The sequence below is a fragment of the Thamnophis elegans genome, chromosome 4, assembly GCF_009769535.1.
Source record: "Thamnophis elegans isolate rThaEle1 chromosome 4, rThaEle1.pri, whole genome shotgun sequence".
In the NCBI taxonomy this organism is placed as follows: domain Eukaryota; kingdom Metazoa; phylum Chordata; class Lepidosauria; order Squamata; family Colubridae; genus Thamnophis; species Thamnophis elegans.
This window is the reverse complement of record NC_045544.1, coordinates 117,201,590-117,273,503: the sequence shown is the minus strand read 5'-3', so window position 1 is coordinate 117,273,503 and position 71,914 is coordinate 117,201,590. Positions and strand designations below refer to the sequence as shown.

Below are 71,914 nucleotides of genomic sequence, written 5' to 3'. Positions count from 1 at the left end.
GTCGTGTTTATGTAGTGTATATTATGTAGTATATATTGGTGGTGACCCTTTTTGAGAGCTGTATGCAACGAAATTTCATTTTAATGTATGCTGATTAGTGCCCATCCAAAGTAACAATAAAGTTATCGTAAATTTTAAGTTCTAATGCACAGTTTAACTGTGGAAATCACTGCCAGCATAAGTGATGAAAACAGGCAATTTGGGCGATTTTAAAATGAACATTCATCAGATCTTCAAAGGTTTCTGTTCTGACCCCCCTCGTCCCACACCAAAACCAAGCCAAAGATACTTTATGGAATTTATTAACAGACAGACAGGACCTTGGCAGCAAACTGGCACAGACAAGCCTTGGCAGCAATCCAGCACAGATAAGCCGTGGCAGCAATCCAGTCTGCCAAGCTCACAATACTGTTCTCCAACATTAGTTAATGTGTTGATTTCTGCAAAAGGGGCGTGTGCACAAGCAGTCCTTTTATAGCCTGGAGAGGAGCCTAATGACCACCTGTAATTGCATAATTGTTCCTTACAACTATTAGCTCTCCAGTGCCGGGCATCTAGGAACAACTCCCTTGGCTCCTTCCCCACTGCTGACTTCCGGATCACACTCCCTTGTCTCCTCCCCACTGGTCCAAGGCTCAGGCGCCTCCTGGTGGCCAACCAGCCTCTCTGCGCCCTGCTCGGAGTCAGAACCCTGTCCAGGGTCCTCCACATCCTCCAAAGCCGATTCATAGGGCCCCTCGCTGTCAGAGTCTGGTGGCAGCTCTAACGGCTCCTGCTGGGCCACAACAGGTTTCTAATACTGATGTTTTGAATTATGGGCAACATACTTTATATAGTTTCTAGATTATAACTGCAGAAGTCAAAAGTGAGTGTTGTCATTTATTCAAAGGTGATGAGGTTCCCAAATGCAACTAGAAAGTGGGATCAGATGGGCTCTGGACCTGATCAAGCAGCACTCTTCCTGTGCGCCATACCAGTTAGATTTTCTGAATAGTACATATTCAACTGATACTAAAACAAGAAATTATATTTACAACATTCTTGTTAGCATAGGATGAAATTGCAAGTGGTTCCGGGACTTACTTGTTCTTTTAGGTAGTGTTTTTCAAACTCCAGCTTGCGGGAGGTCAAATACTGCCTATATTCATTAAATTCCTTCAAGGTGCACACAACCTAAATAGCAAAAGGTGAGAAAATAGCAGCTTGTATTGAGAAGCTAGTTTAATGCTTACCATTGCAGCAACAGAAATACAAAAGGAGAAGCCTAATCCAAAATGTAACGAGGTCTTGTCTCTGATAAATACAAGTAATGTGTTTGTCGCAAAGGTGCTTTTTCAAAAAGTAACTGGACTTCCTTGTTTTTCTTTTAAGATGTTTCGCTTCTCATCCAAGAAGCTTCTTCAGCTCTTCAAAGAGAAACAAGGAAGTCCAGTTGCCTCTTGAAAAAAACACTTTTGGGACAAACATGACCTGGATGACTGAAAAGCTCCATAGACATTTAATGTGTTTGTTTAAAATGTTTGCGGGATTGCAAGGTTATTGCAATGAAACCTACACAAGGTACAATTTGGGAGTCTCTTGAGAATTTTCCGAGAGTCAGAAGATAAAGAAAATGTGGAATCTCTTAAAAATTTACCCCAAGAATAGAAGAGGTCCTTGAGCCTTGATAAGGAAAGTCTATTTAAAAAAAAAATAATGTAGACATTGAAGGCACCCATGGATAGCAGCCCCAAGTTCAAAATTTGTATATAACATCACAAATAGACTTCGGAATAAGACTGTCTAACTGTGATATTTACCACTGTTTAGTTCAGGGTTTCTTTTTTCTTCTACCATGTTACTGATTGTTGTTCTAGTAACTTTAATAGAAGACAGAATGGGCACAAACTTACTTTGTTTTTGTCAGTGATCAGGCCAGACTTTTTCAGTCTCCGGAGATTGTCTTTACGCTTGTAGTAAGCACGCAAGTGGGGGTCATGAAGACTTTTGTATTTAGGGGCCATGATTTTACAGTATGGGTCATTCAGATCAAATGTAGCTGATGGCTGATAAAGCTGAAAGAAACACAAAAGATTGATGAGAACAAAGAAAGATGGCATCTCATATAACTTATTGGGAAACGCCCTCCCCTCAGGGCGGGGGGGGGGGACGACACCATACTTGATCTATCAATTAAAGAAATATTAGGAAATGTTATGCTAGGAAAGAGCCTATGGAAAATATACGTATAAAAGCATGCCAAAGAGGGAGATGCATGGTTTTAAAATGATAGATGATGATGATGATGATGATGATGATGATGATGATGATGATAGATAGATAGATAGATAGATAGATAGATAGATAGATATCCTGTTCTCCAAAAATAAGACCTTCCCTGAAAATAAGACCTACCCTGATTTTAGCATGTTCGTAATATAAGCCCTACCCTCAAAATAAGCCCCGATTAAGGTTGTCATCAATGAGGTCGGTGTGGACAGTACTTGAGCTGGTGTGGGCATGGGGGCGGATGGGTCCAGCAGCAGCCGCAGTCTGTGCAGCCCAGGTGAATGTCCAAGCAAAGGCAGGGGAAGAGGCATGCAATCTGGACACACTGCACAGGACGCAGGAAATCTGAGAATCTATGGGCCATAGCAGGCAGGCAGCCACAGGAGGCTCACCTTCACGCGGTAGCACCAGCAGATGGAGGCAGAGGCACAGGGGGGAAGGCAGGCGATCCCAACGCACCACGCAAGCAAGCCAAGAAACTCAAAGATGAGTCTCCTGCAGCCACCCACCCATTCCATCCCACCATCTCTCTGCTTGCTTGCTCCATTGCAACCATGAGTAATGGGCCGTGGGCTGGTAGCCACACAGGGTCCTGCTGGAAGGGGTTATTAAAGCCGCCGCCACGAGGCAAGGCAGGTGTCAGGGCATGGATGGCCTGGCTGCGGGACCCTGAGGTAAGCCAGTGAAGGGCGCATGGGGCAGCTCCACCCCCCGCGTCACCGTGGTGACACTGGCGCTCTACATGGCCTATTGCGGCTGTGAGCAAACAGAAGTGGGCCTCCCATATGGGGGTGGGGGGAAGATATCCCCTGAAAAGAGAGAGAGAGAGAGAGAGAGAGAATTCTCACAGTGGTTTTCACTAAGAAAGGTTGCTTCAAGAGAGAGGAAAGTGCCAGGACATAGACAAATTAAGCATTCTTTCCCACTTTTATTCCTAAATTTCTTTCTCAGAATAGTTTCAATTATTTTAAAATAACAATGGGACACTTCTACAAGTTTTCATGCCCCATAAAAATAGTTTCTTGTTGCATGCTTTTGTACTTTGTGTCCACAGCATTTTATGGAAAGCAGAACCGAGATAGTCTCTCTTCACCTTTTCACCCAAGTTTGTTCTGTAAAACATGGTGTTGGAGCCAGGCAGAAGTGGGATCTTGGTGAAAAGTGGCATGTCCAGAATTTGATTAGGTCCCACAACTGGCATCTGTTTCCCAGGACCCAACTAGAAAAGAAAAAAAGCGTAGAGGAAGCATGTTATTCATTATCTGTTTTGCATAACTCAACAGTAATTTGCTTCAGTATTTTAAGCTCTCCAAGAATATGCACAAGCTTTGCTCTTGGTTTGATTTGGTCTCCCCTTCCAATCCAGGGCTAGTTTGTATGAGTTTGTTTATCAAATCTATTTGCCACCATCTCATGGTTCAGGTAACTCTGAGCAGCTTACAGCAAAATAAAACTCACAAGCATTCTACAATTATATGTCATGCAGCTTGCATAACAATGGTGTTACATGTGTCATATTAGGGGCCTTCAAAACTGCATCAATTCATTCTGGATCAATTGTACCTTCTAAGTACTCTTCAAAGGTAGCAGAACAGAATAACAGAGTTAGAAGAGAAATTTCATGACAGTTAGAACAATTAATCAGTGGAACAATTTGCCTCCAAAAGTTGTGAATTTTTAAAGAAGAGATTAGATGACCATTTGTCTGAAGTGGTGTAGGGTTTCCTGCCTAGGCAGGGGGCTGGACTAGAAGACCTCCAAGGTCCCTTCAAACTCTGTTATCCTATATTCGAGTCCAACCCCCCTGCTTAGGCAGGAAACCCAACACCACTTCAGACAACTGGTTATCCAATCTTTTCTTTAAAACTTCCTGTGTTGCAGCATTTACAACTCTTGGAGGCAAGTTGTTCCACTAATTAATTGTTCTGTCAGGAAATTTCTCCTTAGTTCTAGACTGCTTTTCTCCTTGATTAGTTTCCACCCATTGCATCTTGTCCTGCCGTCAGGTGCTTTGGAAAATAGCTTGACTAACTCCCTCTTCTTTGTGGCAACCCCTGAGATATTGGAACACTGCTATCATGTCTCCCCTAGTCTTTCTCTTCATTAAACTAGACATACCCAGTTCTTCATATGTTTTAGGCCTCCAGTCCCCTAATCATCTTTGTTGCTCTTCTCTGCACTCTTTCTAGAGTCTTCACATCTTATCAGTAGAATGCATTGCAATAATCCAAGTATGAGATGTCCAGGGCTAAGTGCAGAGCCTCACAATCCAGAAAAGAGTGCAACTGGCGCACTACACAAAGTTGTGTGGAGGGTCTCCTATCCATGACTGTCATGAGTCTAGGAGAAACCACAAGTTGCACAATTTGGGTGTATCTGGGGTAGTGCCACCCCATCCAAAACTAAAGGTGATATGCTTCCGGATCCCGAGGCTCTGCATACCCACAGCCAATCCATCTCACAGCCTCCAGGCTCCACAAATTTCAGAACGCAACTATATTTACTGCATTTTTTTTCATTTCATTCTCTCCAAGAAGCATCCAATTTGTTAGGAATATAATCTTACGGTTGGGTTGGCAATATATAAATCATGTAACAAATCATACTGTAAAATGTGATTGGTTGCTGTTTCCTCAATCGGCCATAAGAGGGAGCCAAAATGACTGTTAGCTCTCTGTTTGTTAGATGCTGGGCTGATCTGATCTGATCTGAGTGTCTTGGAAGCTGGCAGTTAGAAAGTGCCATGAGCTATTGTAAGTTTTGCAACTGCTAGCAAACTTTGAGTGACAAAATGATTATATGATACTGGACTATGTTATTTGGATTATCCCATAATTGAAAGATATTGATGACTGACTGTCTTATCCGTGTATGACTTGGACTGTTTGATGGACTCTGATACCTCTATTTCCACGAAAGTAAAAGCCTGTTTAAACTGCAGTGTCTCTGTATGCTGGTTTGTGTGTTCTCCAACACCATTCTCACAACACTTCTCTGAACGCACTCACTCTCCCAACAGGGAGCTTACCTAACACAATTTTTCCTTGTCATAGATTACTTAGCTATTGGGACTTTATAAATTTTGATTTTTTACACATTTCTGAACAGGCCCTATTTGTCTGGAGAGGGAAAAAAATATTTATTTCTTAGTCCCAAGTAAATCCCACTCTATTTATGCCTTTTACGTGAATAAATATTTCAGGGTAATTTACAGACACCTTGCTTGGCTTCTGCCAGACACCAAGTCTCACCTATTTTTTTTAACATTTTCAATTGTTTTAATTAAAATAAACATAAAATCTAATATGTCTCAATACACCACCTCTCAATTTTAAAATCAAAGTATACATCATAAATATCATTGTACAGAAAGACTGCATTAAACCAGAAGATGGAACAATAGTCTATATGGCTAGATTTAATGTATTAAAGGATTGAGCTTGTTCTATATTGGCATTTTATTTATTTATTCAATTTCTACAGCTTCTGATATTTTACTATTTATCTTTAATTTCTTCAAACCTTACTTATTTACTTACTACTTTGTATATTTTTGGTCATATTAGCAATGCTATATTTTAGTTGTACTTCATCGTAATTGTTATAATCTACCAATAAAATGTTTAAATGTAAAAAAAACCAGATCACCTCTTCTTCCTCACAAAGGCTTCATTAATATTCCTATAAACTAAAAGTTGTATATGGCCACAGCACTGACTTAACTTTAAGTGAATGGTTACATGTTAAATAGTAACCATTCACTTAAAGGTAAATCAGTAAATCAGTCACAATAAATGTGGCAGGCATTTTGTGACAACACCCATTATACACACACACATACACACTCAAAAAAGGTCATCAATCCTAAAGTTTGGGGGATTACTTTGAGTCTTCTTTAGCTGAAGGAGCCAAAAGATGTTCCTATTAAACTCATGTTATTTATTTTTCTTCTTCTTAGTGCAGAGTTTCTCAATCTTGGCAATTTTAAGACATTTGGCTCTCAACTTCCTCATTTCCCTGGCTGAATGCTCGCTGGGGAATTCTGTGTGTTGAAGTCCATACATCTTATAGGTTTTTGAAGTTGAACAATACTGGTCTGAGCTACTTAATCAAGAGGAGAACTAAGCTAGTAAATGGAATGAGGCCCTACATAAGTTTATACAGAGAGCCAATCTGGTGTAGTGGTTAAGGCAGTGATGGCTAACTTTTTTGTAAAGACGTGCCAAAATTCTGTGCGTGTGCGCTATCCCACGTGTGTGCCACACCCACAATTCAGTGTGCCCCGACCACCCGTGCATACACGTGCAACCCCCGCCCCAAGCATGCGCATGTGACCCTCCCCCACATTGGGGGGGAGCTTTTGCCCTCCCCAAGCTCCGGGGGCTTTCTTGAATTCTGAGGAGGGTGAAAATGGCCACCCCTGTCCCTCGGAGGCCCAATGGAAGCTGGAAATGGATCGCTTCCGGACTTCTGGTTGGCCCCATCTTTCACCCTCCCCAGGCTCCAGAGGCTTTCCTGAAGCCTGGGGGGAGGGGTTGAAAACGGCTTCCTCCAGCCCTCTGGAAGGCTGAAAATCAGATGGCCAGAGCATGCATGTACACCGGAACTGACGGCTTGCGTGCCGGCAAATATGGCTCCGTGTGCCACCTGTGGCCATGCGTGGGATAGGTTCAACTTCACAGCATTAAGGCATCAGGCTAAAAACCAGGAATTCATGAGTTCTAGTCCCATCTTAGGCATGAAGCCAATTGGGTGATTTTAGTCCTGTCACACACTCATCCCTAGGAAGCATCCACCTATCTTGAAAGTTGCCAAGGTTGAGAAATAACAGTCCCACTGCAATAAAGACGGAGAGCTGGTTCAACTGCAGTTTTTCCTCCCTCCCTTACTTCTATTACATCCTCTTCAGGTTCCATGGCTTCAAGTGCTGTCCGGGCACTTTCTGTTAAGTAATGTCCCATGGCTGCCTTCAGGACCCCTCGGTTGGGGTACGTCATCTTGATGGTTCACGGTGAGCTGCTGCCCTTGGGGGACATAGCTTCCAACTGCCACAGCAACCCTTCTAGAACATCCCTAGAAGTTGTTAGCAACGAAGGTTCTGCTAGTTTGGTCCTAGTTGCTACCCTCACATTCTCTGTGGAGCTTTCAACGTCTCACAGGAAGGAATCTGATGCTGGAATCCCATTCTGCCAGGTGATCTTATGCTGCATAACATGGAAGCAAAACTGTTGGGTGGACACAGTAATCATTATACAGGGCAGCTACTAAATGATACGAGATACATAGATCAGGATGAGTCAGGTATTTCTCGAGTTTATTATTATTGTCAACAATGAACCCCTTTGTTGCCTTGGATTGTCTCGTGGTCTTATAATGCCGAATGTAGGGACAAATTACCGGGAATCAGTGACGTGCGGTGAGAATTATGGTTGGTGAGGCAAGCGTGCAGCAGCAGCAAGAAGCAACGTCCCCACCGCTGTGTCCAACAGGCCAGGCGGCTCGCATTTATGGCGGACATAAATGCGCGTAGCCTGGCCTGTTGGACCCAGCAGGGGGGGGCGAGGCGGCAGCTGGCAAAGAAAGGGGAGAGGAGGAGGAGGAAAGGGAGAGGGGAGCAGGATGGGGCTCCTGGGGGGGAGAGGGCTGCCCCTCTCTTCTCAAACAAACTCTCTCTCAAATTGAGAGAGTTTGTTTCAGTGAAGTTAAGAAAGAAACACACGCAAACACACAAATTACTCACAAAAAAATTACAAATTAAATTACAATAATTTTGAATTCCCCCCCTCCCTCCGTCTGATCCACATACCTTTTCCAGCTGTGGATTTCGACTCTCCTCTTGTTCGCCCACCATGATGAAAATGTAAAAAATTAAATAAAAAAAGCAACTTAGGCACGATTTGCTGCTCCCAGATCAGGAGGTGGAGAACTACATGCCTCCTTTGCATAAGGAATTTTTCGCCTTTTAACCCTTGCTTAACTCTGAGCAAGGGTTAAAAGGCGAAAAATTCCTTATGCAAAGGAGGCCCGTAGTTCTCTCGCCTCCCCCTGCAGTTAGCACTAAGCAGACTCAGAATTATCCACTGTGACTCTGGAGTCTGGCAGCAACTACCTTAGTCTTTTTAATTATTTTAATTTTTCTTTTCTTTTCCTCATGACACTGGTGAGGCCCCGCCTCCCCTGCCTGCACGTCCCTGCCGGGAATAAAATCTCCAATCTTGACTTGATTCCTTTCTGCCAGAGGCAATTATTTCTATCCTGATTTCAAGCACCCAATGGCACTTAAATAGCTTCTCCTATGTCCTGCATAAGGAGGTGTGCTGAATGAAATAAAAAGCTTCTCTAGTTTATCTCCAGAGTGGCCATCCAAATGCCAAGAATAACAACACCTCCAGTGGTGGGATTCAATTTTTTTACTACTGGTTCTGTGGGTGTGGCTTGGTGGGTGTGGCTTGGCTTGGTGAGCTTGGCAGGAGGATACTGTAAAATCTCCATTCCCTCCCCACTCCAGGGGAAGGTTACTACAAAATCCCCATTCCCTCCCAATCAGCTAGGTCTCCAGAGGCAGAGAATAGATGCGGGTGGGGCCAGTCAGAGGTGGTATTTAGTGGTTCTCCAAACTACTCAAAATTTCCACTACCAGTTCTCCAGAACTGGTCAGAACTTGCTGAATACCACCGCTAGGCACCTCCCACATATTCTCCAGAAACTGAGGTATATTGCCTCTGGATATATCCATCATGATTAGTAGCCCTTGATAGCCTTATCCTATATAAGGGGTGTCAAACTCATTTCACTGAGGGCCACATCAGGGTTGTGTTTGAACTCGGGAGAGGGGGGCTGAGTGGGTGTGACTGGGATGGGCGTGGCCAGCCCAACGTCCTGTAGCCCACGGACAGCTCTCCTAGGCTCCATTTTCGTCTGCAATGGCCTCTTGCAGCCGTGTGCCAGCGAATGGAGTCCAGGAGGGCCTCATGCAGCACTCCCAAACTCTGTTTTCACTGGCAGAGGCACCATGGGCTGGTCCTTCACTGTTTCCAGGGTAGCTCTGTGGGCCAGATCTAATTAGCCCATGAGCCGGATGCAGCCCGCAAGCCTTGAGTTTGACACCCTTGTCCTATATGAAGTTCTCATTCTCTTTTGAAATCACCAAAACTAATTTACCAAAAATTATCACTGCATCTTGTGGTAGTAATTTACACGCAGTCAGAATTCTATATTCTGGTTGAGCCTTTGGTTTCCTGGATTGATCATAACAACTCATGAAACCCTCCAAACCACACATACTCTCCATGCGGTAGGTGATGGCTAACCATTTTTGGCTCCCATGCCAAAAGCGGGGGGAACACACACACACACACACATTTGGCGTGGTTTTTTTGCCCTCCCCAGGCTCCAGAGGCTTTCTAGGAACCTGGGAAGGGAGAAAAAAGTCCCCCCCTGCCCCCGGAGGCCCTGCGAAGGCTTAAGGAGCTTCCTGAACTTCTAGAAGTTCAGGAATGGTCACTTCCAATTTACTCATAGGGGTGGTTTTTCACCTCCGGAAAAATGGTGCTACAGCCAAACCTGAAGTCTATTCCTGAATTTCCAGTTTGCCCCTAGGGATGGTTCAAGGAAGCCTCCAGAGGGCAAAAAACGGCCTCAAAAGAAAGCCAAAGTCCGTGGCACAACAAAACCGCACTCGACTAAAGCGCGCCCGATTAAACCGCGTCGCTGACGTCATCAACAGGGTGACAACAGCGAGCGCGGAGAAAGAAGGGCGCTTTAAATAGCGCTTTGAAAGCAAGCCGATTCAAGTTAAGGTAAGGGTTACGTTTAGGGTTAGATTTAGGGTTAGGTTTAGGGTTAGGTTAAGGGTTACGGTTAGGGTTAGGTTAAGGGTTAGGTTTAGGGTTAGGTTAAGGGTTAGGGTTAGGTTTAGGGTTAGGTTTAGGGTTAGGTTTAGGGTTAGGTTTAGGGTTAGGGTTAGGTTTAGGGTTAGGTTTAGGATTAGGTTTAGGGGGGTTAGGTTTAGGTTTAGGTGTTAATTTTAGATTTAGCGTTTATAGCGTGCTTCTGTCTCCGTGCTGTTGTTGCCCTGTGATGACGTCAGCTACGCGGTTTCGTCAAGCGCGCTTTAGTCGAACGCGGTTTTGTGGTAGAACCGCCAAAGTCAGCTGGCCAGTGCGAACATGCATGCTGGAGCTGACAGGGCAACGCCTTGCATGCCCTAACAAATGGTTTTGTGTGCCACCTGCGGCACGTGTGCCATAAGTTCACCATCACAGTGCTAGACTAGAACTCCATTTTTTATAATCTGGGCTGGAATTCCAGGCACCATAAGCCAAGACATGTGGGGGCCCTAGTTCGAAAAATGAAGCTTAGCTCATCATGGAGGTGTTTCCAGCCCAATTTATCTTGGTTCACTGTTTTAATTCCTTTTCAGTACTACAACATCCTCCTTCCTCACTACAGTTATAGGAAGAATTATGGGTTCAACTTTGTGATGAAGTCATATTCAAAACTGATTTTTTATTTCAACCTTTCAAAACTTTCAGTGCGTTATACTTTTCCTATGTTTTCACTGATTTATCAGCCATGAACTAATATGCATTTCCTGTTTGGCCAGCATGTTGTAAGCTTCTATCTATAATAAAGCTGGGATCTCTTTCCTGGTGCAATCACTTTATTCATACTTATTTGAAGCAACTCTTATTTGCCCATTCAGTCCATTCTGGATTTATATTTTAGGAGACTATTACAATCCAAGTGGATTTCTTCACCATCAAGAATAATTTGCTGTTGTATGAGGAGTTTTGGTTTGAAACTACACCTAGTAGCAGCTTTGTGTCAAAGCCTGTGACAGGATGTATGCATACATCCATGATGAAAAAGGTGGACTTCAGAGTGGACTTGTGAGGAGATGGGACGCTGTGATGAATCTTTAGCTAATTCAACACTTCATCTCAAGTTTACATATCTTCACGGACAAGGTTAACAACTTTTGATTTTTTAAATTTTATTTTGGGTGACAGCCGTAAATCCAGATGCATAAGAGACCTAGAAAAAAATGCATGTTATTAGAAGGAAATATTATCTCTAGATTATAAAGGAATATGAGGAATACTGCCCAACCACTAAGCAAACTGCTTCTGACTATGAAGGCCTCATCACCTTTCGCTAAGCCCCTTTTAAACTTACATCTTCATATTTTTGCATAAAAAGTGAATTACTGCATTTTTCAGTGTATAAGACACACATTCCCCCCCCTAAAAGAGGGTGAAAATTTGGATGCATCTTATACACTGAATGTAGCCCCGCCCACCTGTTGGCCCCCACCCTTTGGCCTCTGCCTCCTAGCAATTTGCTTCCTTGCAGCAAACAGCAAACAGCCTGTTTCAGTTTCAGCTTCAACTTCAGCACAGCCTGATTAGCACAAGCAGATGATTGTCAGTTGGATCAACCTCCTGGCCATCACCTGTTTCAGGCTGCAGGGATTGCCATTGCCTATTGCTACCTCCGCGCGCCCTGTTTTCGGCCTGTGCGTGGGCCATTTTCCACCCATTCCGATCCCTACTGGCCGAAACAGGTGGAAAATGGGCAATGCGGAGGCGGCAATAGGCTACGGCAATCCCTGCAGCCTGCAACAGCTGGTGGTGGGGATGCCTGACAATCACTTGCTTGTGCTAATCAGGCTGTGCTGAAACTGAAATGGGCTGTTTGCTGCAAGGAGACAAATTGCTGGGAGGCAGAGGCAAAATAAAATCCTCTTGTTTTCCTCCCCAAAAGCTAGATATGTCTTATACTTCGGAGCATCTTATACTCTGAAAAATACAGTAATTTCTCCAATAGCTTCACCTTCCCACCAGTGAAGTTGGAAAAAGAAGTCAGGCAATTCAGCTTTTACAAAAACACTTTCCTACATCTTGTACCTACCTTAACCATGTAGGGAGGGCGATGTGCAGGCAGGGAAGCAAGCTTCATGCTGGAGAATAGTTGTAGAAGTAATAGCTTCCACATGCCACGATTCCAAACCATAGCATTGCTCCAAAAATTTGCATCACCGATTTGTCCAACTGCAGTAAATTGGCTTTAAGGGAAGAGAAAAATTATTTATTCTTTACCATATCAAATGAAATACAAGAGGCCACATCTCTGCTTTCTAGTAAAACTTGGGAAACAACAGAGAATGAAGAGGGAGACAGAGCCAGATAAGGAGGAAAGAAGAAAAGAAGATACATTTATTTCATACATATGTCATAAGATGGGTGATCAATAAATTGGATAAATAAATAAAATAAATATGGGCAAGATTTGGGTTGAAATTGGGAAGAGGAATACTGATAATCCTCAACATACGGCCACAATTGTTCCCAAAATTTCTGTTGCTAAGTGAGACATTTTGTTAAGTGAACTTTGTCCCACCTTATGACCTTTCTTGCCTCGGTTGTTAAGTGAATCACTGCATTTGTTAAGTTAGTAACATGGCTGTTAAGTGAACTTGGCTTCACTATTGACTTTGCTGATCAGGTCACCAAAGTGATCATGTACACTGCAACCGTCATAAGTATGAATCATTTGCCAAGTCTTTTAATTTTAGTTACATGATCATGGGGATGCTGAAACGGTCATAAGTGTGGGAAACGGTCATGCCACTTTTTACAATGCTGTTGTAACTTTGAACAGTCACTAAATGAATTGTAAGTTGAGTGTTGCCTGTACAGATAGTTGCCAACTTGACCACAATTAGGACAGATGTGTCAGTTGTTAGTGTGGTCATAAGTTGAGTCATCGGGTGACTGGACTGGATTTTATAACCATTTATATGGCAGTCATAAGGCAAATTGAGCTTCCCCAATGGATGTTTTTTAAAAGGTCACTTGAAAGGTTAAAGTTTTTAAAATGTGAGTTGCTTGTCTAGCCTCGGAATTGTGATCATGTGACTGTGGGATAATGCAACGGTTGTAAGTGCGGGTTATAAAGCACATTTTCTCAGGCTGTTGTAACTTTGAACTGCTGTTAAACAAGCATAAGTTGAGCATTACTTGTATACAGTAATGGTTCACATTGTCAGCCTTTCCCAATTAACCGGGTGTATCTGGATTACAATTTCCGGATTTCCACACCAGGAAGGAATTCCAGGAGTTGCTCTGATCAGCACTGCCTGCCAGACTAGGAAAGCCTGCTGCATGTAACAAGTGGTTTTGAAGGATAATTTTTACGAACGGGTCTGATGAGGAGAAAAGAGTTTCCAAATTCTCTGTGAATTTGGCATCGTTTTGTCAAAAGGCTCCAAACTCTGTGCCATCTGCACAATACTCAGCTGCCAGGATCCACTTCTGGAAATATCGATCTGGCTTAGAGGGATGTGTTGGAGGGGAGAGAAGACCACCAGGTCAAAAATATCAAGATGTGGGCTACACATTTGTGATGAAAGCTCCTCCCTTTTATAATGTGGTCATGCCCATGCAAAAAGGGAGGGGGAGCCCCTATCCCATTGTTGCGTTGTCTCTGTTGACTATTTGACTGGCTAGTAAATGCTTTAGAACAGGGGTATCAAAGTCAAGGCCCAGGGGCAAGATCCGGCCAGCAGGGTGCTTAGATCTGCGGAGCTGCCCTAGAAAAAGCAAAGAACCAGCCCGTGGTGCTTGTGCCAGTAAAAACAGACCTCGCCCCCACCCCCCACCCCATTTTTGCTGGCAGAAAGTTGCAGGAAGCCATCGGAGCCAAAAGCGGAGCTCAGGAGGCTGTTTTCGCTGGCAGAGAGCTTGGGCTGCCACAGGCGCCCCGACATGAATGATGTTGAATTAGCCACACCCACCTTGGCCACATACGCACGCACGCACACCGAGGTCAAACACAACCCTGATGGGCCCTTAATGAAATTGAGTTTGACACCCCTGCCCTAGAAAATAGTGTGGTTGAATCATCTTTGAATGATAGACTGACCTGGCATTGCAAAGGGTAGTATAAGGAGCTCAAAATTGTTCAACAGGGCAACCAGATAAAGACACCGCCCCCCTTGCAACAGATCATTAAAATAATCACTCTCTGGGTAGATATAACCTTTCCTCCCTCATACACAGCCACTGTAGTATGGCAGTGTGACTAAAGCATGAGACTAAGACAGAGGAAGCCCCTCAATGGGTGTCTTTGACTGAAGTGGTTATTACTGTGTGTTGTGTGAAGGCAGCTGGGTTTCCTGGTAGCAGTAGCTTCCTGCAAGGGTTGATGTAAGCTCTTCAAAGTCCCTGTGAATGGAATATGGTCAGCATGAACAGCCTCTGAACCAGGGGTGGGTTCCTGCCAGTTCTAACCTTTTCTGTAGAAGAGGTTCCAGAAATCTACAGTGCCATTTAGAACCGATTCCAGCTCCCTCCCCCCATCATCAAGATGAAGAGTGAGAGGAGGAATTCTGGGAGTTGAAGTCTACAAGTCTTCTACAAGCTGTCAAGTTTGAACACCCCTGGGTTTTTTTTCTAAAGGGTTAAGGGTGCAAGGGTCTTGTAACTTGACAGCTTTAAGACTTGCGTGCTTCAAATGTCAGAGTTTCTGAGCCAACATTTTGGCTGCTAAGCAAGAGCGTTGTTAAGTGGAGTTTCACCACATTTTACAAGTTGGCCATGCCCACCCAGTCACATGGCTGGCAAGCCACTCCCACCTAGTCACATGGCTGGCAAGCCACGCCCACAAAGTAGGCCACACCTACAGAAAAGAGGTTCTAAAAAATTTTGAAACCCACCACCCCTCCGCACCTACGCATAATGCCCCAAATGTGCTTTTTTCAAGAGGCAATTGGACTTTCTGGTTTTTCTTTGAAGAAGTTTCACTTATTATCCAAGAAGCTTCTTCAGCTCTGACTGGATTCCATTCCAATCCTTCCATTCCCCACCATCTAGTCAGAGCTGAAGAAGCTTCTTGGATGAGAAGCGAAAGTCTTCGAAGAAAAACCAGGAAGTCCAGTTACTCTTGAAAAAGCACCTTTGGACAATGATGACCTGGAGGACTGAAAATCTCCATAGACGCATAACGCCCTTTCCTCAGTACTAGGTTACTAGGTAACCTCTTCGCCTAACCACCTTTGCACACCCCTCACCCGATGCCCCGTCCTTGACGCGCTTGAGCTCCAGGGCACCGTCGCGTCGGCCCGGTGCGAAGACGGCCGTGTGCACCTCCATGGATCCGGCACCTTCGGACTGGAATATCTCACGGAGCAATTTCTCGAGCTGCACGAGAGCCGTCTTTTCTTCGTCGGGCCGCGGCTGCACGATCACTCCCACCAGGGCAGCCGGGGAGTCCCGGCTTTGATCCCTCACGCCCTGCAACACCTCCCGCAACCGATCGGGCCGCTCCCGCAGCGACGACGGCCGGCACAGGAAGAAGATCAGCTGGCCCGACGGCGCGGAACTGGGCGCGGGGAGCGGCCGCGTAGCAAGGGAGGCACAAGGGTCAGCGGAGCCACCCGGGCTGCCGGCGCCGCCCGTCGAGGGCAGCACGTGGTGCGCGAAGGAGCTGAGCACAGTTTGGCCCCCGTCGGAGCCCCAGGACTCGCCGGCCAGCAGCACCACCTGCGTGCGCTGCACCACCGTCCCGTCCTCGCACGGTCCGGGTTCGCTCTCGCCGGCCACGCCGTGACCGCCGGTCCGCCGGCCGCCACCCGACTTCCCGCCCCGCTGCTCTTTGCGCTCCATCCTGCCCGGGTCCATCCAGCCGCTCGCCGCGCCGGCGTCGCTCCCCGCGCGCCTCTCCCGCGTCCTGCGCGGGTGTCACAATCGTCCGCCGGTCGCTTCTGGGCGTAAGGAGCAGCGTGGAGAGTCCCGGCCTGTGACCCCGCGTCTTTCCTGAGCGGGAATGAAAAAACGGGCTGAGCGAGCTGCCTTCCGTTGCCCAGAGAGGCCCCGACGCCAGCGCGCTTCCTTCGTGGGCGCTTTGTTGGAAGGAAGGTCGGTTTCCCCCTTCGTTCTCCGGTTCTAGCTGTGCGCTAGTTAGATGCAGCCTTTGGCCACGATTCTACACCTTGTTTTTCAGTGTTCAGGGCGAGAAAGGACTCCACGGAGAATGTAGAAGCAAGAGGGCCTTCCTTGGGTCTATAGAATTCCGTTTGAACGAAGCACTTTGCATGCGTTTCTTGATAAATTCAACCAATTTCTCTTTCCCTGCGCCCCCTCACCCCCCCCCCACCCCGTAGCATATTAACCTATTTAGTTGGTTAAAAACCCTGCTATTTTCGTTGGGATTTATCCCCAATATAGGTAAAAGTTCCCCTTGCACATATGTGCTAGTTGTTCCCGACTCTAGGGGGCAATGCTCATCTCTGTTTCAAAGCCAAAGAGCTAGCGCTGTCCGAAGATGTCTCTGTGGTCATATGGCCGGCATGACTAAACACCAAAGGCGCACGGAATGCTGTTACCTTCCCACCAAGGTGGTCCCTATTTTTCTACTTGCATTTTTATGTGCTTTCGAACTAGGTTGGCAGAAGCTGGGACAAGTAATGGGAGCTCACTCCATTAAGTGACATTAGGAACCTCTGAACTGCCTACCTTTCTGATCTACAAGCTCAATGTCTTAGCCACTGAGCCACCGCATCCCTATCCCCAGTATAATACATCCTAAATCTACAATTTTATGGATCAGAGATGTCCAGATTCTACTGACTGTGCATGATATCAAATACAATCTTAAATGCATTGCTGTCATCCATAGCAAACCACTGCTTTCCTTTCCTTCCAAGGTGTTCATTTAATGACTGCCACAAAAAGGTCATAAAATCAGGTCAGTTGTGTAGGTGTCATAAATTATGACCATCACGGGTTACAATTATGATGGGCAGGCTCCTTTGCCTCACAACTCAAGGACTAGCCATAATGCGCAAAGGTAGTTATTTGGAATCCAGGGTGAAACCACTTTTCTGTGGCACTGAAAAGTACCACTGTAAATTGCTTGTGAAACTTTTTGCACATGTCCCCGTATGGGGTGAAAGCTTTCTATAGAAAACATTAAAAGAGAAAACTAATATGAATTATTCCTTCTCCTTGTCATTCTGATTTTCTGTCTGCAGAGTTTTACACAGTGATGGACAAAGTGCATGCAGAATCCTCTTTTTTACGTCCCATTCGCATTTGATTTTGGTGATTTTGTGTCTTCAAAATGCAAAAAGAAACTGCAAGATGACTCTCCCCAGAATACATCAGCAAGTTCGATTCTGTTTCCTTAAAGAGATCAAAAATAGAAAACCTTTAAACCTTTATATGAGTAAAAAAAAATTGGATGTATGGATTTCTCTCCCATTCCAGGTGTTTATTCTTTCTAGCTTTCTTATAGTGACTGTCATTATAATTCTTTTTGATTCCTCATGTGTACATCCTTACATAGGATTATCAAAGATTTTTGGCCTCTTCCTTCCTATGATCACTTGATTTTACATTTTCTTTTACTTCTTCTGGAGATCCATTTAGGCAATAACTAAAAGATCACCCCTCTGACAAAGTGGTTTCTGATAGTAGATTGTTGTCGCAAGGCTTTGGGATCTGCTATGTTTGACTGACTTGGCTGCAGCCCACCTCAGACTTGATAGTAACAGCTAGTTCTAACTAGTGATGTTCTATTTAGAAGGAATCCATCTGGGCTCCATTAGCTAGATAACAATTTGTCTTCAATCCCATGCTAAATAATTAACTTCGCTATCGTTGGTCTTTGGGACAGGCTGATCCAGGTTTACAAGCTGAGCTTGGGCATTGTGACATCATGGGGGGAGGGGGTTTGCCTAGAGGCCTTGCAAGGTTAGTTCAGGGCAGCTGGACAGAGACTCCATGAAAGCAGGACATGACCAAGGAGGAGGGGCAGGGCTCGGAACAGCTTCCTGCACCAATATGCATCCCAGGCCCTGGGGACAAGATCTTACAGGATTTTCAGATCCTGGTGCAGAAGGTGGGGGGGAGGCCCGAGGTCCTTCTCATTGGGGAGACCCTGGAAGGCAGGGACATCCATAAGATGATGGCCTCTTTTGTTAAGGACTTGTTCTCTTCCTCCTGTCACTCGGTCCACCCTGCCGATGCTTTGAAAGAGCCTTGTGTCACCTGCCCTTTTGGTGGCAAGCAATGCCAGCTCATCTTCTTTCTGTGCCGTGCCTCCTGCATAAAGGGCAAGGAGACCGAACTGCGGAAAGTTTTGCAACAGGTGAAGAAGTACGTCCAGAAATCCCCCTGCGCCTTAGTGGGAATCATTATGGAACCCAAGAGAGGGGAGGCCGAGGAAGCCCGTGCCCACCTGCTTCGACTGTTGCGGGGCATCTTCCCAAAGGCTTCACCACAGAAACGGGGCAAACAGCCGGCTGTCAAAGGAAATCAGGATCAGGCAGGACCATTGGAATTGGAAGATGTGGAGATAGAAGCAGAGGTCTATGTACCAGGTTATCCCCGGGGTAACTTGGCCATCATGAAGGCAGCATGTCGTGCTTCGGAAGCCCTGAGCAGAGGTGGGAGACTAGACTAGATTAAGAATGGGCTACTTTTTTTCTCAGTGGGTGGGTACGGGCATGCTTTTATTTTTGGTCTCCTAATGCGGGGGTCCCTAACCCCTGGTCCATGAACCGGCACCGGTCTGTGACATTGTTGTGACCCACCAGCAGCCACAACAGAGCTTGTAGCAGATTCAGACAGTGAGGAGGTTGGGGAGGCACATGGGCCAGTCCTGGAGTCTGGGGAAGGCTCTGATGATCTCTGTGTCAGAGGCAGAGAGGGGGCCAGGGCCGTATGCCAGTTATCGGCTGCCTTCAGAGGCAGACATCATTGAGGCAGATGAACAGCTGGAGCCTGTGCCCAGTGTGCGCATGCGCAGAGTTGCCAGAAGACAGGAACAACTAAAGAACAGGGGTCAACTTGGGAGTAAGGCCACATGTGGATGATGAATGGCCCCTCCCAAAATAAAAGAGGAGCAAAAGGGGAGTGGAGTTTACAGGAGACAATTCGTTGCATTAATTGGTTCCTGACTCTCCGAGACTCCTTGCCAGGTTTTGCAGATATCAGCCTGGCAGCTCCCTATGTCAGATAAGGTCTGTGACTGTAAATCTTCCTTTGAAAGGCTTTGCCAGCTGTGAATGAGCACAATTTGCAGCAAATTAATAAAAGGGTTTTTTGCCGGGACAAGGAGTTTGTCTCATGCTCTTGGGAAACCTCGGTCAGAACAGGCATGCCAGAAACCAGGCCGTGCAAACAAGTGAAGCCACATATAAATAAATAAATAAATAAATAAATACTACCTCCTGCCAATTACCTCTCTCAGACCAATTAGATCGCACAGGTTAGGTCTCCTCCGGATTCCATCTGCCAGCCAATGTCAGCTGGCAACTCCCCAGGGGAGAGCCTTCTCTGTTGCAGCTCCGGCCCTCTGGAACGAGTTCCCTGTTGAGATCCGGACCCTTACTACCCTCCCGGCCTTCCGCAAAGCCACCAAGTCCTGGCTGTTCCAGCAGGCTGGGGGGGGGGGGGGGGTGAGAAGCATTTACCTCCACGGAAATTGTGAATGTTGGTTTTGTTTTTAATATGTTGTCTTTGTCTCGTTTTCCCCCTTTCCCTTGTCTTTTGTGAGCCGCCCGGAGTCCTCCGGGAGTGGGCGGCATACATGACAAATAAATAAATAAATAAATAAATCTGCAGGATGCAGGCAGCACACGAAACCACGCCCCCTCCTATCCGCAAAAAACCTCTCTCCACGGAACCGGTCCTTGGTGCCCAAAAGGTTGGAGGCCGCTGTCCTAGTGCTTCAAGAGATAGGACAGTAACACCTTGATGTCCGTAGAAGAGGCAGAGGAGCTTGTATTTTTGTCTCCTCGCTTTAAATTAAGTCTGTCTATCAGCATTCTAACTCTACTTGTTGCTATTTTTAAAGTATGCATAATTTTCGGTGGTTAGCCACAAAGTATGAATGATGTGATCTGGGATGGTCCCGGGAAACCACAGCGATCCATGGCCATAGCATATGCAGCAAGGGGGAATCTTAACTGGCATCTCAGCTGTATGAGGCCTGGCAAGAATTGTTTGCAGTCTTTTAGTTTGGAAACGCTGTTAACAGCTTTGGCGGCTCTTTTGGACTAAGAGTAATAGGATAAGACATAATGCAGTTTCTTTGTTTTGTCCTAGCAAGGTATGTGAATCCAGCATATGCAGCTTGTAAAATCTGATCTATGCTTTCATCTTATATGTGAACCAAACTGATAAGTCTTGTCCAACAAACCCTACCCTGTTTCTCCGAAAATAAGACCTCCCTGTACAATAAGACCAACCAGGCTTTTGAGTGCACGCGCTAAAATAAGCTCTCCCCAGTAAATATTGCAACACAGCAGCAGGCATGAGGTGACCACACTCGCTGCCTCCTGCACCTCAAAAATAATAAGACCTTCCCAAATGCTTATTTGGGGGGGGGGGGTCAAAAGAAAATAAGATCCTGTCTTATTTTCGGGGAAACACGGTAGTGCGATACGAACTATATTTGTGTATGCATATGTGTGCACTTAAAAAGTGACATTGCTGATCCTTAGGGTTGCACAGATGAACTTGTAAACATCTTGGTGGTGTTTATTCAAAATCTCCAAAATCAGAAAAAGTTTGGAAGGATTTTCAGCAGGTGTACTCTGTGATAAGCCAAAGCCTCAGTTGATAGAAATAGATGCAATTTCCCTTCATTGGCAAAATGGATACATTGCCTAATTTGGATTAATGATTTTTTTAAAAATGGCAAAAAGGTCCAAGCAACATCTGATCTCTGAGGCCATTATCAACCTTTATTGCAAACAATAAAGGGATAATTGGGTCTCTTGTGTATGTGTATTGTATGTATATGACACACCAGCAAGCTCAAGTTAGGTATTTTCTGAATTTTTAACATACTCAGCCCCAAAAGGTTCACCATCAGTGGTCTAGTTTTTGTCCTCCTGCTTTTCCAATGTGCAGTAATTGATAGGTGATTGTTGTGGCCCAGCAGGAGCCGTTGGAGCTGCCACCAGACTCCAACAGCGAGGGCCCCTATGAGTTGTCTCTGGAGGATGTGGAGGACCCTAGACAGGGTTCCGACTCCGAGCAGGGCACAGAGAGGCTGGTTGGCCACCAGGAGGCACCTGAGCCTTGGACCAGTGGGGAGGAGAGTGAGCCGGAAGCCAGTAGTGAGTTGTTCCTGGATGCACGCCATCGAAGAGCTAATAGGCGTCAGGAACAATTACGCAATTACAGGAGGTGATTGCACTCAGCTAGTGGTCATTAGGTTCCTCTCCAGACTATAAAAAGCTACTTGTGCACATGCCCCTCTTTGCAGAAGTCAACGCAGGATTGAATGTCGGAGAACTTTGTATGAGCTTGGCAGGCTGGATTGCTGCCAAGCCTTATCTGTGTTTATTGCTGCCCAAGCTTGTCTGTGCTGGGTTGCTCTCAAGGACCTGTTGTCTGTTAATTAAATGCCGTAATTTATCTCTGGCTCGGAGTGTGCTTTGGTGTGGAACGAGGGGGGTCAGAACGGGTGACTAATACCATCAAAGCAGCTGAGATTTGTTAATGTAAAAGTCACCTTGCACGGGACATGGGAGGCAAAATAAACAAACAAATAAGAGCTCTCATTAATCTGGGAACCACTGTTTCCATCGAAGCCAGATTCATTCCTACCATGGCAATTTGCATCTTTTGGCATTCAGTCTACCACACCTCCCCATTGGGACTTACATACTGTCCTGTACCCATTTCTTTAAATGCTGTCAAGTTCAACATCCATCAGCTCAATTCAGTTAACCAGAGAATTCCTGTGCAGGTTTGCCGGAGGAGGTCACTAAGGATCCCCTACTACCCGTTGCAGGTTCTTCCTGGACTGTCATCGTCATCAGAGGGATTTTGGCAACTGCGTGCATCATTGGCATGGCATCTGCTGCAGGATGGTACCTCTACCAACAAGGCATGATCCCACCTGAAATGATTCCTGCAGAACTGCTTGCTTTCCTTTGAGGTGAGCGTGCATAGTTTTTGACCTTATGGTCAAGAAAAACATGTTATAATGTTTTTAGGATGAGCTGCGGTGGCGCAGTGGTTAGAGTGCAGTACTGCAGGCTACTTCTGCTGATCACCGGCTGCCAGCAGTTTGGCAGATCGAATCTCACCAGGCTCAAGGTTGACTCAGCCTTCCATCCTTCCGAGGTGGGTAAAATGAGGACCCAGATTGTTGGGGGCAATAGGCTGACTCTGTAAGCCATTTAGAGAGGGCTGTAAAGCACTGTGAAGTGGTATATAAGTCTAAGTGCTACTGCTATAAGTCTAACCTCAATCCATTTATTTGGGTTGTCTTTGTTAACCCTTTGGGTAGTCCAGACAAGAAGCAGCCTAACAATGAATACTAGTTCTATCTTTTTTATAATGTTACATTAACAGATTCTTGCAAGTCAAATAATATTTCTTCCCTCCCTCCTTTACTTTTACTCCCTGGAACACTAGAGAAGGCTCCTTTTGAAATGCTTCCCACATCCCTTCTGTTTCTGTGGGTTCAGATACCTTTTGCATAATAGCTGCCTAATCTGTGGTTCTTTCTTCTGTCTCCAAATGTCATTCCCACATACCATTACAGTCAACGATTGTACCCTTTTCATGCAATATATATAGTTGTTGAGAATACATTCATCATATTTATGAGTTTAGTAGTGGGTTTCTTGTATGCAGAATATTACCTCAATTCGTTGCTTTTTATGTTTCTGAGACTTTAGACCATGTATATTAAATAAGGATGCAGAAAAGTGATTTGCCTCGATGTTCCAGGAGAGGAGAGACTCTGGGTAGAAAGGAACATAGTGAGATTTGTTCCCAAGAATTACAGAATAATCGAGTTGGAAGGGACCTTGGAGGTCATCTAATCCAACCCCCATGCTCAGGCATGAGACCCTTTCAGAATAATAGAATTGTAAGGGACCTATACTTTGTTAATATTGAGTTGGGGGAAAAGAATAAAGCAAAGTACTTTTTGTACTTTACTTTTTGTAAAGGTGAGAGGTTTCTGGCAAGGAAAGGTTCCTTGACCAAAACACTACTTGCAAATCCAGTAATGGTTGTCATGAAACCTTTTGAAACTATGAACCTGATCTTTCTGTGAGTATATTCCCATCTCCAGTTCAATTCACCTGTGTACTTTTCTCCTTTCTGGTATCACCTCCATGTTTGTTTGGATTGGTTTGTTTGTTTGTTTGTCTGCCTCTCAGTGTTTGGATTGGTTTGTTTGTTTGTCCGTATCCAGCCTATAACCTAGATTAGACAACAATGAACAGAACTAACGCTTCCTTGGAATTATATAGTAAGAAAGACTTAGATCTCTGGCTCATCAGCATCTGATACATCACCACCACCCCATCTTCAAGCTTCTAATGATTTCCTCCAGTGCTTTTCTTTTATGTTAATATACATAGGTTAAATATTAGATACCACAGGTAGCAAAGGTAGAACTCTTGAGGATCATTATAGATTAATATTCTAGATGTAAAAAACAATAGATCCCCTGCATGATCTTCTGGACACAGCTTGAATAGAAGGACTGGAGCCACTATGAAGCAGTGTCCTCCAAGCCCTTTCCCACTACTTATTTCGAGACGTTGGAAAAAATAATGTTGGATTCGAAGCAAAAATCATGCTTGCATTTTTAATCAGTGTTCAAATGGTGCAATATACCAGCATTTTGACATATTCCATAAATCTAAAACCAGTATCTATTGCTCAATGCAAGTCTTTTTTTTAAAAAAAAAAACAGTTGTCCTAGTTTTAAATGAGGCAGAAATACCTGTACATTGTCAGACATCCCTCCTGTCTTTGCTGAAAACAATTAAATAAAAAAAAAACCCGAATATCTAAGAGCTCTTATTAATAATACTTATTAGGGGAAAAAAGATTTAGATAGATTACAATGTAAGAATTTCAGAAACTAGTGTATCCTTCTTTCAGCTGAGACTCCTTTATATAGAGCGGATTTTTTTTTTATTTTTTTTTTTGAGAGGGGTTATCTTTGACATGCCTAATCCCTGTAGTTTTTTTGGCAAGGTCTCAGTAGTGGTTTGCCATTGTCTCCTTTCTGGGGCTGAGAGAGTGACTGGCCCAGAGTCACCCAGCTGTTTTTTGTGCCTAAGGCAGGACAGGAACTGGCAGTCTCCCACTTTCTAAACAGATTCCTTGACAACTACTACACCAAATATAGACAATGTAGAAAAGTAGGATTCTCTCTGTTTCTGTTCATACTTTCTATACAGAGGGTGGAAGCTTGCCTCTTTTAAAACAAAGTTTGTATCAGTTCACTGTTCTGATACCTCATTCCTCTCAGTGTGAGAAGTAATTCTAACAAATGACTTTATTAGGAAGATTTTTTTCCCCAAATCTGCTATTGGTCTATGAAAGTGCTTCAAATGAACCATGACTAGTTGGTCCCATTTGAAAATTTGGGATAATATGGGCCTATTATATTGCTGTTAACATTACTGGGGTTATTATTGAAAAATGGAAACAAAAATATTTTTACAACATGCCAATTGCATATATTCTCTTAGTGTTCGCAAGAAAACTGTTGAAATTTTAATGAATAACTGGCATTTTTGGACCTAGGAAATATTTTGCAATGTAGGATACACACTTTGAAGTCTAAGTGAATTAATGATGAAGTACATCAATGTGGTTTTGGCTAATGCTTTTGTTATATTTGGGAAAACATGATGCTGTTGTTTCTTTGTTTTCCTTCAGATCCTGAATTCATCTGGATTCTAAGCTGTCCTGCAAAAATAAAACAACAGCATGTCACACTGTGTGTGTAAATATCAGTTGTTTTATTACTCTTTAACTGGGAAGTTTATCCTATTAGTCCCCAAAGACTCCTAAAAACTGTTATTACATTGATGAAAGAAATGTCCTTCTGGGTTCGGCTCCAAGTGGGGAAAAAGACACTGGAGACATGGAGGCTGCTTGGAAAGATGGTTTATTGGTGGCTTGAGTCCTGAACAGAAAAGGTGATCACATGCTTCAATGTTGGTGGAGAATAGAGAAGGGCCGACTGAGATGCTGAGTCCCTGGTTTTATCCCCCTCTGACCTTTGATCTTCATCTTGTATTCTGACTGATTGTTAGATTCCCATGGGACCATGCAGGGGCAACTCTCTAGGCTGCGTTTTGAATCCAGGTTTGGTTGAGTTCTTAGATGCCATGTGGGGAGTTGGGTAAAGGGTCAATATTATCATGCCTTAATCCCATCCCCCTGGAGCTGAAGGGGAGAAACTCTTATTATGTAAGTGGACTAGCTTGGCCTTCTTAATGGCCCATTGACCAAGTGGGGATGGGCAGGAAACTACAGGCAGCTATTCTGTCTTTTAAAACATGTTTCTTCCTTTTCACATCCAGAGAAATATTCTGCCTTTTCAATATTTCCTAGGATATTTCATTTTTCTGAGAGAGGGCTGGGTGATAACTTCCTACAACATATTACGGGATTAGGATTAGAAATTTTGAAAATAATTTTGGAAGAACTGATTGTGCTTTGAATATTACTCACAGTCAAGCACAACACTATTTAAAGCAACTTGATTTATTTATTTATTTTGCATTTTCTTCTGAGTACCCGTCTATCTCTGAGGAAGCCTGGCCAACTTTAGATATTCTGGTGCTGAAGTGATGTTTGCCCGCCTATCCCAGCACAAGATCTCCCACGACACAATCTGGAGTAGTGGTGAAGGAGCCTTGGAAGGACCCTGTTAGGGTCAGTGATCTGTTGGGCTCAGTTGGCTCATCAGATTTGCTGTGAAAACTGCTCCCTTTTGTCTGATTGGTGGGCTCTATGAGTATTATGCATTATTATTTGGGGTGCAAAGGTGGCTAGAACTCCAGCCTCTGCAATACTTTATTTTCTGCGTTTTAAAGCAGGGGTCCCCAACTCTGTGGCCCATGGCCTGTTGGCCACGGGCCCTGTGAGGTGGCTGGCACTTGTGCACCCAACCCCACTCACACTAGCATCACCGCATACACCTAAAGACACCTGCCCTTTCCCTCCTCTGGCTCATCAACTCAGAAAGGTTGGGGAACTCGTTTAAAGGGACCACAACAGAATGGTAGTTACAGCCTTTGAAACACGAGATGCAACCACAGGCACCAAAGCCTTTCTTGAATTTTGGCTCTTCGATGACATTAATTGGACGTTCTGTACACTTTTTTCTGGTGTGTATAGATACATACTTGTAAGCCGCTAAGAATCAGGTAGATTGGTGTGGGAAGTTATCATCCAGCCCTCTCCCAGAAAAAATGAAATATCCTAGGAAATATTGAAAAGGCAGAATGTTTCTCTGGATGTGAAAAGAAGCATGTTTTAAAAGACAGAATAGTTGCCTGTAGCTTCCTGCCTACCCCCACTTTGTCAATAGGCCCATTAAGACTAGCGAGGCTAGCCCACTTTACATAATAAAGACTTCAGCAGCAGCTACAGAAAGACATGATAATATTGGCCTTTTACTCAGGTCTCCACATGGCATCTGAGAACTCATACCTGGATTCAAAACAGCCTAGAGAGTAGCCCCCTGCATGGCACCATGGGAGTCTGACAACCAATCAGAATACATTTCTTACACAGGAACAGGAAACAGAGAGGTGGGACTAAAGAGGGTATAAAAAGCCTAGCAAGCCCCTTCTTCAGCCCTTCTTCTCTTCTTCTCCACCTACATTGAAACATGTGATCACCTTTTCTGTACAGGGCTCAAGCCATGTGGCCCTGTCCAACAATAAACCATCTTTCCAAGCAGCCTCCATGTCTCCAGTGTCTTCTTCCCCACTTGGAGCTGAACCCAGAAGGACATTTCTTTCAACATTGGGATGGGATTAAAATGAAACATGTACGTAAATCTAAAGGCTCTTATCTAAAGGCTGCAGCTGGACTGCACAAATCTGCCTCAAGTTATCAGTGAAGAAAAGGCAGAAGACTCCAAACTTTTAATTGTTTTACCTTATTTCTTTACATTTCTATGCTGCCCGTTGCACTGATAACAGTGATTTTGGGTGACTCACAATATAATAAAAATTTTTTAAGTGTTTTTAAAAACCCAGTTAAAATTAGATAATTGAACAGAGAAATTAAAAATTAAAAACCAAGATGATAGGGCTCCTGTGCGTGGGGATGAGAATCTTCTGATTATTCAGCAAAACTCAATATAGTATGCCCCCTGACTTTTGCTGCCATCTAATGGTCAGCACATTGGTATTGCTATTCCTTTGGCAAAGTAAGTTAAAATTGTTAAAAATGAAGTGTCTAGAAGTGAGTCATATGATGGCTTTTTGTGACCTGACAAGCAAAGTCAATGAGGAAACCAGATTCATTTAACTGTGTTACTAATTTAACAGCTGAAGTAATTCACTTAACGAATGTGGCAAGGAAAGTCTTAAAATGGGGCAAAACTCACTTAAATTTGTCACTTAACAGCATAAATTTTGGGTTCAACAATGGTTGTAAGTAGAGGACTTCCTGTGCAAGCACTGTCTCAATACACATTCTGTATGGCAATTGATGGCAGCTTTTGCTGGGAAAAGAAGGTGGGTAGAACTGGAATTTTACTTCAGGGAATCACCAAGAGCTAATTGTACAGGGTGGTATGAGCTGTGTGGACAATAGCATACAAATATTTCTCCTCTTATGACTACAAGTAGATTTTCAGTTGCTAAGTCATGAAGTTGGTAAATGAGCTATCATGTGACAATTTACAACCATTTTTACGGTGGTCATTAAGCAAATCATCATGGTTATTAAGCAAATCTGGCTTTCCCAAATGACTTTGCTTGTTAGAAGCCATTTGAGGTCGCTAATTGTAGCCACATGACTGCAAGATTACTGTAACTGTCATAAATGTGAGCTAGTTGACAAATCCCCAAATTATAATCATTTGACTTCAGGAATGGTGTAACAGTTGTAACTTCAAGGACAGATTGTACGTCACTTTTTCCAAGTCAGGCAGCATACAAATATGATGATGATTATCATGATGGTAATGAACACACAGTCTTCAGTTTGCTGGTTTTCTCCATTTCTCTATGCATATTTAAACTTTTATCATTGGCTTCTTTGGAAGAAAATCAGCAAAAATAGCTTTTAATACTAAAATGTGTTTTCATTGTTTCAGTGTGTGGGTGGTTTTATTTTGATCATGCAAGTTAAGACTTATGGTTCTTTTATAAGCTATTCAAGGCTCTTCAAGTGAAAACATGTGCCATATAAAATAAATATATCTATAAGTAAATTGTTATTGTGAGCTATGCAGATAGATCAGGACATATACTATATATAAATAAATAAATAAATGGGATGTATTTAATTGCTCTATCTATTGTTTTCAAGCTGGGGTAAAGAGGTCACTGGTGGTGTCTGAGATTACTGTAAAAATGCATTTAAAAAGGACTGCTGCATACATCAGAGAAAATTAAATGTCTGAAGAATTTGGCCCTCCTACTTAAAACCTTGTAAAATTTAACAACCGGAAAACAGATTTGCTTGTATTCATATTTTTTAAAATATATTTCGAATGTTCAGGTTGTTCTATTTTTATCAGGAAATTTATGTCCATTACCTTTGAATGATGTGCATTACCTTTGCATTACCTTTTCCCCCGGATAAATTAGGTTGCTGTGGCATGTTTTTGTCACCTGATGTGACCCCAAAATATCTATGATTTTAGCACAGTCCCCAATTTGTGGGGCAGATACCATTGGAATTTTGAAAGCATGTTTCAAACATTTGTACTAAACAGCTTTCATCGTTGTTGTTGTTGTTTTGACCGGAGCATGGCTTTAGACAACTATAGGATTAAATACTTGCAAAGCCTGCTGTCCTTTGCTAAAAAAAATGAAATATAAAATAGTGTTTCTCAACCTTAGCAACCTTTAAGATGTTTGGACTTCAACTCCCGGAATTCCCCAGTCAGTATGGTTGGCTGGGAATTGAAGTCCACATACCTTAAGTTGCCAAAGTTGAGAAACACTGGTATCAGAGATAAAGCAGGGTTGCTAGTGGATGCCACAAATGTGGCAAAGCCACAGGTTCATATTAAGGTTCACTATTGTACTGTAATGCAGCTACCCAGTTATTTTGTATTTTTACAATTGACAATTAGGCTAAAATCCAGGGAGCAAAAAATAAAAGAATACCCGTAACAAGAGTGGGAAGGGACCTTGGAAGGCCTTCTTAGACCAACCCCCTGCTCAAAGAAACCCTATAACCGGGATGGCGAATCTATGGCACGTGTGCCACAGGTGGCACACAGAGCCATTTGTCAGGCACACAAGGCATTGCCCTGTCAGCTGGCCTTTAGCCTTTTTTAAAGCCATTTTTCGCCCTCCCCAGCTCCAGAGGCTTTATAGGAGCCTGGGGAGGGCGAAAAAAGCCTCCCCATCCAAGGCCCTCCGGAGGCTTCAGGAGCTTCTCTGAAGCCTCCACAGCGCAAAAAAACAGCCCTATGGGCAAAGTGGAAGTTCAGGCTTCTGGTTTGCTCGTAGGGTCGGTTAAGCCCTCCGAAGCTTCAGGGACCTTCAAAACTAAAGGACCCCACGAGCAAACTGGAAGTCACTTCCCGGTTTGCTCGTGGGGCGGTTTAAGCCCTCCAGAGGCTTCAGGGAAAATCCCTGAAGGTCCCTTCTTTTTTGGAAGGTCCCTGAAGCCTCCGGAGGGCTTAAACCGACCCTATGAACAAACTGGAAGTGACTTCCGATTTGTTCGTAGGGTCCTTTTTAATCCTCCAGAAGGCCTCCCGGGGGGGGGGGGGAGCTGTTTTTGCCCTCCCCAGGCTCCAGAGGCTTTATAGGAGCCTGGGGAGGGCGAAAGGCCTCCCCACCAGAGGCCCTCCCAGAGGCTTCAGGAGCTTCCCTGAAGCCTCCGGAGTGCAAAAACCAGCCCTATGGCAAACTGGAAGTTCAGGCTTCTGGTTTGCTCGTAGGTGGTGTTTTAAGCCCTCGGAGGCTTCAGGGACCTTCAGAGGACTAAAAAGGACCCCACAAGCGGGGAAGAAGGCGGGGCTTAGCAGTGAGAAGATGGAGTTTCAGGCTACTCCTGAAATTCCTCTATACCGAAGGATTTTTGGACGGGTTCTTTGAACCCTAGCTGTCCTGGAGAAGACAGTGAAGGTGGGGAGAGACCCAGGACCTCAGAGATACCCGCAAATCTCTGGGGGGGGGGGTATTAGCTCCTCGTGCCAATTCCTTTCTGGATTAGCTGCGTGCTAACTGAAACTGCAGGTTGCCCCTAAGAATGCTAGAAGTGATGTCATCTGGTAAGCTGATTTTATTATCCAAGAGAGACTGTTCGCGTTAAAAACTTAAGATAACTGAAACCAAAGAACAGGGAAATTTAGCAGCGAATTGGCCTTTTCTAATGGATTTATGGCTGGTGGTTACTTTACTTCTTAAATGCTTCAAGAAACTCCTTGACACCCTCCCCCCTCTGAATCTCCTTAAGTGGATCGTAAAATTTATTTTCTACTAATTAGCCCGTCACGATTCGACACTTTTATTACTTTACTACTCGGCTTGTTTACAATCACAGCCTGCGAGAGACTAAGAAGTCGTGGAAAAAAAAAAGAGTTGCAATTTTTAACTGCGACACACATCATGGCGTCCCAAAATACCTCTAAGATTTCATTTCAGAGACTTTTTTCCGCATGTAGAGGACTCTTTGATTCTTATCAAAGACTGGAAAGAAAATTGGATCATCTGATTCTAAAATATGAAGCAAAAACTGAGATTGTTGAATGTTTAAATGCTCCTGAAATACAAACGGAAAATGGAGAAATGGTGTCTGGTCTATCTCAGAGGAAGAAAGGAGGGGGGAAGCTATAAGAAGACGCATTTAAAAGACAGAGTGCAGGAGGAATGGAAAATCCAACCCTTGAGAATTAAAGTTAATTTGGAAAATTTTACAAGCCCAGACAACATTATTATTATTTCGTCACTAACATTCAGAGTCCAAAGGTGCCAAAATATCTTTGTCTGGATTTGATTATGAAAACATTTGGTAAATTTATCCAACGCGTGGCAATTGGCTGGAGAGGATCTTGCTATTGGAGAGACACTGGCTGATAGATGGAATGGATAGTAATATTACAATTGGAACTGGCTGATAGAATGAAGAACACAATTGAAAACTAGTTAAACCTAATTGCTTTTTCTGTAACAGATATAGTTGACTAATAATTGATATTGATAGTAATGTATATAATGTGGAGCTGATATGATAACTAACAATTGGAAGATTATACATAAAGAGTATTAACTACAATAATTATCACTATTAAAAACTAAATAAAATACATACAATCAAATGTTAATCAATACTGGGAAAATGTTATGATATATGATATAATTAAATATTATGGATGTCCAGCTAAAATAGGATATGAGGATTTGATGATAATAGAGGATTTTATAAATAAGTAAATGAATTGTTAGCATGTGTTATGGATTAATTATGTAATGTATAGCTAAGGATGAAGGATGTTTAAATAACCATAGGTAATTAAAACTGGAGGTATAATGATGTTGATATGGTAAATATTCGAGTTAAGATATTTGAATTAATATGAGTTAATGGAAGAGAAGCACCAAAGCATGTTGTAACCAGTTGATATACTTCTTTTTTTTTCTCATGATAGATACCTGTGTTTTGTTTTGTTTTCCTGCCTTGTCTTGTCGTTTTTGTCTTTTTTTGTATTATTTTTATTTTTTATTCTTTATTTTAATTTTTATCTTTTATCGGTCCTTTTTTTTTTCTTTTTTCTCTTTTTTTGATTTTTTCCTCTCCCACCGGTGTGGGCAGGGATTGTTCAAGATTATTACTTTCATCAATATTGCTAAATAATAATAACAGTTAAATGAAAATGGATATATAATAATGCCTTAGTTAATATGAGTTATGTTGGTTGACTGTGGAGGAGATGTACCAAAACTTATCTGTAATTGATTGATATATTTTTTACAGATGTAAAGAAAGATGTGTACCTGTTTTAAACTAAAATTAAAAAACATTTATTAAAAAAAAAAAAAAGGACCCCACAAGCAAACCGGAAGTCACTTCCGGTTTGCTCGTAGGGGAAGTTTAAGCTCTCCAGATGCTTCAGGGAAGGTCTCTTCTTTTTTGGAAGGTCCCTGAAGCCTCCAGAGGGCTTAAACCAACCATACGAGCAAACTGGAAGTGACTTCTGGTTTGTTCGTAGGGTCCTTTTTAGTCCTCCGGAGGGCCTCCGAGGGTGGGGGGGAGACTGTTTTCGCCTTCCCTAGGCTCCTATAAAGCCTCTGAAACCTGGGGAGGGCGAAAAAAGGATGCAAGAAATGGGGGGAGTGCCTCTCATGCGTGCATGCGCACTGGGGGGTGTCGCGTTGCATATGGGTGCGGCACGCCCGCACACGACCCACCTGCACTCCCCCCCCATTATGGCACACAAGCCAAAAAAAGTTCGCCATTGCTGCCCTATACCAGTGATGGCGAACTTTTTTCTTATGGCATGCCAAAGTTGCGCGCGCACCCACTCAATCTCCCCACCTACCTGCACATGCGCGTGTGACCCCTCCCCAGCCTCCGGAAGCTTTCCTGAAGCCTGGGGAGGGTGAAAATGGCCTCCCCTGGCCCTCTGCAATGGTGAAAAATCAGCTGCCCGGTGCACACATGCGCACCGGAGCTGACAGCTGGCGTGTCACCAAATATGGCTCCGTGTGTCACCTGGGGCACACGTGCCATAGGTTTGCCATCACAGCCCTTTCAGACAAATGGTTGTCCAATCTCTTCTTATGGGTGGATGGACGGAGCACCAACAACGTCTGAAGGGGCCCCCTGATTGGTACCCTAAACAAAGGAGTGCTATAAAAACACATTCCAATTGGAAGCACTTTTTAAAAAAAAACTGATGGTAACAAAATTAAAATGATTATAACAATCCAGCAGGCTAAGAGTCATTGCATTCATTACACTACATCAAGCACTGAAGGAGATCAGGAATGATGAAGGCTTGGGCTACCAAAGAGACATAAGGTGGATCACCACTTCTAGATACCTGGAGGAGAGAAAGCCACATAGTCTAATCAATAAGTCTAGAGCGTGAAAATGGGACTTTTAAGGGAAATTAAGCATGAATAGATTCCCCCTCCCTTCCGCCAAAGCCTAAAAGAACCTCACCATTTGTGATGGTGGTGGAGTGAACAGTATAAGCCTATTATGCTGGCCAACTAGACTCTGGCCTGGAAAAAGGGGACCTACTCCAGATCATGTTGGGAATGGCCAGCGGGAGAAGGAGCTGGACACCGTAAAGCATGACCCAGGGATGGCCATGGCTAATCTATGGAGTGACCGTGGTTGGGATATGACTGAACGGCTGACCACGATGAAGTTCTGAGGCTCAGATTCTGCGAATACTCTTTATGTTTTAATTAACATTTGGGATCTGGGCTTCAACCAATGGAAACAAGCCAAACTCAGTTTGGATCGAAGAATCCACCCCTTCCAGAGCGCGGAAAACAATACAGGTAATCCGATGCATTCATTCCCCATGATTCCTCGGGGATACTTCTAAGGGCTCTGCTCCTTTAAGGCGAGGCTGCGTTTCAGCCGTCCAGACAAAAGCCTTCGGAGAGCGCTTCTCCCCCTCCCTCTCCCTCTCGCCAATTCCCGGACGAAGCGATAAGCTCCTATTGGCCGAGGAAGCGGGACATAATAACGGCGACCAAAAATGGCGGCGGGACGGCCGCGCTCCTTTCTTGCGCTTACATAACGCGACCTTTTCTATTTTCTTGCCCCCAGCGCGCGCGCGCGTGGCGCAACCTAACCTTAAAAATAAATTAAAAAAAGATCGCTTGTTTGAGCGTCGCCCGCTCTAGCCAATGAAGTGGCGCGCTGTTCAGCAATCCACCAATCCCCGCTCGCGGGAGGAGACAGGGACCGGGGAGGAGGGGGGGGGAGTGGGCCGTGTTAAAAAAGAAACATACATAGATCGGAGGTGGAGGGGTTTTTTGATTTGCGCGCGCACAGAGAGCGTGAAGAAGGGAGGGGGGCGAGCGACAGAGGCTGAGGGGGCTTGCCGGCTTCGCCCTCCCGCGCGGAAGCAAGGAGGGGATTCTCCCGCCATTTTTCCAGCGCTTGCTCCCTTCTGGACCCGACTTCTTCCTCGCCTCGGTGATGGCGCCGCTGCTGGGCCGCAAGCCTTTCCCTCTGGCAAAGCCGCTGCCGCCGGGGGAGCCGCCGGGAGAGCGCTTCGTCATTGCCCACACGCAGGAGGCCTTCCGCTCCACCGAGTATCCGATTTGGACGATGGCGAGGCGGCGGGAGGGAGGGGGGACTTTTTGTTTTTCAGTCACGGTGCCGTGTGGGGGATGGGGATGGGTGAGAGGCAGCGAAGGAGTTGCTCTCTTTTTCTTCTCTTGTCCTGGCGACTTAAAATCGGATCGGAAACGTAGGACGGCCGAAGGCCTTGGTTTGCTTTCTTGACTCTCTTTGTTCCCTTTTTCTCTTTTATTTCCCCCCCACCCCACTTCTCGGCATCTTTTTCTTCTCGGACGCAAGATGGAGCAGGGCAGGACGACGTCGCTCCCTAGGCTGAGAGTGCAGCGGGGCCGGCAGAGGAAGTTATCTGTGGATGTCAGTAACTGTCGGGATTGGGAAGAAAGAGAGGAGGAGGGTGGGATCTTTTTTTTTTTTTTTTTGTCTGAAAAGGTTCTAAGTTATTCTCCTTAGCTGCGTAAGTTTGGACTGGATGCTTTGCCTGTTGGGGAGCAGTTAACTTCCGAAGGCAAGCTTGAGAGGGCGTGGATAGCAGAGGAAGATTTTCACTTTCGGGTAAAGCTTGTAGTCTCTGAAGGCATTTGGGCTGTCCCAGGCAGGAAACAATTAGGTAGGCGTCTTGATCTGAAGCAGGGCAAGGACTGTTTTGTAGGTGCCTCCTAAATGGTTGCTAAAAGTAGAATGTTACTCTTCACAAGATCTGTTTCTGAATCATACAAGTAAAAGACTCAAGTCAGCAAAAGTTCATCATCCTTTGCCTCTCTTAACAACTTTCTAATGTGTTAACATTAAATTATCAACTGGCTCAAATAGAACAGAAACTTTTACTATGTATACAAGTAGTCCTCGACTTACAGCAGTTTGTTTAGTGACTGTTCAAAGTTACAACAGCACTGAAAAAAGTGACTTATGACCGCTTTTCACGCTTACGACTATTACAGCATCTCCATGATCATGCGATCAACATTCAGATGCTTGGCAACTGATTCATATTTATGACCATTGCTTGCAGTCTGAGGTCACATGATCAGTTTTTGCTATATTCTGAAAGCAAAGTCGAGGGGAAGCCAGATTCCCTTAAACACTGGGTTGCTAACTTATCACTGCAGTGTATCAACAACTGAGGCAAAAAGGTCGTAAAATAGGGCAAAACTCACTTAACAAATGTCTTAACAAAAATTTTGGGCTCAATTATTGTAGTAAGTCGAGGGCTATCTGTGTCACCAACTTGTCTTACTTGAGGGCTTACCAGAAAATTATCTTTACATAATTAAAACCTAGAATTTGCTTGATTGAAAGACACTTCAAGAATGTTTATAGGAGTTGTTAATATTTTGTGATGAGTTAGTGCATAAATTAACTTACCATCACAGCAGACATTGATGTCTCTGTCCTTAATGGCTCTACACAGCAAATTAACCCGGATGATAAAATAATACGTCTTGCATCCAAAGGTTTGCATTTCTATATTTTAGAAGTTCTGGATAAAGGAAGGTCAGTACTGCTTTCATATGCCCTGTTCACTGTAGCATGTGATTAAAGATTAAACAGAAGTTTGTTTACAACTAAATGAAGTGGTAATAGTATAGTATGTTTTCTAAGCAGTTATATATGGCCACTTCAGCTGTCAGTATAACTTTACCATATTTCTGATACCTAAGGAAGTTTTGGTGATGTTCCAATATATTTTTCAACACTGTATGTAGTCAAGAAACCTGGCTGAAGGAGAATGAGCCAGCCAAGAGCTAGACTTTACATAGCCCAGTTTACAAAGTTTGTAAAGAGTTTGTTTATAGTGTTTGTTTACAGAATCTTGACTTGTCTGATGAATAAGAACATATTTTATTTCTTAGTTTTCTTATTTCTAAGTTTTTTTGCAATGACTGTTCATGCTTTTAAAATAGATTTACCCTGAATATCTAAGACTTTTAACAGTTAGACAGTTTGCATCACAGCACACCATTTAGGAACTTTTCTGGAGTAAAAATTGATTAGCATGCAAGCAAGCATTTTAATATTCTGTTCAATATTCTGTGATTCAGGTTGATAGTACTTTTGGTATTTCCCTAATTTTGTATATGGTAGACCGAAGATGTTCATGGTCTGTAAGCAAGCAACATTGTCAAGGAGGTGGGCTGTACTTGAAATATATTTTATTAGGTCTAGTGGATACCAGTTTCTTTCCTTATATAATTTATCTCAGGCTGCTTTATTTTCAGGACAGACTGCTAATATTTCTGTGCAAATAAATTTATATTTTATCTTTTAAAAATCTCAATGAGATTAATTACATTTAGTGTCCTTAAAGGTGCAATGCTTTGTTGTTCCCCTTCAGCGTTTCTTCTTTGTCTTGTACCCAAGAGAGCCCCTTCCTCTTAACAAAACCTTTTCTCCCTCTACCCCATCTGTCAGAACAGCCTTGGCTCATTTCTGATCACCAGGCATTTTTGAAAACGAATCTACTTATATTGTGATAGATACTTTACCTTTAGAGATTCAGGGGTAGAGGAAATGGACTCACATAATTTATTGGATTTTCTGTTTGCAATCTAGTTAATATAAATAGATATTACATGGTATTGGAAACAAAACAGATGCTACTTTGAAATATGTTTAAATTATATCTGCCTGAAAAAGACAGAAAGTAAGCTTGGGAACAAGAGAAACCTTTTGACATTTGAGTTCACAATTTACCACAATCCAGTTTAGGATAATTAGTTCTGTTATGTCCTCAATTGCAACTGTCCAAAATTTAATTACTGGTAGGTGTCAGGATTTACTCCTGATGACTATATCGTGTTTTTGGACTATAAGACGCAGCGGTGTATAAGACGCACCATGATTTTGAAGAGGTAAATAAGAAAAAAAAAGTTTTTGTCCTCTCTGGCCCCCAGGAGCACTCTGCAGGCTTCAGCATGGCTGGGGGAAGGGGAAAATACCCCCGTTTTTACCAAAACGGGCATTTTTCCGTTTCCCCAGCCTTGCTGAAGTCTGCAGAGTGCGTATGGGGGAAGGCAAAAATGTCCACATTTTGGTGAAAAGGCCCATTTTTCACAAAAAAATGGGATTTAGGGGCGGGGCTTCGGGAGGCCAAAAATATATGCATTTGGTGTATAAAACGCACCAACATATCCATGCTCTTTTAGGGATGGAAGAGGTGCATCTTATACTCCAAAAAACACGGTATATGCAAAAGATGATAGTATTTCGTCATTTAGAAATTTCATTGGAATCATGTTAACTGTCAGCAATCTTTGTCATTAAACAAAGAACCAGTGCACAAATAAGGTTCTCCTAGACTTGATGCTCTGGTTTGAAGAGCAAATAGCAATAGCACTTAGAGTTATATACCACTTCTAAGTGCTGTACAGCCCTCTTTAAGCAGTAGCAACCATAGGCAGACGGGCTTTTGCACACTCGTAGATTAGGAAAAAGTGGCATCCTTTTTTGAATTAAAAGAACCTGTTCATGGTCAGTCATGTCTTGATCACTCCCAAGTGAAATATTGCAACAGACTATATGGAGCTGCCTTTGAAGAGCATTCAGAAGTGTCAGAGGTATTAGCAACTCTGGGTATACCTCAGTACAACCGTGTTACTTCCAGTACTGATTGTTAACTATAAAGCCATTCATGGCACAGGGCTGAGTTATTTCTAAAACATTCTCTATGTCAGCGTCAAGAAAATTCAGAAGTCTAGTAATCAAAAGTTGATTGAAAGTGGATGTTTTGAAACCACAGTAAAAGACAGCTTCTGTCTACAATCTCTTTTTGAATCTCCATGCTTTTGGTGTGGAGCAGTGCATAACTATGAAAATGGTTGAAGTATATGTGACAGAAGAGTGATGTGTGTGGTGTTAATTTGATACACCATAGATCAGAGGTGTCAAACTTGCAGCCTGCGGGCCGGATGCATCACACACTGACCACGCCCATCCCTGGTTTAGCGAAGGGCGGGGAGTTGTGATACAATTTTGAACAAATACAGAAAAACATACTTACTTTTGGAGAGTTGATTAATTACCCATTTTTTTTATTGTAAGTCTTTAAGAATAGTTTTTAAAAAGCTAAATAATACATAAATATTTGAAGGAAAGAAAACCTGTAAACCTTTTAAATTTTTGAGCTTTTATGCTCTTTTTCACACTGAGTCAGTTTTAGGAAGTTGGAAGTAGAATGTATTTGTATGTTGATGGGGAATAATGCTAATGAATTCTTCCTTTTTATATTGCCACCTGGTTCCTTTTGCACAACCTTTGCAGCATCCTGTGGTCACATGATCTAAATTTGGCTGCTTGGCAACCAGCATGTACCGTATTTTTCAGAGTATAAGATGCACCAAGGTTTTGAAAGGGGAAATTTTTTTTAAAAGTAGGTAGGTAGATAGAAGGATAGAGAGGGAGGGAAAGAGAGAAAAACAGTAGGTAGGTAGGGAGAGAGAGTGTGTGTAGGTAGGTAGGGAGAGAGATAGAGAGAAATAGAAAGAGATAGAGAAATACAGTAGGTAGGTAGGTAGATGTTTCCAGGTGTATTTATCCATGTGCCAGAGAAGGAAATTGCTGACATTCTGCAGCACCTAAGACTTTGTTTCTGCTGGCACAGCACTTGATCAATGTAATTCTCATCAATCAGTTAAAGAGCTTTCCAAAAGGGAAAAAAAAGTTTTTGCACTTAGCAAACCTCCCCAAAATGGCCTGTTTTTCGTGAAAACGGGCCTTTTTTTTTTTTAACATGAATAGCCTTGGGGGAGCTTGCAGAGTCTTGGGGGGGGGGAATGAGCAGAAAATGGCCCGTTTTTTGACAAAAAAAATTGCATGCATAGCCTTATTGAGGCTTATAGAGTGCTGCTGGGGGCTAGGGGGGCAAAAAACAGCCCTTTTTTGCTCATTTCTGCCCTCCCCAGCTCCAGGAGCTCTCTGAAAGCCCCCATAAGGCTCTGCACGGCCATTTTGGTGAAGGGGCGGGGCTTCGGGGGGCAAAAATGCTGTATTTGATGTATAAGACGCACCCAGATTTTCAGCCTCTTGAGGAAAAAAGGTGCGTCTTATACTCTGAAAAATACGGTATTTATGATAGTTACAGTGTCCCAGTATCATGTGATCACCTTTTACTACCTTTTGACAAGCAAAGTCAAATCGGAAACTATTTAATAACTGCAGTGATTCACTTAACTGTAGCAAGAAAGGTGATAAAATAGGAGAAACTTAACAACTATCTTGCTTAGAGATGGAAATTTTGTGCTCAATTATGGTTATAAGCTGAGGAGAGTACCTGTACTAGCTGTCCATAGTCGCCTGTGGCCTATGAACTGTGGGTTGGACATGCCTGTTCTTAAGGGGAACAGTATCTTGCCTGGTGAACCATATTTCAAATTCATAGAATGGAAAACCTGGCTATTTGTGCCAGTTTCCTTCTTTTTTTTCCTAGCACTTGCATTCTGTAGCAAAGCATGGTAGAAGTGTTTGCTTATAGAATTGAGTAGGAAATTCAGCTAAGGTTCGATTAATCTGTTTTCTTGATAGGAATACAACTATAGTATGTATGCTGTATATTTCGATAATTTGGCTGCTGCTTAGTACATAGTAACATTTTAATTAAATTTATCCCAAACATGTAGTACTTCTCATTAAATACATGAATATTTACTGAGTTTATGTGTATAATGTAGCCATTATACTAATGTAGCCTCTAACATGGCAATAAAAATGTTGCTTCATAGTAGTCCTTTTTTCAGTTTCTTTTATGTATTAAGATTTTCTATTTCCAAATTTAAGATCATACTTTTTTTGTGATGCCCAAGTTGGAATTGCTGTGGCTTCTACTATTTAATTTCAAAGTACAGTTGGAAATATCTATTAAAATATGGTTTCAATTTTGTTCGATGGTCAACAACCATTGAAATACCTTTATGATTTAAATGACCCAATAATTAAAATCTATGAAGAAAATAAGTAATTAAAAGACAGAACCTTCTCTGGTGTGAACTGGATATGAAGCAATCTGCTAGCTTGGCTACATATACACCCCCCCCCCCCTTGCATATCAATGTTGACTCCTGCGAACTGCTTGGATTAGCCCTTATAGTTTTCTTGGCAAGATTTAGGAAGTGGTTTGCTATTGCCTGCTTCCTGAGGCTGAAAGAGAGTGATTTGCCCAAGATCACCTAGTTGGCTTTGTGCCTAAGGTTTGGACTAGAATGCAGTCCCCCAGTTTTAGCCTGATGATTTAACCAATACACTCTCAATTATATATTATTTAGTGTTCCCAAATCTTATTGCCACTGAGTAAGTGTACTTTACCTAGACAGCTTTAAATTTTTCTGTAATGCAGGGAGGAGATGAGGCAGAAAAAGTAGCTGTTCACAACTGATAATGTGGTTCCATTTTCTGAAAACCTGATCCTTTGTAATTTAAAACATCTGTGGTATCTGATTTGGGATAGTATTTATTGGTATATGGAATGTGTTTTAAAATACATTTAGAAAATATCAGTAAAATACATATTAAAATATACATGCTATTGAGGCTGTGTTTTCTCATGGCAATTAAATCCTGAGTAAGATGAACAGTACTATATTTGCAGCCCCTTTTACATTATGAAACAAAAAAATAGTACTAAGAGAATTATGCATGATGCCCAATCCAAATATTATAGTTAAATTATTCAGATGTTAAAATATTAATCATAAAACCTTAATTTGGTAACTGTTTATCATAATGTGTCAATCAGCCTATGTGTGTAAATGACAAAAAAAATACTGATTTAATCCAATAGTTTAAAAACTAAGTGCACCTTATTTTCCTGAGCTGTTGCTCCTTCAGAGAGTATGAAGCACGGCTAGAGAAATACAACCAACGAATATGGACCTGTAAAAGTACTGGGAGTAGTCAACTGACGCACAAAGAGGCCTGGGAAGAAGAACAGGAAGTTGCTGAGCTGTAAGTAGCAATGCGAATGCTTTCGCTGTTAGGGACAGAACCTAAAGAATGAAAGTGGGGGACGGACTTTTGACAAATAGTGAGCTTCCTGTGAAAATACTTGGAATGAGTCATCTCAAAAGAAGAAAAGGCTTTTCTTCAGCTACATAAGCAAGGATATCTAAACTCTAAAGAAAATATTTCTTATTGGGTATTGCCTGACTCTCAGTGATTTTTTTTTCTCCTTACATTTTGAATGTTGCAGTTCTCACTGGCCTTTCTCAAAAACTGTGGTCTAATTAAATAGCATAATTGAAAACAAATATAGATGTGCTGCATAAAAATACAGAATGTAATCCATTATATGTATAAAGTCCAAAAACGTTCTGGCAATGAATCATGCATTCATGCTAACCAGTGCATTTTTGGTATACTACAGTTGTATATTTGTTTAAGGCATTTTTCCATTGAAAATCAGGGGGAAAGTATTAGTGTGTTTGAATACAAGTCATATTGCTGGGATGTAGTAGGAATGTTGCCCCCCCCCCTCAAAAATTATATAGAAAAAAATCAAATATGGGATGGCATTATCTGTAATTTCACATATTTGCAGCTATAAAGACAGACCAGAAATTCAATACAGCAATAATTCAAAATGGTGAAGATACGTTATACTTTCTCTTCCTAGTTCCTCTAAAACAGTAACCCTGTGAGGTGGATTGTGCAATGTTCTTGGTTTCTAATCTAGTGCCTTAACCACTAGATCAAACTGGCTCTCATTGATGGTAAACAGATTTTGTTACACAATTGTGATCTGTCTATGGAGGATGGATACATATTTTACCAATGTGCAGAAATATGTATCCATCCTCCTAATTTTCCAATAGTTTGCAGTGTTCTATCCTTATATAGTCAGTGCAGAGGGCCACGCTTGCCTAATTCATTTTAGTAATATACAATTTCCTAATGTCTATTCACTCAAATTAGAGATATGCTTAAATCCTAACTAACTGCTTTTAAGTAGAGGATTAAGATAAAACTATTGAGTCAATCATATTGGTAGGCAAATGATAGTAGCAGTTTCTGGAAATTGTCTCTTGAATGTTGCAATTTCTCTAGTTGAAGTGGATTCTTTAAGTTGCTATTTTATCATAATTATCCTATATCATTTTCTATTTGTCTTTTCAGTTTGAAAGAGGAATTTCCAGTCTGGTATGAAAAACTTGTTCTGGAAATGGTTCACCATAATACAATCTCTTTAGAAAAACTGGTGGACACTTCCTGGTTGGAGATTATGACAAAATTCGCGGTTGAAGAAGAGTGTGATTTTGAGGTAAGGACCAGGTATAAATTCATCTCTCAGAAACAGTTGTCAAAATAATGATGTCACATCAAATATGATAGTTGCGTTATCCCTATCATAGCTGATTTCTGTTTTAGACATGACGGTCTCCTTTTTAAAAAAAAAATAGCGGGTATGGTGAGTTCCTAACAGGATAAGCATAGATGAACTTGTGACCAATCTTGCTCTAGAACTGTAAGCATCCTTTTGTGGCCTTTACAGTCTCTTAGAATCCTGAGGCAAACATTTTGGTATGTTTTACAGGCAGTGCATTGAAGGGTTGTTTAAACTTGCAAAAGTTTAATCCCCTTAAAATAGCCAATTTCTTCCAATCGTGATTGCTTTTCTTATTTTTCAGGGAGGGTAATGATTAGGTATTGGTTTTATAGCTCTTTCCAGCTTCACAATTATCATTTTCTGAGATATAGGGATCTCTTGATGAAGAAGAGATGTTTCACTTCATAAACCTGTGTCATTACAGGCAGGCTGCTTTGGTGACAATTGCTTTTAAACACCCATCAGACATCTGATTTTCATTGGACTTTCCTAGGAATTCATTTTTTTCCAATAAAGATGGTTAATACAGATTCAGTGTGGGGACATGACTTAGTACACTGTTTTGTGTATTGCTTGCCCATGATTTCTATGAAATCTATGAATATAATTTAGATGAAACTATGAATACATTGAAAATCAAAATACTAAAGGATTACGGATACTTCAAATGGTTTCTCTTATTATTGTATTTAACCAATCACATCACCTAAGAGGTCTGAAAGCCCCAAAGTGCAGCTATGTATAAGAAGTTTGCTGCATGCAAAGCTTGGTATTACTAAAAATAGTCTACCTTCAGACAATGTTCCCTCTAATTTTTTTTCAGTGTGAGCGGAAAAGTATAGTGTTTGAGCGGCACAGTTTCATGCCTGAGCGCCTAAGAGAGCAACAGTTTGAACTGCTGTCACGTCTGCTGGACATTAGCACAACATTCCAAGCATCAAGCGCCAATTGTGAGCAAGGTTTCAGCCTCATGAATGCCAGACATGAAAATGTGCCACTCAAACACTATACTTTTCCGCTCACACTGGGGGGAAAAGCCTCTCTGCTCAGCTTTTAAATTGTTAGACTAGGTAGAGGGAGACATGGCACCAACAGCCTGGGTCCTGGCATTTTGCAGGCAACCTGTCATCTCACATTTCTTTGGAATGCAACCCATCACATTTGAATTAGATTTTGCCAATTATCCTATTAAAAGATAATCCTATTATTCTAAAATATGACTAACTCAATATTAAAAATTGTAAATATTTAATGCTGATAAATAATAGCAGTAATTGTTATTTAGTATGACTAAAATCAGTATAATATCAATCAAAATTGACAAACACTAAAATAACAATACAAATATATAATGTGGAATATAAATGTAATAAATATACATAAATGCAATATAAATGTAATAAAATAATTTATCATGAACCTCTCCCCCTTTAAAGTAGTAAGATCAATTAAATAATCTAGCAAATTTGGACTATATGTTGTTACATTACTTAAGAATATACATACCTCAGAATCAGATACAACATCCACATTATTCCCAACTGTCAATAGAATCATATGCCATGCCAAAACTATTTTAAATAAAGATATGAAATTAATCAAGTATTGCATTTATTTTTCAAAATGAATGTACTATTTTTTATTATTTCAGTTTTGTACCCCATCTTTTCATCTCCAAGGCATTCAAAGCAGCTATCCAATTTTTTTAAAATTGAAATCTACTTAAAAACTGGTGTTAACATCACCATAATCTAATTCAAAAAGCCTGGCTAAAAAGGGAATTATCCTTTTCTAAAACCAAAGAAGAAAGAATTGCCGTAGGATTGTATTCCGTAGTATTTAATCAATGCATAGCTTTCAAGTATAATCCAAATTATATATCTAAACAACATTATAAATCATTTAAATGTCAGAAGATTCGAGCATTGTTTTTTCTGATCTCTTGGCAGAAAGGATGTGTACTGGCATTTTATGGAATTTAAAATGATTAAGTCCATGACACAAATTGCACAATAGGAAATCCAGGCCAGAATTTATTTAACTCATTGTATCACCAGGGACCAGAATTTAGCAGGCCCAGGGGAAAAAAAATAGCAATAGCAGTAGACTTATAGCAGTAGACTTATATACCGCTTCATAGGGCTTTCAGCCCTCTCTAAGCGGTTTACAGAGAGTCAGCATATTGCCCCCAACAATCTGGGTCCTCATTTTACCCACCTTGGAAGGATGGAAGGCTGAGTCAACCCTGAGCCGGTGAGATTTGAACCGCTGAACTGCTGATCTAGCAGTAGCCTGCAGTGCTGCATTTAACCACTGCGCCATCTCGGCTCTACTCTAAAACAGTAGGTAAGGCCACTTTATAGCTAAATTTGATACCATTAAAAATTAAATAGGATTAAAATCTGTGGTTTATAATTTACCCAGTTGTGCCATGCCGTCCGCCCCACTCCTTTCGCCAGCGTTAGCCCGCTGCACCAAGGGGCACGTAAGAGGGAGGGGAAAAAACAGGAGATACGGCCGCAGCTAAGCACGCAACAACCTTGGCGTCTAAGTGGGCGAGTCCACAGCATGCGCGCCCGCACGTCTGAGATAGGGCATAAAAAGGGAAGGAAAGGCAGGGAGGAGACGACCGGATCCAGCTCCGTTTGGGGCGCCGACTTGCACACAAGCGAGTCCCCTAGCGTAGGGTGGGGAAAGGCTTTGTTGAAAGGTCCGAAGCGCGGAAAATCAGGAGGTGCCACCCACATGCAGCCGCATAATAAATCGCACCAATTCCGCCCAAACTTTTTTTAAAAATGTTGTCAAGACTCCTGTTTAGCTGGAGGGGGTTTCGTTCGCGATTCCGTGGCCATTCTGCAGAGTGCAGAGACTGCAGTCTGTGTCCGGCAAACGACACTGCGCGGCAGTGGGAAACTGCTGCATGGTGTTTATTTGCCACCTTAGAGGGAACATTGCCTTCCGACATGACACTCCCACCTCTCAGTATTCATTTCACAAATTATTACTGAATGTGGGAAATAATTCTCTTCCTAGTTCCAAATTGCCTTTTTTTTCAGGTTGGAAAAGAAAAAGTACTACGTGTCAAGGTGGTAAAAATACATCCATTGGAGAAAGTAGCAGAAGATGAGGTTATTGAGAAGAAGACAGATGCAGCCTGTGACTCCCCATCCAGTGACAAAGAGAATACCAGCCAGGTTGTACAGGAAAATCAAAAGGAGCCAGCATTGAAAGAAGATGACAGCAGAAGAGAGAGTCTGAGTAAGTAATCCATGGACTGAAATGAAAGGAACCAGCTTTAAGTCTTATTTAGGAGTAAACTGCAAAATTGCATGTATGGCCAATAGATGACTGCTAAAAACAGTCTTGATCTGGAGAGAATCACTGTTTCCAAAATATATATGTTTGCTGCCTTGAGTTACTTATAAAGTAATCCAGCAGTATTACATATGTTACTTACTTCTTGCTATCAAGCATGTACTTTTTATGGTTCCGTGTGTTTATGATAAGCCACAACTTTATCTGTTTAGAATTATGCAGGAAATTTTTGAGTTTCCTTTGTGTCAGTAAAATAAAATTTGAAATGTTTGTGCTGTAGAAAAGATTTTTAAACGTACACTATCTCAAAGCTCAGTGTTAATATCACTCAAGAGCATACACAGGATACACTTTCACACCACAGTTTAATGATGTAACACAGAGTTCTCCTACCTTTCTGGCTTTGTGGACCAGGGGTGGTGGGGAGATGGTTCTGTGTGAGCAGCTGGAAAGCATTATCAGCTCCATTTGCGGGCAGGGCACGCATGCAAATGGAGCATGAGCATGCGTGCTCACCCTCTGGTCATGCAAGTGGGGATGTGTGTGCGCTTGCCCACCATTTCAGCCACCTGGTTGCAAACTAGTGGGACACAACCCAGAGGTTGGGGACTCCTGATCTAACATATTAATATACATTTACATTACATTTACAGCAGCATTAGTGAAAGTATTTTTCTAAAACACGGTGGTGCAGGCACAAACACAAAACTGTTAAAGCACAGAACTAATGTTTTTGCTTTCTTTCTTAATGGGGCAGGTGACCGGGCACGCCGATCTCCTCGGAAGCTTCCTACTTCTCTGAAAAAAGAAGAAAGGAAATGGGTTCCTCCAAAATTCTTACCACACAAATATGATATCAAGTTACAGAATGAAGACAAGGTGAGCAGATTGCTAAGTTTGCCTATTAGCCACTCCTGTCTCAACACTTTAAGAAGCAGTTAACATAACTGTCATAAACTATATTTAAATATTGTGTGTGTGTGTGTGTGTGTGTGCAGCATACACACACATACATATAGTTAATATACCTATATGATTACAAACTTTCTATTATTACAATGTATGTATCATTTAAGATAAATGTTAAACTTTCAGTGACTTACTGGGTTCTGCTCTAAACTACTACTTATTTATTGTTTCCGTACCATCAATTTAAAACCCTGTCTGAAACATTTGTTTTTATCTTTCAAGATCATTAACAATGTGCCAGCAGACAGCTTGATTCGAACAGAACGTCCACCAAACAAAGAGATTCTGCGATATTTCATTCGTCATAATGCACTTCGTGCTGGAACAGGCGAGAATGCTCCATGGGTAGTTGAAGATGAGTTGGTGAAGAAGTATTCCCTTCCCAGCAAGTTCAGTGACTTCTTGCTTGACCCACATAAAGTGAGAAATAATGCAAGATCTGTCTGAGTTGTGTGATGATGAAAAATAGGGAGTCATTTTCACATGGATATTTATTCTTAGGCCTGTATTGAAAATAAGGCAATATCAGAGTGAAATTTGCCACCTCCTGCCTTTTTCAGAAGAGAGTGCCATTGTTTATAATCAGGCGCTGAAATAATGATTCTGAAATATGTATTCATTGCCTTTTACTGGGATGCTTCCCTTGTTGATGAGCACATTTGGAATTTAAAGAATATGTTATGCCAGAATTGGTTAAGATGCGAGGGTGGGCACCTGTCCATTGTCTAATGACTCCTATACAGATACAGGCAGTCTTCGACTTAATCACAATTGGGGTTGGAATTTCCATTGCTAAGCAGTGCAATCATTAAATGAATTTATGACCTTTTTACTGAGATCGTTAAATGGATCTGGCCTCCCTCATTCACTTTGTTTGTTGGAAGCCCCCTGGGAAAGTTGTAAATAGTGATCACGTGACTCCAGAATACTGCAGCTGTTGTTGCTAAATGCCTGAATTTTCATCACATAGCTGCAGGGATACTGTGATAGTTGTAAGTGTAGGACTGGTTGCAAGTGACTTTTTTCATCACTGTTGTAACTGAACAGTCGCCAAATGAATGGTCATATCTATGACTACCTGTATACCCAACAATGAAACATAGAGAAGATAAAGTTAGCTTTGCTCAAAAAACCTTAAATTCAACATAGAGGTGGAAATTAAAGCTTCAGTTATTTTGTTGAGCTTATATTTTGAAAATTCACATCTCTGAATCATTTTTAATCTTCAAACCATTACTAAATATTCCAGTTTCCTGCACCACAAACCAAAGCGGGGAAAAGGAAAGAAAGTAAAGGAACAGCAAGCATCATTTAGATTTCTTGCCACCCATCACCTTTAGCTCACAGATATTCCTTCCATCGTTGACTTTGTATTGAATGTTAGGATATGTTTCAGAATAATGTATGTAGTAGATAACAATTACCCATTTTTCTTTTTAAGAATATGAAGTATTGATGTGTTCTGGGAATTAAAAATATTGCTGGTACCTGATATAACATTTTGAAATATGTATATTTCCCACATAATTTTGAAGTAAAAGTTTTAATGCAGGAAGGTAGGAAGCCTGAGTACATTATGTCTAATGAGAGCCATGTTTGAGGTTCTTGTGTTGCCATATTCTTGCAGGAGAGAAATCAAGCTCACAATTCAGGAATCTCAATTTTCCTCTTTCTATAGAAGTGCCCTCTTAATGATATCCTGATTCAACAGCAAACTGTCTGAATTTTGTAGCATCCTACAAGTCTTGAGCTACTGCCTGGGTGTCTTGCTGCAGAATGGACCATTCTTTTTTAGTGTTAAAAATAAGTGGGAGACCCAACTCCTTCAGCAGGATCGAATGGTCCTTCCATTCATTCTAAGCCTCAGATTGTAGAAATTTCTGAACATGTCATTTAACAATTTGTATTTAACTTTTTGTAAGAATAGAGACTAGGGCTGTACCAATGTTTCAAAGGACTTTTGATAAAACATTTCTGAAACAATTTGAACACTAGTAGATTTCTTTGCTATTGAATGTTTATAGAGAAGGTATATGGTGTAGTCAGTTAAGAGCTCTCTGTTTATTTTGTGTTTTTGGCTTATGCACATTTGGGGTAGATTATTCCTAGTGCAAGCAAAATCCATGTTCAATTTTAAATGCAGATCCTTTACATTTTGCATTGCTTTGATTCCAGTATTTGACTCTCAATCCTTCAACAAAGAGGAAGAGCACTTCATCACCTGATAGAAAACCTAAAAAGCCCAAGTTAGATGGTTCTTCTACAGGACAGGGGCTGAATCCCTCACTTTGGTGCAGTGTGCAATTAAATAAATCAATTGTGGGCTGTTCGCTGAACATTAAGAACTTCAAAACCCCGAAATTGTCTACAGAGGAGCTGGAGGAGATGATGAATATTATGGTGCCTGGAAAACTTGACCCTTTCAATAAGAAGCGGCTTGGGAAATCATTGGATCCAAAACAGAAAAATAAAAAGGTGTTGAATGGGCAAAAATCTGGAAAATCTAGATCTCCCAAAAAAGATCCCAAGATGAAAATGAAACAGATGACACTTCTAGACATGACTAAAGGTACTTCCAAAGTCCCAAGAGCACCAAGAAGCTCAGCTGGAAGTCCCAGGTCTTCCAATAAACCTCCGAAACATCTTCCACCTGCTGCACTTCACCTCATTGCTTACTATAGAGAGAACAAAGACCGTGAGGACAAGAAGAGTGCCCTTTCCTGCATAATTTCAAAAACAGCTCGGTTGCTGTCTAGTGAGGATCGTGCACGTCTTCCTGAGGAGCTGCGAGGCATAGTGCAAAAGCGTTATGAACTACTAGAGCACCGGAAAAACTGGGCTTCCATGACAGAAGATCAGCGCAAAGAATACATGAAGAAGAAACGGGAGAAGCTGAAGGAGAAACTGAAGGAAAAAGCCAAAGAGCGTCGGGAAAAGGAAATGATGGAGAGGCTAGAGAAGCAGAAGCGATATGAGGACCAGGATATCAAAGGCAACAACATGCCTGCTTTTAAGCTGGTGGATACTCCAGAAGGACTCCCTAATACCCTCTTTGGCGATGTGGCTATGGTTGTGGAGTTTCTGAGTTGTTACTCGGGGCTACTGCTCCCAGATGCTCAGTATCCCATCACTGCTGTTTCTCTTATGGAAGCTCTTTGTGCTGAAAAAGGGGGTTTTCTGTACTTGAACAGAATTTTGGTCATTCTTCTCCAGACTTTGCTGCAAGACGAGATTGCAGAAGACTACTTGGAGCTGGGGATGAAACTGTCTGAGATTCCCCTCACTTTGCACTCTGTTTCTGAATTAGTTCGTCTTTGTCTGCGCAAGTCAGATATACAGGAGGAAAGTGAAGCTTCGGAGAATGCAGAAGAGAACAAAGACTTGGCAGCTTTTGAAGACAATGAAGTACAGGATGAATTCCTGGAGAAATTGGAGGTAACTGAGTTCTTTGAGCTGACCCCCGAGGAGAAACTGCAAATCCTCACAGCTCTTTGCCATCGGATTTTGATGACCTATTCAGTGCAGGATCATGTGGAAGCAAAGCAGCAGATGTCAGCTGAATTGTGGAAGGAACGGCTGGCAATGCTGAAAGAGGAGAATGATAAGAAGAGGGCAGAAAAGCAAAAACGGAAAGAGATGGTGGCCAAGAACAAAGAGAATGGCAAAGAGGAAAATGGTTTGGGGAAGGGCGAAAAGAAGAAAGGGGAACCAGAGAAAACAGTCAAATCAGAGCAACGTATGGATATAGAAGCAGAAGACATGATCAGCACCGTCAAAAGCAGGAGGCTTATGGCAATTCAGGCCAAGAAAGAGAAAGAGCAGCAGGAAATGGAAATGCGAGGTAATTAAAAGAGTAGCTTTTTTGTTGTGGGAAGATTAGTTTCCGTTGGGCTACTGACATTTATAACTGCCAAGCGAAGGACTCTAATCTGCTGTAGAGAAAGGAAGTTTGCTAACAGATAAACGTATCCTCTGTTTTTGTCTTTGTGCATACCTGTGCTACATTTGATAGAGAAACAGGAAGATCTGAACTATTTATTCAGATGTTCATCTGAGTCCATAAAAGCTATCTGGGCCAGGAATAACATACAGTTAACAATTAGTTTGTATATCAATATTACAGGCGCTATCGATCCATTTCAATACAGGAGGGTAGTCTCAATGCCATCTCTCTGAAAATATGGAAGGAATAGAATATTGCATAGTCTGATGCTATCTTTTGCCAATTTCTTTAGCAGTTACTAAACTCAAATCCTGAGCAGATTGGAACTGCTAGTTAGATGGGAGATGACCTGAAAATCCCTAGAATAATAGCCTGTGAAAACTCAAGGCACTGGCATGTCTGCATTTTTGCCAGGAGCTTCTATGTAATCACTGGGAATCAGTAGCAATTTGAGGGAGCCTTTGAGGGGAGGTTTTGTTCAGAATTGGTCATTTCATGTTACATGACTACATTGATGTACAACAGCAATTCTTACTATTGTTAAGTGAGGACCTCATTTGACCCCAACTTCTGACTTTCTTAAGGGAAGCCAATAGGGAATGTCAGAAATGATAATCGTGACAGCAGGGACATTGTAACGGTCGGAACTAAGTATTTGGTTTAAGAAAAAAATAAAACAACTTTAATGTTATGGGGGATTAATTCAGTTTTTTTCTGCTGCTCCACTAGTAAAACTTGAAAAAGAAGCAGAGGAGGAAAGAATTCGCAAGCATAAAGCTGCGGCGGAAAAAGCCTTTCAAGATGGCATTGCCAAAGCAAAGCTGGTCATGCGCAGGACACCGATAGGCACAGACCGTAATCACAACAGGTAGGAATGGAGGAATATCTTTGTGGATTATGAGGACTGTGATATAATTCCCTACATCAGGACTTAACTGAAGATGCCAGGAACTGGTTTTAGACTGGTTCCTTCCTCTAAGTGTCGATTACTGGTCTTGTATCATTTTTATTAACACTAGACGAAGGACCTGATTTACTCAGAAGTAATCACAATTATAGGGCACAGATAGCTGCATCTTAATACACAGAGCCTGTCTGCTCAGATGTCTTCACCTTACTTTATCATTCTCTGTAACTCTGTTTCTTTCTTTCCTTATTGTTCAGGAAGTCTCAGGGAATCTTATCCTCTCCCAACTATCAAGGCAACATTCTGTTACTACCTAATTACTTCACTTCCCCATTGCCCCATTTCCCTTACTTTTACTCACTGAGTGACTTTACTGCAAGCTCTCTTGCTTTATTTCATATGCATTTCATCTGTTTTATTATTTATTGCTATACATGAATATAGCAGATCTATACCCCACCTTTCCTTAAAGAGCTCAAAGAAGCACTTGTGCCACCATTTTTTCCTTCAATATGGGCCCTATAGCATACATTGAAGTGAGAGCAGAGTTTCTATGGTTGAAACTGGCCTTGATTTTTGTCCCATTTCCCTCTTCCCCCTGGACTAGCCCAGTATCTTAGCTGCTGCACCACATTGGCTTTCTAGGAAGTTTGAAGTACTCCTATTTTTCTTCATTAAGAAGTTAATGAAGTTAAACTTTGCTTTCCACTTTGAGCAGCCAGGAGTGTTTACTGGCATAGCAGTTGGACCTGTTTCTGAGGGTTGGATGTGGAAAAGTGCTTTGCTCCCTCACATCTAATACAATCTCTTTATTTTAGGTATTGGCTCTTCTCCGATGAAGTTCCTGGCTTATTCATAGAGAAGGGTTGGGTGCATGATGGTATCGATTATACTTTTACACCTCCAAGTGAGGAGGAGGAGGAAGAAGAGGAGGAGGAAGAGGACGAGGAGGAGGAAGAAGATTACCAGCAAGGTAATCTTGATTACTTCTTATTTGGTATATGTGAAACAAGTGAAATGCCTATACTGTTGTTGTAAGTATCAAATATAAAATCCCTTTATTAGACAATTTGTCTTTCTTTTGGATTAGTCCATTTTGGTAGAACCATGTTCGTATCATAGGAAAGTAAACCTTTTCATTCAGCTACATAGACATCATATATTGTATTTACGTTTCAAATATTAAATATTTATATTTAACATTCATATTCAATAACTGCTATGTTCCTTAAAATAATCACTAAATATTTTTCTCTAGATAATGCTTTTCATTAAGATCTTTTTGTTCAGTCAGTTTATCTTTATGATAGGATTTATATGGAAAGGAGTGCTATAATCGAGGGACTTCAGATAAAATGGTGACGTAAATCATGTTGCAGTCTGTTATCTCCTCCCCCAAAAAGCAAGCCAGATTGCCCTGTAGAAATTGCAGTACAGTATCTTGTGAAATGCAGGTATACTGTGTCTCTGATAGGTAGGACTTCCAATTTTGCACCATTTCTGTCTGACCTTTTGCTTAGCATTATGTATTTTTTTAAGGAAAATACTAATTTATGTGTTTTCCACACATGCATGGACACCCCTCCAGTATTTTTACTTCCCATGAATTACCTGTTGAGCCATTGGTATAATGATGCAGGCTTTCTGGACAAAATTGCAGCAATTGGAATTTGATTTACATTTAGTAACAAACTGAAGAAGCATATCGTTTAAATTTTACACACTTTATAGGTAGCTAAAATATATATTTCAATTGGCCAGACGTAGTAAAATTGGAAAACAATGGAATGCATGGTGTAATTTTTAATATCTCAATTCTTATAAATGAGGTTATTTGTTAAGATATTATTAAATGTAGTTTGCTTCCTATAATTCCAATTAAAGGAACATACAATGTTAAAAAGTGCACTAACACAATAAAGCTGTGCATTTAAACATCTATGCTTTCCCTGGATGGTTACAAAATAGCTTAATTAGATGTTGTGAGGCTTTGTTTTATAAAGTAGCGATGGAAACCATGCAAATAAATTGTTTTGCTACTTATGCTTACTATGTTTACAGACCCACAGGAAAACTTGGTGGAAGGCAGCGTTTTGAACACCCCACAAGGGATCCTGCATATTCCAGAAATACCTGTTGAGACATCAGTACCAAAGCAGGGACAGAACCTGTGGTGAGTCCCCATACCTATCAACAAAAAAATTGGGTGGGGAATAATATATGATATATTTCTATTCTCATACCATCTATTCACAATTGAAATTTGGGTATTTAGATTTTTGGAGAAGTATTCAGAATGTTCTGGATTGCTATACACATGTTTACATTATTTCCTTCTGGAGTAATGGATCATTATGCAGAATAGAAAAGAGTAAAATTTAATAATAAAAAGGAATTAAGCAAGAAATGTCAGTTGGTCTTACCTGAATTGCATGTCTCAAAGGTGGTGTGGGAGTAGTCACAACTGTGTCCCGGAGACTGAGGTAAATCTTGAGGCCACACCTCCGCTCCTCCTCCTGACTTTCCCAGATTAACCGATGGTCCGTTGCAGAGAAACCTGGGAAGGAAGGGACAAAGAAACCACACACACACATCCTTCCTGCCCGGTCCCTGACCGACCATAACTGAACTAGCTCAGGCCCCTAGCGCGGGGCGCCCTAATGGGTGGGAAATGACTACCTTCGAGACGTGCAGTTCAGGTAAGACCAACTGACAGTTTCTGAAGTGAGGCGTGGGAGAAGTCACAACTGGGACATACCAAAGCTAGATATCCTTGGGAGGAAATCACTGGGCCTGCCCCCCCCCCCCCCCGAGACTCCAGGACTCCCTGAAGAAACTTCCTCCCGAAGGCCGCCTCCGCGGAGGCATATGCATCCAGCCAGTAGTGCCTGATGAAGGGCAAGGGAGAGGACCAGGCGGCAGCTCTGCAGATCTCCTCGATGGGCACCTGGGTGGCCCAGGCCACTGAGGTAGCAGAACTATCTCTAATGCCCTGTGGAAGGGAGAGTTGATTTGGGGCAGGAAGGCGGGGGTCCAGCCTGAGGACAACCCGGTTGCAAGTGGTTGTGAAGTCATGGTTGCATGGACCAGGGGTCTGTGGCACAACATTTTATAATGGACAGAAATGGTTTACAGGCTGTATATAAAGCAACCATTCTGGGCCTGTTGTAATTTTGAATGGCTGTTAATCGATCGGTTGTAAATCAAGAACTACCTATAGTTTCAGTGACCATTACCATTTAATTGTTTTAGAAACTGATATATTTTGAAAACAGTTTATCATGCATTGAATTTGTAACAGATTGAAGCATAACAAAGATTCAAACTAGAATTAAAGAGAAATTTTCTGTCAGTGAGAACAATTAATCAGTGGAACAGCTTGCCTCCAGATGTTGTGGCTGTTCTTTAAAACAAGATTGGACAGCCATTTGCCCAGAAATGTATGGGGCCTACCCTTAAGCAGGGGGTTAGGCTAGAAAACCTCCAAGGTCCCATCCAACTCTCTCATTCTATATTCTGATTTGTGAGTGTTGTGTCATAAAATTTAAATCTAAAAATCTTTAATTAGAATGCTTGGTTTAAACAACTGTTGATTCAGAATTTTGTCAAAATGTAGATTATTACAAACTTTTATTTTGAAGAGTGCCAAAGATCCATTCCTGCTTGCAGAACATTTTGTTGTGTGCTTCTTTGAAGTCCTCGTTTTTCCAGAGCTATGCATTTGTTTACCAGTAGGGGGCAGGAATAGTATAATTTGTCCAATGAAATAGGTGTCCAAATGCTGAGTTATGTGATTCTTAATTTTACTTCCAAAGGTCATTAAAATGCTAAACTGCATATCTAAAATAGTACAGGTAGCCCTTGACTTACGATCATAAATTGGGACTGGAATTTTGTTTACTAAATGATGCTGTTATAAAGTGAGATGTCGCATATGACCCAGTAGCCAGGCCTAGTCTGCTTTGTCAGGAGTGGGAGCAAGAAGCTGGCATGGATGGGGGAGAGATAGGTGAGTCGGGGAGTTGCAGTACTTCTGTGGTCATAAGTGCGAGCAGGCTGCCAAATCCCAGGATTTTGATCCATGATCATGGGGGCATGGGTATAACATGGGTTGTGAGTTCCTTCATTTAAAATTGTCATAATTTCAAACAGTCACTGAATGAATGGTTATAAGTCAAGGATTACCTGTAACCCAGCTAAATTCATTGCAGTATTTTGTAAGACTTTATTATAAAATGTTACATGTGTATAAACCATCATATCCTTAAAACAGATACAGATTTTTTTTTATAATATAGAAACCTCATAAGGGCCTAAATAAATAGTTGGTTTGAAATAGTGAGATGGTAATTTATCTGGCATGGTTGAAACATTTGTAGTTCAGGGTGTCTTTTATTGTATTACTGTCACTGAAAGTATTGAACAAGTTATCCTGTCTTCCAGGTTTCTCTGTGACAGTCTGAAAGAGTTGGACGAACTGCTAGCCTGCTTGCATTCCCATGGGATAAGAGAGAGCCAGTTGAAAGATCAGTTACAGATCAGGTGAGGCTTCCTCTTCACTTGCTGCAAAACTACATGGCACTTGTATACGCATACTGAAAATACAATGGATTTCTGAAATTGTTCAATAAATGATTTTTGCCTTTATCTGTTAGTGAAATTCTATGGCTTCGTCACTTCAATGCCAGCAGCCTACATAATGACAGTTTGGAAGAAGAAATAGTTTACAGGAAAGCTGATTGTTATTGTTTTGGGGTAAATCTTTTGCTTATGGGCAAAACATTCGAGAAGTTTCATAATGATGCTTCAAGTACAGCTTAAATTTTTCCAGAACGTTTTTAAAAGCCATAGCTGTACAAAAGGATTAGCTTCTGCTTTCCAAAAGACATTTCATACTTTTTAGCAAGCTTGAATAAACAATTTAACTGAAGCACTAGTATAAAATAACCTTTTGCAGGGCTGCAAAAACATTTAGCATTCCTAAGCGTCAGCATTTGATTTCTGGACCAAGCAGTACTTTGGTTACTCCGTGCTTGCAGTTTGGATGAGCTATAAATTTTCAGCTTATAGCATTTTGCAGAACTTACAGCCTACATCTCTTAATTGTTTCCACCCTGGCTCATGAAGGTAGAAGTTATCCACTAAGTTATCTCCTCCTCCTCCTCTCAGGTATCAAGATATCCTGCATTCCATTCATTTGGCTCGGAAACAGAACCCAGGTCTGAAGTCGTGTGATGGCAGCCAGGAATTGCTAAACTTCTTGCGCAGTGATGTTATTGAAGTTGCCACACGGTTGCAGAAAGGAGGTCTGGGATATGTCAGTGAGGGAGAATTTGAAGCCAGGGTGAGTGGTAATACTGATGTAGACACATGGGGAAATATTTGAACAATGTGTCCAATTCTAAAGTATAGTGAATGCCTTATTAACTCCAGATCTTGAATTCTGAACATCCCTTAAAATGTGCCACTTTGCTCTGAAACTCTTCTGGAGTGTTTTATTTTAAATACAGGTAGTTCTCACCTTACAAACTATTAGTTTAGTGGCATTCAAGGAAGTGGAAGATTGAAATAGCACCTGAAATGGATAATATACTCAGGTTCTGTGGATAGTTGACATGTTATTTAGCAAAGTTGGGTTTAAAATTGATAAAACACTGTAGTAGAGTAGTATCTAAAGTATGCTGGGTGCCATTTAAGAGTTCTAAAGTGCTGTTTTTTACTTGTTTTACAACTAGAGTTTTGCCTACAATACTGTAGACCTATTTGTTTAAGCGGACGTTTTCTCATCTGACAAATGGAAGCAGAAGTATATGGATAAGAAAGGGAAAGTCCTGCACATGCTACAAATAAATAATATCAATGTTTCTCTTCTTAGGTCTGTTCATTGGAGAGCCTAAAAGATTTTGGGGAGTGTGTGATTGCTCTGCAGGCCAGTGTCATCAAGAAGTTTCTGCAAGGCTTCATGGCTCCTAAACAGAAGAGAAGAAAACATCAAGGAGAAGATGCTGTTGCCAAGGCTGAGGAAGTTGATGAAGAGAAGAAAGTAGCAGAAGAAGCCAAGGTCTTGATTATTGTAGATATAAGCTAAACATCTCTGGACTGAAAAGGCAACAATGCCTGGACAGATTGCATGAAGTTGTTGCTACAGATGTAGGCTGTTGGAGCTTGAATTTATTGGTGTTACTTCATGGCAGGGCCTTGCTTTCTACAGCAAGAGAGGCTGCATCTTCTCTCGTTGCAATTTAAAAAAGAACCCCTTAAATGGAAAGCAGAAGCTGCTGTCCTTTGAGTCTGCTACAAAAAGACTCAAAGCCTATAATTTATGAAAGGCTGTCATTCTTGCCTACGATCAGTGTTTTCCGATAGACATGAATACCATCTAACATGAGATGATAATTCTTTGCGGTCATTCTCGGTATATTTTTAATGGAGAGACTTCCTTAAGAAATGGACACCATTTTCAACATATGAAAAGTACAATCTTTGTTTCAAATTTACAAACGTTTGTTTACCTTTCAAAATGACTCCTGATTATTTTTATTCTAGAAGTGTCCATTGAGAACAGCTGCTTCTTTTTGGCTGTTTTTTGCTATTGTATAGTTGTCTGACTTGTATGTTGTCATCTGTTCCTCCTCTTCCCTTAACTTGGCCAGTGTTGTGACTGATGTTTATATGACCAAATGCATTGTCTTGCTTCCAAGAGAATGGAGGCTATAGTGATTAGAAAGAATCAATGCAGCCAGGCCTGAGGGACAAAATGTTACCGACTTCACTGCCCTTTTCATTGTAGTTCCGTGGCTGCATATGGTAGGGTTTTTTTGTCCTTTAATATCTGACGCACATGGTAGAGTACAGGACATTATAAATTGCTTCTCTGTGGGTTAGTGAATTTGCACTACACCATTAAGTGGTCCCTTACCTTACTTTTGAATTACTATTCACCCAAGTCTTGCTTTCCTTGTTCCTCTCTCCCCTAAGGCCTAAGATAGTGAAACCTTCTGACTTATACTGAGATCCTAGGGCTGCGATGGCGAACCTTGCCTGTTTGTCTTCTAGATTTCTGCCATGCATGTGCATGCGAGGATTAGCTGTCCTTCGCATATGTGGCAGTGCCAAAAAACTATGTGCACCAGAACCTGGAAGTTCAGCTTTTCTGGAACACAGCCCTGACGAGCGTGCTTATATGCACATGATGTTTCCGCATGATTTTTAAGGCACTTGGTGCCAAAAAGATTCACCATCACTGTCCTAGCGGGATACCACTGACCCTTATTTTGTAGGAAAGTCATCCTGAGTGCATTGATTTCTTTTTCCAGTTTGTGGAAGCAAAAGCTGCCAAGAGCTTCACGTTTTCTTTGGCCCAGTATGATAGCACCAAATCTCTAGGAGTAGGTCTTTGGAAAGCTAATGTGTCTGAGAAGCAAGCATTCTGAGCATTCCAAGGGAAAAAAAGACTATAATCCTAGCTACTTCTCGATCCAGGTCTATCCCAATGAGCAATGAGGAGGGAATTCTAGACTGGTGTGAAATTTTGTTTTCTTAGCCGTCCGGTTTACTCGGCATTTCCTTGGATTCAGTGGGAGGGGAATGTGCAACTCTGCAGAAATAGATGGTTTTATTTGACTCCTGAACTGCTATTAACAGCAGAGCTCAGCCATTTCTTGAGACATTCAATTCCCTTTACTAGGAGATTATTAATTCGGGTGCTCTAAGATTTGCCCATGTTTTCTATTTAATGCAGTAACAGGTTTATATTTCTAGAGAGGGCTGTGTATCCTCTAAATGGCCATTATTTGAAAGTTTATTTGAATTTGCTCATTTCCATGTTCTTTTCTTGTGATAGAACTGCAAAGCAATTAGCACCTGAGCATAGTTATTCAAAAGATCCTTGTGTTTGAGCATCTTTATTTGACTCTGGTAGCCACTGATATGCTGCTTGTCCGTCATGTTTTACCCTCCTTTGTTATAGTGCTGTTATATATGTTGTCATATACAGTATCTTGTCCGAAGTCTCCACTAGAGGGCAGCCTAGCAAGTCCTTGCCTCCCCAGCTGTCCCTAGAGTTAACAGCTAAAGTTCTACTGTCTGTTTCTCTTTGATGGGCAAGAATTTAGTTCAGATTTCAAAGTCAAGAATGCAGCTGGTTTCAAGCTGGCCATGTGAAGTTGAACAAGAGTTATGAGCTTCTGAGGCTCCGGGGGAGAAGAATTTTTAGTAGTGCCTAAAAGATAGCTGCTGTGAATTCTAGGGAATGATCACAAAATGCCTTCCAATTGCTGGGAGTTTGGCCCTAAGGTCCTTGTTTTACCCCCTAGGTTGCTTCAGCTGTGGAGAAATGGAAAGTGGCAATCCGTGAGGCACAAACCTTCTCACGGATGCACGTGCTGCTTGGTATGTTGGATGCTTGCATCAAGTGGGACATGTCTGCAGAAAATGCTAGATGCAAAGTGTGTCGCAAGAAAGGTGGGTATTTCAGACTTTGAATCAACTGCAAGACTTCTAATATTGTCAAAGCCTTGAAAGGAAGATATCCTGTGAATACATAAAGTGATTGCCCTCCCAGTCCCCCAGAAAAAGATATAGGTACCCACTGTTCTATATTTTTTTTCCAGGTTTTCATTATGTTTTTGTCCCTCAAGGAGCTTAGTGTACAGTATACATTGAGATAGGAAGCGCTTTTTTGACTACTTGATCCAATGTTCTATTTGGAGTTTTGAAAACATTGTGTAACTGTGCAATACAAAATGCCTCCTATAGTGAGTAAACTGGTGAGTTTTTACCTGCAATCATCTGGTTCCCCAGGATACCTTTTAACTATCTCAGCTTTTTTTTGCTTTTTTTAGTAGATGGGCAGATTTCCAAAGAATTGAGCTATAGCCATCTACCAAGGACAATCCTGTCAAAGGCTGTTCCCCAACATACTTGCTTGTTTATTACTCTTCTTTGTTCTTTGAATTACTAGATTGTTTTTGCCCTGTTCCCTCAGGTGAGGATGACAAACTCATCCTGTGTGATGAATGCAACAAAGCTTTCCACCTGTTTTGCTTGAGACCAGCCCTCTATGATATCCCAGAAGGAGAATGGCAGTGCCCTGCTTGCCAGCCCTCAATGGCCAGGCGGAGCTCTCGGGGCAGGTAAGAATTATTTGGTTTGCAGAGGTGCCTTTAACAGAAAGGCACTTCATCTGAACATATTTGCCCATATCCTCTTACTCTATATTAGGTTCGCTGAACTGGGTATAGCAGGATTTGTATGCCATTCCTAGCTATTTTGGACATTACATTATAGCTATATAAAATAAACAGGCATTGGTGTGTGTGTGTATTATATATTCATATTCTATCAGTTGAGTGCATTTGTTGTTTTGGCTGCTGCTTAGGCCAGCTTGTCTTCATTAGATATAACATGGAATGCAAATATGAAGCCTGTATACAAAGTACAGTCCTGTGGAATGGCTTTGAGGGGAAAGCAGGATTTTGACTATCAAATCTTTCCTCTAGAAACTATGCTGAAGACTCAGTTGAAGAGGAGAGTGAAACTGATGAAGATGAATCTGAGGAAGATGATGATGATGGGGAGGAAGAAGAGGAAGAAGGCTATGAGGTTGCTGGATTAAAATGTACGTTGCACTGAAATGAAAGGGCAAGAGGTCTTCCCTGAGGGATTGGACAGGTTCCTATCCTGTTCGTTTGACTCAGAGAATCTTTCCTGATTCCCACTCTCTAAACTGCAGCCAATGCGTGTCTTACTAGCAGTCCTGAGCTAGGAAGGTACTGCTGACTGTTTCGGGATCAGTTTTCTGATTTGTGATAGTTCCACATTGCTTGAAAAAAGTGAGCAGTGGGTACTTTGTCTTTTAAGGCAGTGTGTAATTGCAGTAAATCTACCACAACTTCAGACATTAAACTGTAGAGCCTTCTTAACTTTTGGATGGTGGCACCTAAAACTAGAAGAGTTATAAAGGTTCAAATTTCTGAACCAGCATTTTGTTATTGCCAAACTTAAACTGTAATTGGATTGTTGCAGAGTATCCTTGATCAAAATGGACTTATTCTGTGGATCCAGAATCTTTCTAGTTTTTTTTCTGAGATAGAGAGAAAGAGAGAGAGAAATAGATGGATAAAGCAAGCCCAAGGTAGTTTTCAGGTCAGTGGCACACAAAATCCGAATCCTGTGACAACATGCAGGACTTGCAAGAGGTTCAGAAATGCCACCACTATAAAGTTCATTGCCATTGCAGTAATTATCTACAGGTCAATGTCTTTGTAATATTCCTTGTTGTCATGGAACTCTGAAAGTCAAAAAGAATATTTTTCATATCAAAATTTATCTCTTAATGTATATGTCAGAACTATGCCTCACGCAAAAATAAAACTACTGCATCCAGATACCTGTGAAAAAAGCTTAAGTCTTACTTAAGTCTTAACACTGATCACTCTGAAGTACTTGTACTCTGGGGTTCAGCCCTTACTGCTTCCTGTAACAGTTTCATAGGTAAGTCATAATTATTTCCTGGTTAGGAAATGAAGCCCAGGAGAAAGAGACCTAAAGAAACAGACTCTGTTGATGTCTGAGGGACAGTGGCCCCTACTCTGGTGGCACCTGGTTCCCATTCAGAGCTGTCAGCATGTGAGCTTCTGCTTATAATTGCTGTCTAGATTTTTGTGGAGCCTTTTCCAATCTTGAAAGAATGCTCATCTATTACAAGTATTTATGTCTGCTTTTGAAGTTTGTTCAGGCTCCTTCCTGCCGGCCTGGCCAGGCCCAGGTGAGTGCCACTGTCACTAAAAATAAAGCCTGCGCCACAGCCACAGCTTTATGAGGCATTTAATTGGGAAAGGTCATGATGGAGAAATCTTTCATTTTGGCAAAGTACTGTTTAATCCTTGGTACAGCGTTGATCCAAAGTATTCTTACAGAGAATGTTGGACTGCCAGATATTTAGCACATGTTGCTCTCTCAACATAAGGGGAAGCAACCCTTAAACAGATGGTGTTCGTAACAGAAATAACTGCTGTATTGGACAGTGATGAATGAAAATTGTACCCTATTAAGTGTCTTTTCTGCTGTGGATTGAAAACTTGCTGTGAAGGTTGATTCTCCTTCATTACTTGGAGGGGGGGGACCTAGCATCCGCCGCTTGACATGAAATAGTCAGCAAGAGTATTTGCTGCAGTGAAGTTCTATTGTTCAAACTGTCTCCTTGTCAGCTGGCAGGAGAAATCCAATACTCGGTGCATGCTGCTGAGGGGGCTTAGCAGCTGCCTTAACCCACTGTGTGGGCCACTTATGAATGCTTGGAATGATACTTAGCTCAGCCAATCACTCTTTTCTGGTGAACATATGATCAGCAGAGAAATGAAAGCAGAGTCTCTGGGGCATCCTGTAAACCTGTTCTTGGCTTCTAGCATTGAGGTCTGATCAAGGAGCCAGCTGAATTAGAGAGCTGCTTTTGCATTGTCAACAGCGGAGCCTTTTGAGTCGAGTCAGGATGAGCAGGAATGGAAAAAGGGGGAGGGAAGCAGAGGGATAGCCCAACAGTTGAGAATGCTTTAGACCATGTAATCATTTTAATTGAATCGTGTATTTAAAAAAATCCTTGATAACAATGGGACCTCGGATCCTGAATGGCTCAGACCACAAACAATTTGGGTGCCAACTGAAAAACCTGCTAAATGTTTTACTCATGTCATGAACATATTCTTGGATGCCGAATAAACACAGCCATGGTGATTTCCCTTGCTATGGCATTTTTTGTGTGTGCGCACACATGCACAGTTTGTCTTGCTTCTGGTCACGACCAAATCGGGTGCCGACTGAAGTCCTGGAACAGATTATGGTCAGCCCCCGAGGTCCTACTGTATAGAGATATGTTTTTGGATCAAGAATAAAAAAACTTAAATTGATCACATGTGTTTCTGTCTTAGGAGAATGAAAGAGAAAAATGACCAACTAGTGCTCAAATAGCTTTTATAATGGTGGTTTTTTTTAAAACTGGTCATTTGTTTCCTATTAATTAGCAACCTTTATTCCTGGTAATAAGAATATCTGGAAATAGCAGGCAATGCCTTAGGAGTAGCTTGGAATCTTTCCTGGGCACAATGACTGGTTGCATCCCATTACCTTTCTGCCACTCCAGTATTAAATCATTCCACCCTCTCTAATTTACAGTAAGACCCAGGAAAGCAGCCAAGGGGAAGCAAGGTGGCATAGCAGCAGATCCTCCAAAGCGGGGCAGGCACCAAGGCAAGAAGCGAACACTCCATGCCACTCGAGCGTCCCGACAGCAGACGGCACCTGTCACTGAAACTGACATAGATGAGCTGGTAAGAGCTACCGATCTCTAGATAACATTTTTAGCAGTTAAAAGCAGAACAGGTGTCTCTATATCCGTCCTGCCTTCCTTTATCAAAGAAGCTCTTCCTTGTATACATTTACCTGATGTCTGCCTGTCTCTCGCCCTCCCTCCCAAGATTACCTGCTTCTCCCCCACCTTCCTTACTTGATTAGTGTTTAAAAGCTTTTAAATAGCCATGAGTCTCTAGGAAGTGATGAGGCCTGGAAGCTCATTGGTATGCTGGCAATGCAAAACACCACATCACTTCCAAGGCAGCTCTTAAGGACATTTGTTGCCTCTGCAGCCTGCCTGCCAAAAATTAATTCAGCTATCTTACATTTCACTTGACATTTAAAAGAAGAAAGCGTTGGGCTTTCATTTGAGAATTATTCTCCCCTACCCGTCTCCTGAAGTCTTGGATGGCTGAAACTGCAGCAATAGAACTTAGCCCCACAAAAATGGAGGAATTAACACCTTCCACTTGGGAGATGCTATGCTGTACAAAGTGGTTTGTGGTATCTAGTATGGGTCATATTTGCCTCCTTTTGTATTTGAAATCTAGAAACGCAAGTTTATAACTTCTTGCCAAGGTACAGTTTAGCATAAATGCTGTCTCTTGCTTTTTCTCTCTTTCGCATATTTCCCCTGCAATGATGCCAGGGAGGTAATTTTTCTCCCCTCAATTGTGTCACTTAAGAGAAGGCCTTCTGTGCCAGGAGGGAAAGGAGCTGGCCAGGGGCCTTGCTTTTGTCCTTCCTATACTGGTATTTGGTCTCAGTTCTTCAGGTTGCTTCCCTGTTCCGCTGCATGCTGTGCCTTACAAGCTCCCACCCACCAGTGCCTTGTTTGCTGGCGCCCTTCCTTGACTACCTGAAAGCACTTTGAAGAAGCTTATTGCCCCAAATAATCACTGAGCTGGGATCCTGCTGGTTTTCTGATTAGGGCTCCAAAACTGAAACTCAAACTAGGATGGAGGTATTCTTTGGCTGCCCCATCAAAGCTGCAGCAGCTGCCTGGTTTGTTTCATGCTTATTGCTGGTAGGATAGCAAGTCTTGAAAGTCTTTGTAGAATGGTTTCTCCGCTGTTTGCACCCCCACCCTGTTTTTTAGTAGGAAGCTTTGCCAAGCTTCCCATAGACAGACTGCTCTCCCCAGCTAGGAGCTCCTGGGCAGATTGCCAGTAATAGGCTCTTGTCACCAGGCACATTTTGCTTCATGGGGGTTCTGCCCTACATCATGAAAAGATCAATTCTTGTATGGTTTGGATCTGGGCTGTTCTGTGTTTCCTTTCTGACTGTCTTTGTAACACAGGTGCTTCAGACAAAGAAGATGTCTCGCAGGCAGGCCCTGGAACTGCAAAAATGCGAGGAAATCCTAAATAAACTTATCAAGTACCGGTTCAGCTGGCCTTTCAGGTGAGGCATCAGGAACAAATGGCAGGTCCCCACTCCTGCCCGTGTATGCTCAAACAGGGATAAAGAACATCAGAGAGCCTCTTCGTTCTTCCTCCCCCCTCCGGTTTGTGGTCTGTGTCTTCTGCCTATTTTATGCTAGTGGGCAGTTGAAAGAAACATGGATCATTCTTAACAGCCTCCCTCCAACTCAAGAAAGTGAATCCTGTGTTTTTCACACTTGGGGGACTTTAAAATGTGTACACTTTAATTCCTAAAATACCCCAACCAGCATCCACATATCTTAAAATTTACCAATGTAAAACAGTCTGCCCTGAATCATAGCATCCTGGCTTGATACTTGATTTAAAATAATCACTTGCGTGGGTACTCTGGCAAACAGGAAGGGCCTCTTTGCATCCATGCAATTTGAGTGGGAATAATGGATTAAATAAAGTGCTTTTTCACATAATTAACTCCACATATAGTAGTAAAAGGAAAAGTTTTTCATATCCTAAACATAGATATTGAAGTACTCTCTTTTAGGTAGTACTCTCTACACTAGGTAGACCAGGGGTGTCAAACTCAAGGGCTGGGGGCCAAATCCGGCCTGTAGGATGCTTAGTTCTGGCCCACAAGGCTGCCCTGGAAACAGCGAAGGATCAGCTCCCGGTACTTCTGCCAGTGAAAATGGAACTCAGGGAAGCCGCATCCACTTCGTTTTTGGCCATGACGGCCTTTTACAGCCCTCTGCCAGTGAAAAGAGAGGCCCGGGAAGGCTGCATGCTCCATTTTCACTGGCAGAGGGCTGCAGGAACCCATCGCAGTAGAAAATGGAGCCTCAAAGAGTGATGTTGAGCTGGCCATGCCCCCAACTACCACCCCCAGGTCCCCGAGTTCAAACACAACCCTGATGCAGCTCCCATTGAAATCGAGTTTGACACTCCTGAGGTAGACAGTATGGCCTACCCACTATTCTTTAACTCTCTTAGAGTTTGGGATTATATTTTGGCTGGATGATAATAGCTTTTTCTGAGTACATAGTGTGTTAAATCTTGTCGGTGTGATAAGATGGGGATGTGTGCCAGTGTCAGAAGCAAGGAAGGAACTAAAAACAGAAGCCTAGCACTTGGTTATCATAGAGGATGCCCTAACTAACCTTTGGCATTATCTTGTCAGGGAGCCAGTAACCACAGAAGAGGCAGAAGATTATTTTGAAGTGATCAGCAACCCCATGGACTTCCAGACAATGCAGAGCAAGTGCTCCTGTGGCAGCTACCGGTCTGTGCAGGATTTTCTCTCTGATATGAAGCAGGTCTTTGCCAATGCCGAGCAATACAACCAGAACGGCAGCCATGTCCTTACCTGCCTGGAGAAGACGGAACAATGTTTGATAGACATGTTACACAAACATCTGCCTGGCCACACGTACATGCGCCGGAAACGCAAGCGATCCTTTGTCCCGCCTGGTCAGGAATTCGGGGAAGCCGATGGGGACAGCGATCCTGAGGCCCTGGAGTACACGAGGCGGCGCAGGAGGAGGAAATGAAGGGCCCGGATGGGACACGCTCGGAGCAGGTCTCAGCAGGATCCGCTGCCCTGATGGAGTTCAGAGGTGAAAGCTGCTCAGCTTCACACTGTCCTCCCCCACCCCATTCCTCTCACCAGCTTTCCCGTGGGCTTGTTCTAATTGCTGTTAGCAACTAATCAACCAGCTGTCAACAGAAAAGTTGGATTTCTGATTCCTCAACTGTGCACATAGTCTGTGCAAATTAAGGAGACACGAGGGACGTGAGGATGAGTGGATGGAACCGCTTAACAGCTGAGGACGGTGCAGGTTTTCTCTGAAGGAGAGCTGCCCTCTTCCTCCCAATTCCTTCCTATTGGTCCTGAGGGGCAAGTGGGAGAAATGAGCTGCCAGTGCCACGTGTGTATTTATAACCTCCTACCCCACAAGCCCCCTCTCCATCTCCCCCCTGAGGAAGCCACCTTTTAGAACGGGCAAGCACTTACCTTTCTTAGCCAGTCACCTTTCACCAGCATCTTTATGCAGGCCAGCTTTTGGGGTGCTTATCGTTCTCCAGCCTCTCGGTGTGGGCAGCAGGGAGAGTTGTTTCCTCCTCACAGCACTTCCTGGCGCCAGGTGCGCAAGAACAAACAGTGTCATAAAACCCAAGAGTTTGGGGGGAAAGGACACTGGTTCTAACTTTATAAATCTTTTTTCTAGTTAAGGGAAGATTCTCCTGTCCAGCAGTGATCTTGTATAAAAACAAACACCGTGTAAGATAAAGTCGCCTTGACTTTAACGTGTATTGTACAGTTTCTATGAGGATGTGTTTGCTTTATATTCCTCCCCTCTATAACTCACTCGTTTTTTTCTTAGAGAAAGTAGTTGGAGTTGACCCAGGAAATCCGTCAGGATTGTACACTCTGTAGACTTGCTCTTGTCTCCTTTTATAGTCATATTGTCTCTAACCTGTCTCATTTCCGCCTTCCATTGCTGGGTTCCAGATCAGGCCGAAAGAGAGAGCCTGACCTTGCACACTAATGGCCCAGCCAGAGACAGGGGTCTGTGGAAGGGGGTCCCTTGGAAGCCTGGGCTACCTCACGAAGATTTTGTTCAGTTGAGGATTTCTGTTCGGCTTTCTGTCATTTCAAGACATACATTATTATTATCATTATTATTTTTTAGCTTTGTATTGGAAGCTGCATGGGGCTGTGAGAAGATGGAGTTTTCATTCTTGAAATGAATCCTGTCTCTCCGGCTTCTCTTTGCTGGAGCAAGGAGTATGTGATACCTAATAATCATAGCCTGGCATTATATCCTTGTCTTTTGGATTAACGCTTTTGAATTATTCCTACCACAAGAGCATCATCAGGTGTCCAAGGCCCGTTTTTGCTGCCAACATCGATCAATGCGATCCACCCCCATCTATTACTTTGTTATTTTCCCAACTTCTACATAATGGGACGTTTTTGGACTAATTTTTTTTTTTAAAAAAAGTTGTTTGGGGGAGGGGGATCTGCTAAGAGCTGTACTTGTAATAAATTGGAAATACAAAACCGAATTTTGTTTTTCTGCCTGCTTGAAGGTTCAGATCCTTGCTAGCCTGAAGACTTAAAAGTTGAGGGTCTTATTCTATAACTTTTTTTTTTTTTTTTTTTTACTTATTGTACATTTCTGGATAGGAGAATTCTAAAGCTGGCAAAACTGAAGCTTCCAATATTCAGGTAAATGCATTTTAGTTATTTGGACATCTAACCTGAAATCCTGGAGGAGCGTTATTCATGGGGTCACAATGGGTCGGACATGACTTCACGACTGACAACAACGTTGGGATGTCATTGCCAGCATATATGTTAAATGTGGGAGGTTCTCCTAAACCTATAGTGGGCCATAGTAGCTCTATAGAGCTCGCTGCCCTAGAAGAATAAACTTTAGTTTATATGTAACTGCCATTATATGTACATACATTACAGCACTCCATGTAGCAAAACCCCAGTTCTAAGGAGAGCAAACTGGGATACTGCATGTCCTTGTTTCAGATGAACCACAAGTAAAGCAATAGATACATTGATCCCACAAGCACCAGCTTCAGACACATTATTAGCGAGCAGTGTTGGGCTGAACTCTGAGGATAAAGCAGACTGTTGAGCCTGGGGAAGAATTGACAGCATTTTGACTCTAAATGGTACAAAATTAGAACACCTTACAGTCCATATTTCATCCAAGAGGTCCAGTAGGTGGCAGCACAACCAAGGGTTCTTCCTGTCACTTGATGCCTTCTGTAAAATATTTCCCCGATTTATATTAACATTCCCCTTTTATTCTACTGTGTTGATACCTTAGATATCTTGAGTGTGCGATTTCAGTAAAGTGAAATTCTGATGACCCGCTCTTGAAAGAAGTAACAAAGGAAATGTCATTTTATCAGATGCCAAATTATTTGCCAGCAGCCACCAAGATTGTTCCCAGAAATGCAGTGTTTTCCCCGTTCAAAAAAGTTTAATTTTCTGATTCTCAGTCTCAAGAGACTGACAGCTATCAAAATGAATTCCTGTGAATTCTGATCTTGACTCGGCCCAGAAGGTAAATGTAGGATTGTTTTAATGTGCCACAAGTGGAAAAGCAATCTTCAGAGGTTGGATGAAGAGTTGTATGAATTCAAAGGTGATCATACAGAAATGCAGACAAAGCATGCAGTAAGTGTAAGAGGTATCCGTGACTGCATCCTCCGAAACGGCTTCTTGCTTCCTTTGGCAGGTGTTGATCTTTGTCCTTGAGTTTGAATGGCTTTGATCTCTACAGCCAGGCCCTCTATTCACTGTCCTAGAATAGGTGGCGGAGAACCTCTCATGCCACAAAATGCAGTTCCTTTGTTGGAGCCTATTTGGCCTGTTCCTCCATGCCGTTTTCTACATCCTGAGCAACAGAATTATAGCCTTTGAATGTTGGCTTAAATTACTAGCTATTTCCCTGCAAAGGCAGGCCTGGGCAGACATGGTAGAAATAAATGAGAAGACTATCTACGTTCATTTATCAGCTCAGGTCTGCAAAGCTTTACTAAAATTGCCAGATTAAAGCAAAAAAGGTGGGGACATGGCAAACCCTGCAGAGGGCTGAGCTAGTGCAAAATACTTGGTTGGAGGCTAGAAAGCATATGTAAGAAATACAGGAAGGATTTCTGGATGAAATAGCCTCAAAAGTGGCCATGCAGTTTAATGTAAACATGCAAATTATACATGTGGCTTTAAAAAGCCAATTTTTTAAAATATAAGTGAGTTTTGGGCTGCCAGCAATTGGACAGAAAGAAACTTTCAAGTTGGGGTCGATAGTTGAAAGAAAATACCCACCCTATGTGTGGCTTGAATATAAAAGTCAAATTCCAGGCTTGAAATCATTACAACAGGAATTAAAAATAAAGCTATTGATATAATAGCCTAATACATCTATGGAAATGCTGCAAATAGTGAATATAATTCCAGTCCTCTTACCTAAATTGGATATTGAGCTGGAAAATATTTTTTTTTATTATTAAAGGAAATCAAAATCATACGTTAAAGGAAATATTGTGGGAATTGGGGCTATTAGGGGATATTTTAGAGATATATACACTTATGGAAATGGCAATTCGTTATTTTCTAAAGTATGTTAAAAGAGTGATTCATTAATCAAAATATGGTGTTCACTATCCCAAATAATTTTAAAAGGGAACTCAGCAATTTGGGGGAATAGGAGGGGGGAGGCTGTAGGTAATCACATCTATATGTAATCTTGTGAATTATGGGAACCATCCCTTAAATTGAAGGTCTCCAACCTTGGCAACTTTATGACCTGTGGACTTCAATTCCCAGAATTCCTCAGCCCCCTGGCTGAGGAATTCTGGGAGTTGAAGTCCACAAGTCGTAAAGTTGGCAAGGTTGGAGACTAGCTGCTGGAGAAAAGGACTGGTTTCTTCCTGCTGGTGCATATGAGAATTTATTTTATGTGTCAGGTTGTAACTGGGTAGAATTAAAAAGTGGGCTAGATGGGTCCTTGGCAGATCCAGTTAGCCCCTTTGTGTTATTAGCAGACGCTCCAAGAATTTAAACAGAAGACATCATAGACTTGACGATATGAGATTTTACATGCAAAAGCAGATGCTTGCAACAAAGCCTTTTTCATACGAAGTTGTCTTGGAAACATTTCTCTTAAAACCTTGCCTCGGGAAATGGAGACCATCCTAGAGTTCTGGATGGCTATATAGTTCTTATAGAGTTGTTTGGGACTCGACCCTTTTCTTGATAGGATGGACCAGCAGAGGGTTTCAAATAGTCATCCAATTTTCTTAGCTCTTCTTGGGAACTACCTGTAATACTTTGAAAGACTGCAAGAAAGCAAAACAGTCCCAGAAATACAAGTACATTCAGCTCTAATCTCAGATGCTTTCTGAGGTTGGCTGTTGATTCCTGCAGCACAAATATATCACAAATGCTGCCAACAGATGCAGTGGTCTGTGCAAATAGAGATGGCCACTCCCTTTCACTCCAGCCAGCAGCATCAACCTCCATTGCTTATATATGGTCTGCCAAGTGAAATCTATGGGTATTTGGGTTCTGCCTCTTTCGGTGGGGCTTGTCTTGCCATGAAAGAGTTATAATAGGGATGATACTTGTGCCTGGTCTTTATATGCCAAGGGTGCCAATATAAACCTGGATCTTAGCATATTCACTTTCTA

At 42.1% G+C, this 71,914-nt stretch overlaps 2 protein-coding genes across 2 annotated transcripts; both read left to right on the top strand.

The window, feature by feature from the left end:
• The first annotated feature begins 18,066 nt into the window (after positions 1-18,066).
• LOC116507773 (uncharacterized protein C2orf72-like) lies at positions 18,067-25,017 on the top strand. Its single transcript, XM_032216102.1, has 3 exons — positions 18,067-18,718; positions 22,036-22,227; positions 24,984-25,017. The coding sequence occupies exons 1-2, from the start codon at positions 18,067-18,069 to the stop codon at positions 22,224-22,226; spliced, it is 843 nt and encodes a 280-aa protein (XP_032071993.1). The 3' UTR covers position 22,227; positions 24,984-25,017.
• A 9,191-nt stretch (positions 25,018-34,208) lies between these two features.
• On the top strand, positions 34,209-68,774 carry BAZ1B (bromodomain adjacent to zinc finger domain 1B). The gene is made up of 19 exons (XM_032215076.1): positions 34,209-34,534; positions 41,340-41,456; positions 42,624-42,768; positions 45,891-46,092; positions 46,907-47,028; positions 47,341-47,538; positions 49,294-50,959; positions 51,791-51,929; positions 52,787-52,941; positions 54,030-54,141; positions 56,412-56,510; positions 57,138-57,312; positions 57,844-58,029; positions 60,284-60,431; positions 60,955-61,102; positions 61,469-61,587; positions 64,140-64,294; positions 65,617-65,720; positions 66,876-68,774. The coding sequence occupies exons 1-19, from the start codon at positions 34,419-34,421 to the stop codon at positions 67,243-67,245; spliced, it is 4,476 nt and encodes a 1,491-aa protein (XP_032070967.1). The 5' UTR covers positions 34,209-34,418; the 3' UTR covers positions 67,246-68,774.
• Positions 68,775-71,914: the final 3,140 nt, after the last annotated feature.

Bases quoted from the DNA above. Each gene is read 5' to 3' on its own strand.
- BAZ1B (XM_032215076.1), top strand. From the start codon at position 34,419: ATGGCGCCGCTGCTGGGCCGCAAGCCTTTCCCTCTGGCAAAGCCGCTG. The intron at 46,093-46,906 runs GTAAGTAATCCA...TTAATGGGGCAG, and splicing joins CAGCAGAAGAGAGAGTCTGA to GTGACCGGGCACGCCGATCT. The intron at 56,511-57,137 runs GTGAGGCTTCCT...TCCTCCTCTCAG, and splicing joins AAAGATCAGTTACAGATCAG to GTATCAAGATATCCTGCATT.
- LOC116507773 (XM_032216102.1), top strand. From the start codon at position 18,067: ATGACCAAGGAGGAGGGGCAGGGCTCGGAACAGCTTCCTGCACCAATA. The intron at 18,719-22,035 runs GTGGGAGACTAG...ATTCCTGTGCAG, and splicing joins TTCGGAAGCCCTGAGCAGAG to GTTTGCCGGAGGAGGTCACT.